The sequence below is a fragment of the Dermacentor variabilis genome, chromosome 1, assembly GCF_050947875.1.
Source record: "Dermacentor variabilis isolate Ectoservices chromosome 1, ASM5094787v1, whole genome shotgun sequence".
In the NCBI taxonomy this organism is placed as follows: Eukaryota; Metazoa; Arthropoda; class Arachnida; order Ixodida; family Ixodidae; genus Dermacentor; species Dermacentor variabilis.
In genome coordinates, this window is record NC_134568.1 from 281,061,473 (window position 1) to 281,122,420 (window position 60,948).

Consider the following 60,948-nt stretch of genomic DNA (forward strand, 5'->3'; position numbering starts at 1 on the left):
CGCATTCCTTGAGGCGAGCTTCACGTTCGTGTGGGCCGACGTTCAAACGCAGGTGACGAGATGAGTGACAGCGGCCCCGCAGGATAGGGGAACGGGCATCAGCCAGGTGGGGAGCGGCGGCGAAGGGCGAACTTCAAGAGCGGCAAGACGTCACGGAGCCAGAATATAATGACGACTATAGTTAGGCAGATATTTGCATAGCGATTACATTGAAAAATTGAGGCGCGTGCTTGAGTGTGCAAGGCTCCCAGAAAAAAAATAAAAGAAACTCCCTATACTGTCTTTAGCGCTCAAAAATATTCTTCGTATGAGCACAGACCCGAACGAGTTTATATATACGATTGTATGGTAAAGAATGATCGGATGAACGTATACACACCAGCGAAGTGTTGTATTCTTTTCTTGGTCTGTGTGTTCGTAAGCTGGTACTTTATACGATGTATTCTTCGTACGGCAGCCATAAGCGTCAGCAATTATAGAAGTTGCTGTGCAAATGCATGTTACATATTATTCAAAAGCAAAAGACGTATTTAATGCAGAGTCGTTGGAAGATATTTCGTTTCTGCTCAAAATATTTTGACTTTAGCCGCAGTGAATAATTAACCGCATTGCCTTCTATTACCCGTGATAATTCTAATGCCAGAAAACGAATGAAAAACGTTTTGAACGTTTTCTTAGAGGAATGAAATAATTCACTGCCGTAGCTGCAAATTATTTCTGAAGTATACGTTCCCAAATTAGGTTGCGTAAGGCATAGTGCAACAATAACTACTGGTTTCCAATTTCTTCCGGTTTTCTTCAAGCGAGTTGACTAATGTACCGTAGTATATCACATAATTCGTCCAACATTCCTGGATTCATACTTCGAGGTTTTCCTTGATAAATAGCTCAAACAAAGGCGGATATGCTGCAAGATTTTGCAACGCTTGTGAAGCGGATGTGGAAGATAAAATTGAACGCAGACAAATTTTATCTCTCAATGAACTTGTCTTTTGGACAAAATTTTGTAACGTAAAATTGTGCGGCCTTCGTCTTCATTGCCTTGAAAATTTTTTTTTTCTCTGGCTCTACGCGGATTCACTGGGAATTGCCGTGAACGAAGAAGTACGACATTTCAACTTGACAGAAGAAAGTACGTTGTGTAGTCTGTAGATGGCACTGTGCTTAAAATCCACATAATAAAAGTAGAGAGAGCCGAAATTTCCCAATTTTGGGAAACACAGATGCTTGAATTGCTTGCTCAAAAACTGACGACATTAAAATGAAGCCGAGTAAAGCAACAAGAGTACATTCTTCCAAGTGCGAATATGGTCGCACCTTCGCGTATCACCTGTTTATAAATGATGGATCTAGAAGAGCTCTAGCAGCAGTGGGCGGCAGAATTCTGAAAGCCAACAGACTAGTGTACTTCAATTTATAATCCCGCCAATATTATTTGCTCGAATCTTGCATTGCACATATAGCAATTATTCTTCGACATTCAAGAGTGAGATGAAATGACTAGCGCTGTGTATAAGAGCATACTAACTTATGCCTGCCGTACAAATATTTGACGAATGTTTTGGGCGTTCATGCATATCACACGGTAACGCACGAGCATAACGAACAGAGTGTGCAATCTTTCTTTTCTTTCTTTATCTGCTCCTTTGTCAGCAACAAATCAATTGGACAGGCTGACACCCAGTCAAATCTGTCTCTATAGCGAAGAATATCGGGCGGCTGTTGTCTTCCCAATACCCGAGAACTAGACAATGCTTCGTTTAGGCTCAAGGGCTAGCAGGACGGGCTGGGTCCAAATCTGTCGGGCCCGGGCTCGACTCGATTGGGTCAACTCGTTCAGGGCTCTACCTTGAGCTACAACACGTACTTGGTCCATGGTCCTTGGTTGCCAGCGCGTCTCGCACAACGAAAGGCATATTTAGCTTTCCATAGAGACACTGCATGCCTTCAAATATGAGATACTTTAGTTCGCTGGGTGTTGGGGTATGTTTTGAGGCATATCGTAGTTATGGCATGTAAAACCCGAGATTTTTATTAAAATTAATTAGTACGTCATTATACGCCAAAATGTGGGTCGATCCTGAAGATAGTGCAGTCGAGAAATTTAGGCAGTCCGACGCTCCTCGTACTGCCCTCACGCGATCGGTGACGGGACAGAGTGCGGTCGCAGTGACACCGCCCCATTCTCACCCAGAACTCGCTGAGGAAGAACTTGACTTCAATTGATTTATTTATGCCTCGCACTCGACTACATACACTTTCGCTTATGATCAGCGAAGGATAACGCAGAGTTCGCTAGTCGCAGTCTTGATATAGAAGCATCGGGTATGATTTACGTCAAACATTTATAGGGGCTGAAAGGTCGCGGACTATTTGTGCCAGACAACGATTGCACGTCAAGTTATATCGCTCAGCAGCGCGCACCATCGCGTTTTTTACATATCTAAATATTATAAACCTTCATGTGTACTTTCAAGCGTATGTCTATATACTATGCTGCGTGGTGTAATTAATATCTGGTATGTTATCGCTTTCACAGTTTTCCACACATTGATCAAGAAAGAAAACAAAAGAGGATGTAGTTCCTGTACTTGCCTTTATTATTTCGACTCTCGCTTCAAGTATGCACTTCTTTTCTTTATGCACCACTTCTTTATTTTACCCACAAGGTTCTCGTACTTCTAAGTTCATCGTCCACTATTGTGAACAGTGTTCACTTATGTACTTGTTCTTGCGTGTTCAAATGGCATCGGTATGATTGGTACGTACGCAAGATCGTTGTCAATGTATCTGTACCTAAAGACATCACTATTATGAATCCCTTTTACGAAATCGAGCGAGGACACTTTCTCCTTTATGCTTGGCTCGTAGAGGATATGTTGAATTACCTGGAGTAAGTGAATAGACTGAGTAGATACTGGCTCCGCAGGAATCGCCTCTGAATAGATGCTGGTACATACGAACCTCACTGCTACAGGAGATTTCATTTTACTCAAAGCAAGCACAGTCCCAGACAGATGTGTTGCAGTAGTTGACGGGATCACGCACAGTAATCATAGAACTACGTTGTTTTGTCTTTTTTTTAATGTTTCTGTAGTGCCTAGGCGAAGCAGGACTACACCACTTGAGCCACAGGTCAATTATTCGGAGCCGGGCCACCCATAATAGTCAGGTAATAATTCGGCATTTCGATCTCGTGTAGTGCACAAATGTTTACCAGTTCTTGCGACGTTACAGACTTTCAACAAAATTAGGAATCAAACGTTCTCGGAAATTAATCCTGAGCCAGTGTGCGGAGGAGCGCATGCTGCGATGTCAGTCATTCTGAAGATGGCGAAGATGGTGAAGTGTGGCAACTGTGTCGGTCATTCTGTAGAATCCGACGTTCAGAGTTCGGCCACCAAAAGCAGAACATTCGCAACGAATGAAACATACGCAACTGCGAGCATTTTTTATGTATACGTTTTATACAATTCTTCGCATGTACAGCTATAGCATTACACATAGTACCCAGACTAGACTCGGTCCTTGGTTGTTCAGTTCACAGAATAGAATTGCTTCAGCCACCAGAGTGAGAACAACACACTCAGATAGATTAATACACAAACAGCGTGCTGCACCGCATTCAGAGGTGCGAGCACGAGAACGTATATTAAGAGCAGAAGTTAACTGTTGCGCACACACACACACAAAAAAAAATATCACACTGTTAAAATTTACTTAAGACATGTTTGCTAACGCAGTAAATCCTATACAGTCGCCTTTGAGCAGAGCAGATACAAAGTATTCTGAACAGATTATTTTTTTTTGTGACAACCGCAACTGCACTCCAGAGAATGCAATCTGCTGAGAGAACAGTGTCCTATCAAGGTGAGTGTTAAAGCAAATGACGAGGGGGATCACTAAAGATCACTAAATGTATTCTACGGTAAAGGTGTAATGATAATTTCTGGAAACATATATCACTTAGCAAAATGACATGTATTGTTGTGGTGTTAAGCAGAAACAAGCATTGCGCCCATCAAAACAGCATACAAACAATATAAAGACAAAAGACGCGCCATGTAAAACAGACTCTGAATGCGGTAAGCTTGCGGTCTGTCCCTGAATGCTTGACCACATGAACCAAGAAAATATCAACGAGCATTTGGGTGACAGACACAAAGCGAACCATGACTATACAATACGTGACCGTGGAGCATCATCTCAAGAAATAGGCGACGCACAAGAAGCAAGACGAGGACACAGCTGAGCAGACAGATATATTCACAATATCTACAGGAAACAACGGGAACAAAACAAACAGAAAAAAAGTTTATCCGGGTTATCATAATTCTTGCTCATGAATTCGTTTTATATATATATATATATGAAGCAACCGCTGTGCACAAACTTCCGCGTTCAGGAACCAAAGCTTTGAGGCAGCGTCACCTTACGGCTAGCTTCTGTCTTTAGAACTAGAAGCCGTTGTGCCGTTAAAATATTGAGCCTGGACATAGTTGGTGCGTATGCGTACAAGGCCCCGTCTGCGACGACAGTGTACAGTTCTGAACAGGAGCGACGCCCACAGCGGTGCACGCAACAGTAATGCCAAGAAGTACACATATCTCCCGAACGGAAAGAGCGAGCGCTGCAGAATATAAATACACTATTGTACATGCATATAACTGCGAGCAGCGAAGCCGAGTCTTCCGTTGGCCCCGAAGCCCTGGCTGCGCCGTTAGCGCGCGTCTAGCGACGCCAGCCTCACGGAGGAGGACGCGCTCGTCGCAGCCGGGGGCCCGAGCCGTTGCCCGAGGTGAGCACCGGGCGCGGGCTTCGCTGCCGCCCACAAATAAGGCCCCTCGTTCGACGTGGACGCGTGTGAGCACAACTGACAGAGGCGAAGCAGCTACACCGAAAGCCGGGAGATGGTAAGCACACGCGGGTATACACTGCGCCGACCCCTGCACCGTCCTTCTAACAACACCCACCCCAAGTGATCGGAAAGAAGGATGATTGCGGTGTTGATTTTTTTTTTCTTTTGGATTTGTGGAATCATCTATGTCGAGGCATCGACTCGAACGCGTATTTAGAGATTTCACGCAGTGGTCCCGAGTATTCTCTGTGCACTCACCGCGGAATGAATGTTTTTACTAGGAGGCCACAAACGAAAAAAAAAAAGCAAGATCACAGTTACCAAACAAAATCAGCACGGTCACTTCATGTTTTTTCTCCCGAGCATTTCTCATCAGAATAATTATCACATTGCCCGTCTGAGCGTTCGGCGTTCAGCATCTTTTCGTGTCATTTAAGTGTCCGCCTATACGAATCATAGAGGAATCAGTGCGATCATGTACAAAACGCAAGAAGTACAGCGGCGTTGATAGCCAGGATCACATGACGCGCCGGCCAGATGCGGCAGCACCCGCGGTGCGTGGGGCCAGCCTCGCTGGCATTCATCGCAAGCTGGCCTTGGTCAGGAAGTCAGCCGTCCGATGCGTTGGCTTGGATGTTTCATTGTGGCGCCACTTCACAAATTCAGTTGCTCGCAGATCCACCTCGATCGGGGCTCAGCTCTTGGTGTTTCCTTCTCGCCTGCACATTACAAGAAAGAGAAGGCCACTTGCGTTATAAACACACGCACGCAGCTAGCAAACGCACACACGCACGCACGCACGGACTCGGAAAAACTTCTCCAAGACAACGAATCTTCACGTTGCACTCCTTCACCCTGTAACTAGTCTTCACGTACATAGTTTTCATGCTTTTCACTTTGGTCATTGAATTATCGCGGCATTTGCGGCAACACTCCACATTTGGTAGCGCGCAGGCATTCTTTGGCATCACTGGCGAATACCGAAGGTTGCATAGTTCGGTGCGGCTAGGGGAGCAAACACGATTCTTGTCACCAGGAAATGCTCCGGGTTGAATACGCTTTCATCGTTGTTGGCCCAGCCAGATGCTCTTCTTTCACAACATGCTGAAAGCGGCGCGACAAGGACGGTTGCTCCGAGAAAGAAGAAGCTGAAGCAGACGGAAAGAAAGAAAGAAAGAATCAGCCTTTTTTTCTTCTTTCCTTTCCGTGCTGCACGGAAGCGATGAGGCACCCCCGGAACAAACGCGCTTAACGCTGCCATCTTTCCGGCGGATCCTTTTCACTGTCCTCGCGAATCCTGTTATCGGCCAAGACAGCGTGCAGCCCAGCGGTGGGCACAGTGAATGGGATGACCCTGTGTGGACCTCACTGTTGTCAGCAATGCGACGCTTGGAGGGCGTATCGTGAGAAGTTCGCAACATGGGCGTCGGAAAAAAAACTGCGAGTTCTCTTTTTACGTTCACCAATATTTAGAAGCAGAGATATGTGCGAGTGTAAATCACTGTGCTTCAAAATACTGAAGGTAGCACACGGGCTTCGAAAGGTCGTAAGAAGCGAGCTTAACGTTTTAACCACAGTATTTCAGGGAGAAAAGAAGGGAAAGAAATGATAGAAGCTTTGTAGAGCAAGAAGTAATGTCGCACCAAGAGAATATCAAGCGCCACAACAATTTATGAACCCTTATGAGTAATCCTGCATTCATAGAACGGACACATGGTGGAATGGATCGTTTCATGGTAGTAAATAAAGAACCCTCGCGTAGGGACCTTTCAGAAACGCTATATTCGTATGCTTGAGACTGCAAACATCACGTCAGGAGAGAGCCACCAGTGTTTGCAAGTTTATTTTTGCCAGTGTGCATCGCTCGAGCACGGCTGGCCGGCCGGCCACGAGACTGCGCCGCTGGCACGTGGCCCACAGACGCTCAGCGAGCCGCGCGGGCTCCATGAGAGCTCTTTCGCTCCTCGTTTCAAAAAATATCGCAGATCGCCCCCGCTGCTTTCGTTTTCCCCAGTCTTTCGTTTGCGCATTCAATGGTCTTTCCGTTTCTGATTTTTTTTTCTTGCTGCGAATTTCGGGCACCGAGTTTGATCCGATTCCTGCGTTTTACCCCCGAGTTTCGGTCGAGAGCGCTCTTACCGTGCGCGGCAGCGCCAGAGGTGCGGTTCCCGCGCCGTTTTGTTCGCGCGTTGCGCGAGCCGCGCTGTTCGCACGCCGACGTCCCACTGCTCGTAGGGCCCACACAGCGCGATGGCGAGTCGCGCGCTGGGCAGCCGATGATGCCAGGGAAAGCGATTGCTCGGTCACGTGGGCGGCTTGTCCGGCCTAACGTGCGCGAAGCGCGAACTTCTTTTTGACCGTTGTCCACCACTGTCCGGCCCGCAGATTCGGGTGTGGGAACAGTGGGGAACGGACTGACCAGATCATTGCGCGCTGAGGCAGAGTCAGATGAGTGCGCAACTCTTCGAGTTTTACCCGTACGGTGGCTGTGTTTTCTGCGTGACTGAACAGACGTCGTCCATGCTCTTCTTCTGATTGTTTTATTTCTTTTTTTTTTCCTTTCCCTCAGCGTTACGCTTCTGGGCACGCATTCCATTTGGTGACCTGCGAACTGTGGACGGTAGGCTCCCAACGTAACGTCTAAGCGTTTCGGTTATACTCTAAAGCCTTCGAAAGCAAGAGTAGTCTTAGCGATTATCTTTGCGTAATACCGGAACCCAGCGGCGTGCCTTCCGCTTCCAGAACATGCCGTGGTATCTTTTTTGGGGTGTAGCACTGCGTAGCACGTTGCCGTTGTGATCGTCGTTCCTTTCCTTCCTTTTTTTTCCTTCTTATACTTTTTTTTTGTACGCGTCGTCCAGCGCGGCCATCGGTCGAAAAGGCAGCAGTAGTCACCGCTTATCCCCTCATCTCACTTTTGAGTCGCGACTGCACCTTTCAGCGCGCGCTCTCAAGCGCGAAATCACAAGTCAGCGCGCCAATATAGGCGCTAATCCACGGCCACGGAAAAACGCCGGCTGTCAGGGCGCGCCTCGCACAGCGCGGGAAAATATTTATACGCGCCGTAAAATAAACGCCCTTGTCTGGCCCCACTCCTGCGCCGAGGTGACCCCCACAGAGAGAGGGCCAGACTGGCTTGTGCATCGCCGAGGATTATCCCCCCGTATAATGGACGCTAATGCGGTAATCCGGCTTTTGTCGACGCGCTATGAAACATATGCAGACGAGCGCGGGGTCCTCCGTAGGGCCGTTCGCGCCCCCCCCCCCCCCCCCCCCCCCGCCGTCGTCGGCGGCCCCCGGCTCCGCGCGGACCCCGCCAGGTGCGAACGGACGGAGGGGCCCGAGTGCGACCCGGGCTCGGCACTCGCGCACCACGCGCGCAGCCCGCCGTGCGGGGGAAGCGGGGACGCCACTGTGTACACACGCACATGGCCGCGACGCGCGCCTCGGCGGCGATCGATGAGGAGGACGCTGTTTGCCGTGCACTTTGCAGCGGCCACGCTCAAGGACTGCCACCGCCGCCGCTCTCGCAGCATCGCGGGCAGCTTGCGTCCCTCGTTCGCTCTCTGCACTTCTCGAACTATATAGTCGCCGAGACACAGATTCGCTTTCTCCGCGACAGACATTCCCGAAAGGATCGCTCTGGCGGTTCCGACTACGCGACAAAAAAAAAAAAAGAAAAAAAAAGAAAGAAAGAAAGAAAGAAAGTGTGAAAGCGATGAATATGGTGACGAGTCTGCGAATTCTCGCTCGTGTAAGCAACAGTAGTAGTATCAGCGACGACAGCCGGCAATACTTACTAAGGAACGTCAGGTTTTCTTTATTGAATTTAATTTCTTCTTCTCTCCGCAACGTTTTCATTTTTCTATCCTTTGGTTATTGTTTGTACAATAAAACTCAGTTCACAACGTGAGTCAGTGATCTCCTCTTTGTGCTCTATATTCAGAGCCGCTCTGCCCGTCCTCTTCTGATATTTTGCAGCGTGCTTTACAACGTCGCAAGTACATTCCAATTTTGCCTGAAGTATATATATAGTTAATAAAGGCTTTTCGTACTTTACAATTCTAAGTAACCGTCAGAATTCTAAAGGAACCGCTCCAAACCCGTCTCAGCTCAAACATAAAAAAAGATGAACCAATTAGTTACCGGGTGCCTGATCGTGCAGATGCCTTTTGCAAGCTGGCCTTACGGCTCGGCGAAGTCGGAAATATGGGACATCGGTTTCACGGTATAAGCCGCAGCTGCAGAGCTCTGGGCAAAACGAACCCCGATCGTGCGCGATTCAGGCTTTCCGCTCTAAAATCTATCCTACTTATGTGCATTGGAAAATCGGTAAGTGCACCCTCTGGACTGCGACCTCCAAACGCGAGGAAGCGCCTTGCCTCTTAACCTACATAACCGTGCTTCCTTTCTTTTTTGTTATAAAAAAAAGCAAGACCTTTGCTTCACGCGTGACATGGTCCAAGTGTATTGTTTGGCGCGGCGATATGGATCCCGTTCCCCGCGCGGCTAATGGAGAATCGGCGAATGCATTGTGAACCCTGCGCGACTTTCTTTGCTGCGGCTCGTGCGGAAGTGATGCGGCCACAGAATCAGGGCTGTCGTTTGGGCGCCCATTCACTTTGCCGCTTCTGTGTTTTGCTGGCCTTTCCTCGCTGTCGTTGACGCTTGGTGAGATTTCCGAACGTACAGCGAGCCACTACATCGCAAGTTGCAGGTGCGGGTAAACGCAACGGTCGCATTTTCAACGGTAAGCATTCTACCAAACGAACTATATCTTGTACTTGGAAAAGCTCCGCTTAATATCAGAACGGTGCAGGCCTAAAGGCATACCTGGCGATGCAACCAAATTCAAAGGCGAAGGATATATTTACCTACGTTAATTCAAACCTACTATGTATGTACAGTTGCTCACAAAACTACAGAGGACACGGATTCCGCGCAAATATGAATGTCTGCTCTCTTAAGCATGACACATATAACGTAATGGATTGCAGTGTAGGTCACGAAAGCTTCTACATATTGAAACTTTGAATGCGGGGCTATGTGCCCATTTTTCGCGGCAATTCAGCCTCTTCGCAAATCCCGTCTCCCGTTAACTTTTATGGTCGAATGTATGTGTCTGTGTTCATGAATGTTTATGTCTGTATGTCTGTGCGTGCGTGCGTGCGTGCGTGCGTGCGTGCGTGCGTGCGTGCGTGCGTGCGTGCGTGCGTGCGTGCGTGCGTGTGCGTGAGTAACTGAAACGTGAGATAAGTTTCACCGCGAGACGATGTTTTGACTGCGCAGGCGAGAATCATTCGCTCGAGGAGCGCCTCATTTGCCGAACAGAGAAGCGCGATGTCGCACACGCCTCACCCAAGAGCGACACCCCGCTCCGTCTCCCGTTATCTCCCGCTGCGCCTCCTTGCGCCGCTTCGGAAAGAGCCGCACGAGGGCACGCGCCAGCACCGGCGCTCCTGAGGCACAATCGTGGCGGGCTCAGCGTGGCGCCCGCACGGAAGCCCGCTGCTTCGCGCGGCGGGAGCGCCGATCCCGGGGCGTCTTGGGGCGATCCATCTGGCCCACAGCTCAGCAAGCAAGGGTTGAGCGGCTAGGGATTACTGTCGCGCCAAGACAAAGGGCAGATGTACGGGGCACGGCCAACTATGCGGCACAGGATTATTGAGGCCGCTGTTTTCGCTTGCTTCACCGGAAGGGTTGCAAACAGAGACAAGTTCGTTTGCATATGCATACGGAAGCGATGACACCCGCGGTACGCAGACGAGCCTGTGTGCGGCGGCAGCAGCCTATACGGCGATCGCGGATCAAGCCAAAGGGGGCTGCCCTTTGTACACGCTTGTTTTTGCTTGTCAGTGAACGCTGATCGCGGCGTTTTGTCCGCGCTCACAGCTCTACGCGCATAGCAAAGCGAGCGGCAATAGGGAACACAAAGGATGTGGTGGCTCCGCATCGCGCTACATAAACAGCTATTCGCTTGTGAAAGTAATAGCCTCGGTGCACAGCGACTTTTCGTGATACAGTCATTGAAGCGGCAAACTAGTCTTCGCCCATAAATGGACTATGGACACCAGAATAAAGTTCATCCCGACTGCCTTTGAAAGCAATGTTTCCCATTAACAGAATGTACGTCTAAAAATACTTCTTCAAGTGCGAGAAAACTGACGACGGCTTTTCAAATCTTACGCAATGAGGCTGATGACGCCATCATGACGGATATAAAGGAATTGGTTGAGGAGCGCAAATATCTCGGAACGAAGCACATTAAACCATTCCTAGTTACATGTTCCATGTGTCTTTCGAGAATCGGCGCGAAAATGAATACCGATATTCGAGCAACAGCATAAGAACGTCGAAACGAAATTACTTTATGCAGATTTCACAGGCTTCGTGCTATTTTTGGTTTCCGTTCGATGTCTATGGCTTCGATAAATTTCCATTCTGACGTCCTTCGCAATGAAATACGACGCGTTATGTACTGCCGCTGCGTTTGAGCCATGCGGCGGTGTACGAAATGTTCGCCAACGATATCTTTCTGTCTTCCTCCAATAACCATGTATTGCACAACGACTCAATCAATTTTCCCCTCTTTTCACCTTCAGCCAAATAGGTTCGGATGCCGCCGTTGTCGTCGGAATTGGTCATTTGAAACGGATGGTAAGAAAATAAATAAACATGAACTGAGTCATTGCAAAATTCCGGCTTATATAGGGACCAAATTTCTGCGGCTATTTCCTGCGACAGCCTTTCAGCTCACCTGAATGTGTATTACTGTACGTGAGTTCGTGATTGCGTGCGCGTGCACTTGTAGCCTCTCTCTCTCTCTCTCTCTCTCTCTCTGCTTCTTTTCTTGTTTTTTTTTTTTTCGTTCAGAAAAACAATTGCCAGTGCATGACTGACGTCGTGTCGAAGCAGAACAGATACGCAAGCTAAACAAGGAGACATATTAATTAAATACGCTGCTTTGCAATGTTTAGCCAACCACATCCTGAATGATGCATCATCGTAGAGCGGGGATACATGTTTGCTTGATGAAAGGCTTCGCGGCGGGCGAGCACATCTCCGTTTGCGCAGAATGCCGCGGGTGTTTCGTACTGACTTGCATCAGTGGGCTTCCTTTTGTCCTCCGTTTCTCGTTTCCCTGGTATCGTCAGGCCAAACTTCGGTTCGACGCATCCTCTATTTGCGAGCAAAGCCTTTCAGATAATCACTTTTGTCGTTGTTTGTTGCCTCGGTTCCGCGCGTACGAAATGTTGTGCTATAGCGCTGGTGCACAGCCATCGCGTTTCTCCGCTTCGTTGCTGATTTGCCCGGATGATTTTACAGAAAGGGAATTCCCTGCGCGCTTTTCTCTCTTTTCACCCCAAAAAAACGGGAGGAAAGGGGACAGAAATGACGAGCCCGAATGCGCGGGCATCCACCAAGGCTGCACGGACAGCGTCGCGTGTTCTTTTTCATCGTACTTCTATTTTTTTTTCTTTTTTTTTCTACCCTGTCTTCCCCAGTCGCTTGAGCTCGCGCATTCTGGCCCACAAGCTTGTAATCGGTAGAGGCGAACTTTGGGAATCGCCGAAGCATCTATTTTGGTCGCCAGCAAAGAGAAGCGCAGGCGCAGGGCAATAAGAGAGAGAGCGCGTGGAGGGTTTGCGCAGCCCGCCGCGCAGCTGCCTTCAAAGCGCGCGTCCCTGCAGCGTGAAACTCAGAAGGGGAAGAAAAAAAAAACCAAAGAGGAATCAGAGGACGAGGGAGATGGTCTCATTGCGAACGTGTGCGCGCAACACGGCCGAAAGCAGAATTAGGCGAAAAAATTTCCGAGGGTCGGTGGCGCGCGCGCGTTGAAAAAAGCAGGAACTGTGCCGGCACCCCTTTCCCCTTTGTGCGCGCATTCGGGCGGCGCTTTTGTCATGGAGACGACGCGCGCGCGACACGCGCTCAGGTGCGCGCGCCGCGCCAGATGCGGAGGCGCCGACGCCGCGTGTCCGCGCTCCTCGCAGCGGCAAGGGTTGCGCCCCCGCGTTTCCGCCGGGCCGCCGCATTTTGAGCGGATCGCGCGCAACGGCCGCAAAACGCGGGTGGGAAAGTCTCCCCGAAAAGCAGGAAAACCGTGACCCGACGGCGTCCTGTTTGTTTGGCACTTGGCCGACCGGCCGCGGTGCCCCGACCGAGCCAAAGGGTTGCGACCTCGTGTTTGCGCTGCCTCGGAGAGGAACAGTGGCGAGGGCGACTCCATCTCTCGCATCGCAAGAGGTGCCTTTCCGGGCAATGAGTCCGGTGACGGGCGTCGAGTGAGTGCCGCGACAGTTTGTGTCGTTGCGAAATTTTCGCAGTCGTTGCAGTCGTTGCTTTGTCAAATCTTTTTCTTCTCCAAGCACTATGAAGACACGCAGTTTGCTTAAATAGAGAGCGAATGGATATGGATATATATATATATATATATATATACAAACACACACACACACACACACACACAGGGCACAGGGTGTTTCAGTAACATTAGCTAGAGTTCAAAAATATGCCGATGCACTCTAAGACGATGGGACCAAATGCACAAACTGTCTAATCGGACGTTCTACAACTTTCTAATTGGAATCTATTGCCTAACTTCGTTGCTTCAGAAGTTGATTAATTACTCTTCACTAATTATCTAATTACGCAAAATACAAAAGATAACGTGACACCCAACACACAAAAGGGAGCAACATGCATTTGGTCGCGTCGTCTTAGAGTGCATCGGCATATTCTTAACTCTTGGCTAACGTTAGCTGAAACACCCTGCATATATAGCAGCGGCTTTAAACGGGTGTCAAAAGTCGTATTTCGTCCTTGAATCTCGCGATAGTTTGTACGTAGAAACAATGGGGTAAGCTGAAGCAGACACGCGCTCGCGAATCTTGAAACATGCATTGATCAAGACACCACTAACTCCTGTAAGTGTGAGCATTATAGAGTTGAGCGCGACACACGACGAGCGAGTTTTATTCTAAAGATGAACCAACCAGCCCCTTTGAACACACTGCTCACCTTGCGTCCCACAGTGTTTTGCAGACTACCACGTCAACATTTAGTATAAATTGTTTTAAACTCTCTCTCTCTCTCTCTCTCTCTCTCTCTCTCTCTCTCTCTCTCTCTCTCTGTTACCCTTTGCTTAATTTATTCGTTTGTTTGTTTTTTATTCAAGCAAATGGGTGCTCGAACGGCATAGTGTAAAGTACTATACATTATGGTCACAAAGCCAGCACGGCAGCAGCCACCATTCTGAAGCCACAATTATTCATCAGCCTCACCCGGCGTGGTTGCTTAGTGGCTTTGGTGCCCGCGCTGCTAAGCACGAGGTCACGGGATCAAATCCCGGCCACGGTGGTCACATTTCGATGGGGGCATGCAAACCCCCTAATTTTATTTAATTTTTAATGCATCGGCCTCGAAGCTCGTTTGCCTCAAAAGTTCCAGCAGTTTTGCACTGAGTAGCAATAATACTATGCGCAGCCAATCGCCGAGTTGGCCACGGCGGCCGCATTTCGATGGGGGTGAAATGCGCAAACACCCGTATGCTTAGATTTAGGTGCACGTTAAAGAACCCCACGTGGTCAAACTTTCCGGAGTCCTCCACTACGGCGTGCCTCATAATCAGAAAGTGGTTTTGGCACGTAAAACCCCATAATTTAATTTTTTTTTATTTTAATCGCCGAGTTCACTGGTCCTTGCTTTTCCTCGCTTCGTATACAGCTAAGTTTAAACTCAAATTTCAACATCGCGTTTAAAGACCTCACGTTCTCTGACGCAATTGATCAGCAGAGCCTACCTCGAGTTCTGCTTCCGCCTGCCGTTCGTGGCGCGCTCGAAATGCCCTCTGTTTTTCCTCAAAGTCTCGCAACCTTTGGTTGTAGCATTCGATCTGGTCTCGGAGCACGGCGTCTTCCAACTGAAATAGAAAGCACAAAAGTCGTGTTAGTATCAAGCCTGTCTACCATTAGTACGCTCCTGATGAGCAATAATGTCCTTGTTGTCTTTGACTTAACAGCTGATTAAAGCGTAGTTATGTAGGTAGACGCATTGGACATTATTTCCATCAATTCAAGTACCAAGACCTTTATGGCGGCACAAAATGTTCTATACATCAAATAAGAAATAAAACAAAGAAACTTAAACAGGGACGCTTGAATATCTGTTTGCTTCACGTAGTGGACGAGGTCACATCAGCACGCAAGTATGCTGGGAAATTAGTAAACGGCGTGAAGAGCTTGAGCCTCAATTTTATGCTATAGGCCAGAGGTGGCTGATATTCGCTGTGGAAGGCGCGTATTCAGTCTAAAGATCTTATGGAAGTGGGGCTTCTGCAGCCACCGTTACGTCACTTTGGTTGCACTTCCGCGACATAAAAGTTGACTGACAAATTTAACAAACGACCTGGGACATCAACGACTCTATGTATCTTCTCGCGTATGTGACGACTGTTGTCTGTGACAAGCTATAATACTTGCGTTTGTCACGTTTGCGCATTTTCTTCCCCTGCACATCGCGATCGTGGTTGTGCGACGCTCATTTATACTTGTGCCCATTCGCTCGTGAGCAAACGCTGGACACCTGACGAGTACGCCGCCTCTCTCGTACTGCCCGCAGACGGCGGGCAGGCCCGTCTGGCGCGGCCGGCCGCTGACGGACGTGTTCATCAGTGGACGGCAGTTGCTAAGCGGCCACCGCCGCTAGCCGGCTGGCATGGGAAAAGTGCGCGCTGATCTTGGCTGCCGCGGCGGGCGAGGCGCACCGCGTTCGCGGCGGCAACCTGCAATTAAGACGTGCCGCTTGCGCAAGGGTTTGGCCGCAAAGAGAGTCGCGACACCAGCAGCGCGCCCGCAGTGGCCGGCGTTCCCTCCGTGGCTGCTGGCCCGACTGTAATTAGAACCGGGCACCTGTGGCTCGCTGCGATGGCCGGCCGCGCCCGTCGCAGCGGGCCATTCCCACGCGGCCTCCGGCGGGGACGCTACCGTTCGCCTCGCCGGCCGACGTCGATCGGAAGCGCGACAGCTCGGGGCGTGCTCGCTGCAGCGAACGGTGCACTACCCGCCGCGAATAATCTTGCAGAACGTTTGCATTATGCGAGACGAAGCCGCGGCGTTTTCTCGTCTCTAAGAAAGAGAGACACGCTGGCCTTAGAAACTCTAGACATTAGCCTGGGCCTGGCGTACTACTCCAGGCGTTTCGTGAGAAATTGGATATTCACAGTGATCGCACGGAAATACGAACACCCCCCCACATGCACTCCGAAACTAACCACAAAGTCCCATGAATGCCTGCAAACCTTCGTGACAAGAACGGACCTGAGTCTGAATAACTTAACGATTCTATTCAATTATTTTCGTTTTCTATTCAATTTCTTTTCCTCGTCGCGCTTCGCCAATGGTCCGAGTGCCGCACCACCTACGGTGTCGCCAGGATACGCCAGTCGTTAGCGGTGTACTTATTTGTTTACTTAATACATATACTGCTGACTCGAGATCCACATCGAGGGCAGAAATTCAAAGGAACAATACAGAAAACATGCGAGTACAAAATCGTTAAAATTGCAAATGCAATCGTCACTGAGTGATGTGACGCAGTGATTTACCTAAGCAGTTCCAATCAGCGATGGTGCGCGGGAAAAAAGAAAAAGAGTATTTAAATAAGTTAGTTCGGACAAAGTAGGGGATGATAGAGCATTTTGACGGTTGTGCCGAGTGTGCCTCGTCATTAGCGGCGTTTAATGTGACGGGTCTAGATACAGTTCGTTACCGCGTAGTTGGGAAATAAATTCCAGCCGCAATTCTCTTCTGCGTAACTGAAGTAACGGAATGTTATTAAATTTGACTAGTTCAACTGGACAGCCCAAAGTCGAAATTCTGTTACAGACAAACCGGACAGCATGTCTTTTATAAGCAAGGAATAAACGTGTTCACGGCGACCGGATACCATGGGACTCTTCTTCAACGGGGAAGATAAAAAGCGTCGTGACTTAATCCTTCAGACGCTCTACGACACGATCGTTACGCAGCCCCCGACCTTGAAGTGGGTATGCCCTGTGTGTGGGCATAACGTTTGGTGATGTGTATATCTATTACGAGCCCAATAATGGCAAATAACTTGACTAAGTAGAAAAGAGGCATGCATGTGTGGTTGTCATTCTATCGTAGCGTATACGAAAACCAACGACAGCTTGTACAAGCTGTCGTTGGTGAAGCTGAATGATGAACTATGGTGGGAAAGGATTAGTTCTAACATTAACCAACGCATGAACATTCGGCTGAGTGCTTAATTCATCATTAGAGTAAAGATAATATATGGCATCATCTTCTTTCTTGCCCCCTCTCTCTCTCGCTCGTTCTTATTTTCTTCTTGTGCTCTTGCACTGCAGGTGAGCCCATACGTCTACCCTGCCGGCATTGTAGAGGACCGTAAAATGCTGGGAACGCGATCATGCCGAACACAATAGCCGCCGTACATACTGCCCGCGCGTGTATGTACACGGTTTCGTGGAATAGCCGGCTCTCCCGCCTCCCCGAAGTTCGCCTTCCGCGCACGTCTTCGCCAGGAGCTCGCGCGCGCGCTCCAGCATTGTGCGGGCCCGAGGCCGGAATGCGATCCGCCGCTGCCGCGCGGTCAGGTGTCCCGTAGCTCCATCAGCCGCTGGGCGGAGAGCCCCGGCTTGGCGGCCCCGTTCCGCCCCGGTCGAAACAATCTCGCCGCTTCGTCATGGCCGCGTGTGCAGAGGTAACAATTAGCGCGGGAGTCGGCCGCCCGCGCGCTCTCCTCCGGCAGCACAGCGCGCAGGCCAGACGCCGCCGCCGACGCGCGCTGTAGCCCGCGAGCAGCACCATCGGCGCAGACGGTTATTCCGGGTCGGCTTTTAGGGCCGTCCGCTAATTAATGAATGGGGTGCGAGGGCGCCGCTCGAGGCCCAGAATTACGGGCACGCGGGAACGGCGAAAGTTGGTGGAATCGGTGGAACACGAACGGAAACTTCATGCGTCGACCGAGTGCCGTCCTTGGCGAGCACGGCGAGGAGGGGGCGATCGGGTGAGGGCGCTCCCGGGGGGCGAGCAACGAAACAACGCGGCCGCAGAAGTGATGAAAATTGGAGAAGGGGGTGTGACTTTCTTTTTCTCTCTCTCCCTCTCGCGGGCAGCCGGCATCGGGTAAACACTTCGCTATTACGCGGTATTTGAGGTTTCTCACGGGAGCTGTAATAATAGTCGTCGTTTTATAATGAACAGTAATCTTGTGGTGAGCGACAAAGCCTACACAGTTATGAGGCCAGTGCGGAACCGCTACACAGCTACTTTAATATTTCTGTCGATTATTTTTTCGATCGGCGAAGTTTAACCTGCATGTAATGTGCGCACTTTGTGTACCACGTGTATTGCGGTTAGCAAAGCGACACCTATGTTTACGTATTTTCATGTAATAAGAAATCGATTCCGAGTCATTTAAAGCAGCTGAAAAACGCCAGGGCTTCTTCCATATTTTCTGTGTACCGTATGGCTTGGCAGTAAAGGTAAGCAAAGGGAAATTTAGCACGGTCCGGTTGTCTAGCCTCTAGGTTTCCGAATGTACGACTTCAGGTAACTGTTCTGAAGAAGAGCAACATCAGTTTCAGGTGCAACATTTGCTGATATTTCCTGATGACCAGAGGCAACTAATGCCGAAGAAACCCCGTCATGCCATACTTCCTTCGCCATTCGTCGGGAAGCACGAATGAACATTCGGCCAGCATAAAGGACTGGGTGTTGTTTATGCATGTCTTCACTGTACGGGCTCGTGTATACGAGCGACATTGAGGCGCGCCGCTTACCCGTCCTCGCTCTTCGTCGTACTCGAGGCAGCCAACACCGTCAAGGCGGTCGAGGTCGATCCATCCTCGGTACCGGACGCAGACTCCGTTCATGATGAAGCTCGACTTGATATGCACCTGCGCGAGAGAGAAAAAAAAAAAAAGCAGAGCCGCACGTTGAGTTCTGGAGGCTCAGGGAAGCCGAAACGCGAGTCCCGAGCCTCGTTCGGCGTGAAACTGACTCGGGAAGGGGGCGGTGCCGGCCGCTTGCATTGGCCGCGCGTGTTCGAGCGAGGCCCGCGGTGGGCAGAGCTCGTCCACTGTCCACGCGGCCGCAAACTGGAGGCGCGCCGGTCCGCGGCGCCCATAAATCAATCGTCGGGCCGATGCCTTTCTACGGAATACGAGTTCGCTGGAAATTAGAACTGGCCTCGGGACACACCCCGGGCACGCTCGCGCCGGTGGCGGGCGGACCCGCGTTGATGAATGATGGCTGCCGGCCAAGCGTCTTCTGCGGGGCCCGGGCCCAGGCGGCAATTTGCGCGGTTTCCTCGCGCGCGCTGCCGAGACAAGAAGAGCGCGTCCTCTTTGGGAGTCGTGGAAAGCGCGGAGAATAGAGAGCGGCGGCCATTCACCGGAAATGACGCCGCGCGGCGGCGATCTGCGTGCGCGCGCGCGTTGCCCATTGTCGAAGGGGCGACGTGTGCGGACGCCGCGATCACAGCGACGTTGGGGAGAGCGATGGGCGGCGCAGCGTCCGGCGCTGCGCCAACGAGCCATTTCCGCAGTTTGATGCCCTGGCGTCCTCCCACGCGATGTAAACTGCTCTCCTCTCGGACAGTGTGTGCTCGCTGCTACTGCGAAACGGTAGCAGAGAGGAACGGGCGCCGAGAACAATGGCCAGCATCGCGTCTCGCCTTCGGCGTCTATTTTCTCCACGGACGCCCTTTGCGAGGCAAAAGCTCTTAGCGTCCGCTGCACCCTCGAGTTTGTTGGACTTAAACAGCACTTGGCTCACGCTTGTTGCCCAAACGACGAAGAATGTTCCGAAAAGACAAAAAAAAAAAATTGAGCGGGAGAGACAAGGGCCCGTCTTGTTTCCCTTTGTTCGGAGTTGATGTCCTGCAGCTAGCTCAGCTCGACCTTGCTACTGCATCGCTACGCTCCCGTACGCTTACGTACTCCCAGGGATCGCCGACTGTATAGAAGTGCTGCCTTTCCGACTGAGAATCTGCACGAGGGCGCGGACGTCGCTGGGATCTATAGCGAACAAGGCATAGAGCACGGCATACGCTGAAAACAATTGCTTTCGTTGCCTAATGCTCTCGTTCTCCTTGAGCGCTTGTGAAAGAAAAGAAAAAGCAAGTTCTTCTCCGTACAGACGATTTTAAAAAACTTTTTAAATAAAGTGGTTTTTTTTTCTTTTTTTTATCACTGTCTGTACGGAGCAGAACTTGCTTTTTGTCGGACCTGGGACGTAACCACTCACCACTGTCTATTGCTATCTCTAAGTTTCGGTTTGGTCAGGCGGCATATTTGGGTGTTAAGGCTTAAATCATGTGGGCATAAGTTTCATAAAAGGGGTTGAGGAATGGTAGACAGCCATTACATGACCGCTATAGGTTAGCTTATGCTGGCCCGGCGAAATGTCCAACCAATCTATTAGATCACAACTACGCGTTGGTTGGCGCCTACAGTCGGTTCGAATAGCGTGGAAATGCCACCGATACTCCCAGTATACCACGTCCTCATTTCCTGGTTTTCTCCTTGCCTATGACCGTTAGAAGGTAGTGCGAATTTCGAATCGTGTCACGGCGACATAATTGTAACGAGAAAGCTGGAGGAGGGGGGAAGGGGCATGGCACAACTGGTTAAAGCAAATTTATATGCACTGCAAAGCTCGCAATGACGCTCCACTGCAGCTCGAAATCCGGCTGATTGTGTCCCTCGTTACCTTGAAGTTGACGTCATAGCTACTGTTATAATGTCAATATCTGTAGACAACTATAGTATCTACGCAAGCGAAAGTTTCTAATGAGCATCTAAAGTATTTTAAAAATTGTTGTTGATGTGAAACCGAAGACGAATGAGTTCGACTGTTTCGTTCCAGACTGCGGAACTCAACTCATCATGTAATGTAAACGGGCAGCTCCAACAAGAAGAGAAGATTAACTTTCCACGCATAAGCCGATATAGTTAGCGCGTAGACATCCAGAAATCGAGGCATGATTGGGTGATTAAAAGCGAACCTGCAAAAAATAAAAGAAAGAAGGCGAGAACGAACAAGATAACTGTTCTCCGCATGCTCAGTCAGTGTCCGGGCTGCTCGCTGTGCAGGAACGATTGGTTCCTGGAGCACGAAATCGTTATCCCACGCAATTTCAACTTTAAGTCCATATTCCAAAAAATTGGATACCAAATTCTCGATTGCAAGTGAATAACAAACAAGATACATTAGAAATATTGAGTATTCCTGCACGCCCTCAATACCTCTTTTTTTTTTTTTTTTTGCGTGTGTAATAAAAGAATTGTATATCGTATACGAAAGTATTTTGAGCGTCCCCTCCGCCATCTTTCTGTCCTCTATTTCACTGAATCCATGCAACGTTGAACGGTCAGCGAACGCGGTAGTCTTATATGCAGTCAATTGGCCCTCACGAGCGACCAGCCTACAGATGCCACCAATCAGCAACTGGTAAAACATGTGAACGGTGACTTGAATTCGATTCACATTTGCAGGTCCGAGTGAGACAGGATAAAAGGGAACAACGCATCAGCGCTAAAGTGCCTGCAGTGTTTGCTATACCCACTCGGCGCATTTTCAGACTTAAACACGGTAGTGCCCTTGCGAGTACGCCTCAAACACGGATTGCACGTCATGCCATGCGACTAACGCTGCAATACTTGACAGTACAAAGCATAGTACTAATAATTTTATGGAACACAACCAGAAAATGTCATCTGTTTGCGAAACGTACGCGCTTGGAATTTTTGCGGGGCACTCCTGATGCGAATTGCGCATGCACATTCGAACTGGAAATCGCCTTGCGCGCCTGCGGATACTGCCGCCGATGCCGCCACCTCTCACCGTTATATACAAGGCCGCTGACATGCCATGCGCAGTCGACGCTCGCGCAAATTATTTTTTTTTTAATTGCAAGGGTTTATATCCAAAACACGCGAAATGCGACCGCATGCTCTACAGTTGTGGCAAGTTAGATGAGAGAGTTCGTGGCTGTTCTCCTTTTGATACGTGGCTCTGGTCGTGTTACCAAAACTCAGCCTATACGTGCCATAAAGGTCACGTGCAAGATCCATCAACGTCCACGCGCATCACCCGGCATTTACATGTCTTGCCAACTAAGAATCTTATCTCGGCGTCGTGCTCGAATCAGCACATCAATATTTCGGTATTTACATCGCCCGTTATCTCAATTGGAAGATGCATAGACTTCATTGCAAGCAACGCCAGTAGCACGCTCGGCTATATATGTGTATGTATATATATATATATATATATATATATATATATATATATATATATATATATATATCGCAGTTTGTATCCTGCCCCGGCCTCTGTTAAATTAATTTCTTTCAGAAATCCGCGTGAGTTCTTATTTAGAATGTGTTTTCTAGATTTGGGACCATGAAGTTGGTACACTATAGTTAACCAAATCGTAGTATTACAATACAACTCGGCAAGTTTTATCTATTTCAACTGCTCAAGATCTGCCTGTGTGTCTACAACAAAAAACTGTACGTATACTGTAAGTTTACCATCAGTAACTTCGAGTCGCAAAACTACACTTCTTTGTTTTATAAAATCATCATGTCAGCCTACAACGGCACTCCCCGCCTCTTATTGTCCATCACATTTAGATCACTCACACGCATATGATTAGTCCTGTAACGCTAAGAAAACTTTCCCACATTATCACTTCAACCTAAAACGGTTATAGAACCACCATCGCTGCTCCGCCGCCATTGTTTGTTACGTTAACTTGTTCAACTATGAAGTCTGTAGCCATCGAATAAATAACGAGTTGCTCTTTTCCTACATTCTAGATTTCGATTATTGAAGTCTACATGTCTGATTTGCTATTATTTTGCTCTGTAGACCTGAAGTCTATAGTTGTGATCTTTTTCTTGCCACTCCCCTTTTTAAATGTATACTGCTTTGCGAGGGTATATGTGAAACAAATAAAGATGACTAAACATAAAACTTGTAGTAAGTGCGTGCAACTCCAGTTCGTTGAAGTTGGCGAAGCCGGCGCTGATATTTTCTGCACTCGTCAATTTTCACCTCGTGGTATATAGGTATACGAATGCATAGCAGTTTCAGCCAGAAAGCAGAATTTATCTAATTTATTTACAAAGACTAGCACTAATTCAGAGAATAACTTCTTTAATGTCGCAGTGTGGAAACGACTCGTATGGTAAAATCAATCGTCATTATAATAAAATGATAGAAGCTGAAAGGCACAAAGGGACCCAAAAGAAATTCTTCGGAATAATGAATACGTTTAATTCCCCTCCTAGAAAAGGGTGTGGCAATAAAACGCAAATACTTTTACAAAAGCATTACAGCTAGTTCTCATTAAATGTATTTCTTAACCGGTATGTTAAGACATGCAAATGCGCGAAAGAAACAGGTGCGATTCTTTGGTTTACTTTTCAGATAATGAAACCGTATTTTGGGCGATAAGTTGAGCCTTAATGATGCAGGTGTGCGACATCGGTCGCGCAGAGACGCATCGCACACGCAGTGTCGAAACAAGCATTTTCATCTTGCGAAAAAATAGCGATTTGCTTTTTGCCTGAAAAGAAAGAAAGCAAGAAGTGCGGTGACGCGATGAAGAGTTTCATGCTTACTTGTGTCGCCGTGCAGCGTCTGCGCTACATGAAAGGCGCTTCAGCGTTGCTTGCAAGGTTTTATCGCCCATGCCCCTCCACGTCGATCAATAAGCGACTTAAATGTAGCAGGAGAATCTTGCAACAGGCCAGTTGGTTCATCGCCCGCTAAAGACCCAGCGCAAATGAAACAAGGGCACGAAGAATAGTAGAGACGAAACAGGACCAGGCACTGCAGAAAATTAGCATCGACGTTTTCTGTACTTAGCATTTATTCAACTAACATATCCGACCTGTTTGATTCCTGTAGAAGAAAAAAAAAAACGTTTGTCAACCTAGGTGCTTGCAAAGACAAATACACGAAAGGCTATTTGGACACAGAGCGATTTAGATGCGATTGCGCCTTAGGAGAAAGAAAAAGGAATCTGGCTGGCGATATCGCTACTCGTTTTCCTTCTTTCTTTAGCGGCTGGGGTGAGGTCGTGTCGGCGCGGTGCAGCGCATGCCGCTGGACAGGACGTCGCCTGCGGGACGCCGCCATGGCAACGCCGTGAAGACGATCGATAGGCGCGGCCATGTTGAGCCGCGGTCGGAGCCGGAGCCCTCCTCCGGCCGGCGCTCATTGGACCGTCGCCGCGATGCGGGGAGCGCGGCTGAGCCAAATCCCATTGGACTAAGAGTCGGCGCGGGGAGGACCGCGCCGCGGCGCGCACAAAGTAACAAACGAGCTCGCGATACGCACCGTGACTAATCCATTGAGGGGCTCTCCTCGCTGGGTGCCACACGGCTGGGAAACGGCCCCCTTTTTCCGCTCGGCCCTTTTTTGCTGCGCCCTACTCGCCCGGAGAACAAAGGAGCGAGTCGAACCCGGCCCGCGAGAGCGCGCGTCCCTCGTAATTTCCGTGCCGGTCCTCGTAACACGGCGCCAAAAGGGCATTGTGCGCCGCTGCCTGCCCAGCAGTCAATCATCCCGCCGGCCCATCGAATGCGACACACTCCTCGAAGGAGCAGCAGCGCCGGGAACAAAGAGCGGGCTCTGCGCGCGCGCCGCTCGGCTCGTCCAAACGTCGCGTCCGCCTGTCGAGCTGCGCCACGCACCCGGTTGGTACACGTTATACACTGCTGGCTCGACGGGGCCGTTCTGTGCCTTTTCCGACGAAGCGAGTCGCCGACTTCCTGCTGAACCGTGGTGCACATGCGTGAACTGGAGCCAGCTGTCTGAGCCTCCTTACGACGCCACCCGAGAGGGCAGGGTGGTCTTGGGTGCTGCGGCGTGCCTTCTCCTTGCATGGCCGGCAGCTTGATTGACAGGGCCCGCAGGCGACTCGGGGCTCGTTTACCCACGGTCAATCACATAAATAGGCCCAGTCAATCTCTTTTCTTTCTTTTTTCCCCAAATGCGGCGCTTTTCGCGGGAGCTCGTAAGACTCGCGTAAAACTGCACAGCTTGGCAAACAAAGCATAAATTCTGATGTTATCGCTGCCCGCTTTTGCCTGAGAATCGCCTCATTTTCTCTACCCTGACGATGGCTTCGAAGAGCCTGCTCGCACGACAGCGGAGGTGAAACGAGCGCACACGGCATTCCGGGGGGCTCGTTGTGTCATAAGGGTTTTCCATATTCATTTCCCGGTCGTGAGCCGTTTAAGATACGGATCTGACTGCTGAAACACCGTAGCAGCTTTCGTTAGGGCCTGAATTTGTGCGCTTCAAGCTACCGTGCACGCACAGTGGCAAACGCTTAGCTCCTATAGCTTCAACACACTTGAAATAGGGAGGCAGATGCGCAATAGCATCCATCACTCACACGTACGTTGCATGACGACGCCGTTTGATTCCGACAACAGTGTTTGAGCGCTCCAACCTGCTGCGTGGCCTCGAAATAAAGTCCCACAGCAAAAGAAAAGAATAGGGAGAATATACTCGGTGATTGCACAATGTGTATGCAAGACCTGCGATCAGATATTGCTTTACGTGTATACAACGGAGCCGCCGCCAAACACTGCCCTTTTCAATTGTCCAGGTGCTGTTATTATCGTTTCCGTCTCGACACAAGCTTGCGTGACTAGTCTATATTTTTCGCTGTAGCGCTGTGTGACGAAGAGCTCTCACGAGGAAAAGCAAATTTGCAGATTATTTCTCAGCGAGTCGCAAGGGGAAATTATTAGTCCAGAATATGGCGTTATCCCCAAAGTGGCTTTGATCGGCGTCGTTTACGTGAAAGTGCAGTTTTTACTGCGGGATAACTCTGGGTTTTCCGTGCTTGTGGCGTTCCTTTTTTATCTTACAATACGTTTCTTACTGTATTACTCTTATTTGAAAAGGAGTAGACGCGTCGCCATTAAGGGGTGACTAAATATATTTCTTTTATATTAATTTCAATAAAAAAGAAAAAATAACGGGGAGCCACAGTCTTAGACTAAGGGGACCTGCCATATTCAGCTAAACGCGTTAGACATTGGACAGATGATGAAAAACTGGAAATAGAATCTCGTTAAACTAAACACCGGCCAACCTCAACTGAACGTCACTGAAATGCACACTGCACGACACCGAAATGGACATCGTTGCTATCCTGCCTGTGTACCGAGATTGTATTTTTTTTCCCCTGTCCAGCTGAACTTAAAGCCTGCATTGGTCGCACTCGAAATAATGCATACTTCTGTGGCAATGCTTGGAGGAAGCTCAACGCACAAATACGATCGAGAGTTGCTTCCCACACACAGAATTTGCCGCAATCATGCAGACTCCGGACAGGCAGGGCTTACTCGAAGGAAAAATATCGATAATCATTGAGAACCGTGAAGGCTTGTTGAAATAGAAGCGCCAGATTTAAATTCGAGTGTATCTGGGGCTGACAACTGGTGTTGCGGCCTCTTTGGTGGACACTTTGAGGGCATGTATACAGTGAAGAGGAACTGTAAAATGCCGGCGATGATGTAGCCGAGCCTCTGCAGTAGTTGGCTTTCTCAGTACACTTTGACTCAACTGGGACATACACTGAATCATTCGAATACACGCCATGTGCATTGTACTCCCCGATTTCAGGCTGAATGTCTATAGTCTGCGAAATAAAGTTGTTTCGCGGCCCCTGTATTCTCCAAACTTTTGTTCGTGATTGTTCACTCGCCTTTTCTGTAGGTGCAGCAAACCAAACATGCACATAGTTTACCTCCCTTTCGGTTCCCTTGCTCACTCTTTAGATATATCTAAGCACGGGCGACGTATGTTCAGGTTACAACATATAATCAATAGATGATGCATTGTATGCACCGCCACGAAGCTATTAATAGCTCACGTGACTACGGCAAGCGCCATGCCTGCATACTATTATATGGCACGTTCAAGTGTAACTGAAAGTGACTAAAATGCTGGCCCCTTTGGGAAACAAGCTAGCCGTAGTATGTCACTTATAAATGAAATTGCATCATACTCAAATGGAAAAACGAGAAATGATCATTAGGCCTTGCTGCTGTGTAAGCAAAAACGGCCAGATTTAGTTCCTGTTTGTCACGCGCACGGCTATATAATTCTGTAAGGCGGGTGGTACGTTTATATGATGCAGAATACTGAGAACATACGCAAAGCTAGTGTGAAGCAAAAAACAAAAAAAAACATGATGGAAGGAAAGTGGCGCTGGCTTCTGGAACAAGTGCTTAGTGGATGAGCATTAATGAAATTCGAATAAGGATATTAGCAAATAGCCCTTGCCTCTTCGTTACAATATCCTGCTGCAATCACTCAAATTGCACGCGGATAAGTCATGCGCATGTTTCTCAAGCGCCTCCGCTATATGTATGTTACTTGTAACGAGGGATAAAATGGATGCAGCCGCTTGGCTCCCCGAGAATCGATATACCAAGAGTTCTCACAGCGCAGAAATATACAATGTGGTACCACTAATAAACGTTCGTCAGGCAAAAGAGGGAGAAAACGCGCGAGCAAACGTACAAATAAGAAAGAGCAACAGGCTCGTACAGAAAATGTTGTATCGCGTTCTGACAGCGCATATTATGCACACGTCGGTGGCTCGCGTGGCGCATCCGCGAAAACTGCGTCTGGCTCGGCCCCTGCTGCTGCTTCTGCGGCCACGCCGGGCGCAGGGTCATCGGCGGCGCGCGGAGCAGACCGATGCGGCCGCCTCCGAGCCCATGATTAGCGGACACACCTTCGGCGAGAACCGCGCGCATCCCGCTCGAGGCGCCGGAATGCCGAGGTTTTTCCTCGGCCGCTGCGGGCCCAGGGGCTGCTGCCGCAGCCGCAACTGGGCCAGGCAACATGGGCCCGCGCGCCTCGACCGCCACGCCGCAACACGCCAGCGTGGAGAAGTGCATTAGCCGCGTCTCTTACTCCGCGGTGCGCCGGCCGCTGTGCCACGGGCATCCATCACACGCCACGCGTTCCTCCCCCGGGCCCCGCATGGTCCTCTCTCGCCGGCGCGCATCTCGCGAGCACAATTAACCTCGCTTTCGGTGGTTGCGCCGCGAATTAAGGAAGGCCTGTATACTGCGCCGTCAGAAGAGTGCTACCGACAACGACCTGCGCACATAGGAGGCAGCCAAACGATCAACGCAACGGCTTCGCGAGTGACGCGTGAGCGCGTCTCGGATGCGCGCGCTGTGCTTCGTCGGGAAATTGTTGAGCATCAGGTATCCGGCCACGCGATGGCGCTGGCGCTGCACGGGAAATTGCGGGTGCGGATTCGCAAAACATGGCCGTCTTGTACACAGCCTTATACAACGAAGCGGCGTTTCCACGTGTGCTGACACCCTCGAACTTTTGCTGTATATGCGCATATTTCTGCAAGGAGCGTACGTCCCTGTATATGCTGACGACTGCATGCGGAGGCTTGCTCCCGAGAGTGCTGCGTCTGTCTGAATGTAATTCAAGGAGCGTAGAACTTGTCTCGGTTGCCTGCTGACCATATGGCATGTGCGGGCGCAAAACCTGTAATAATTGGCCACCGACAAGCCAGAAGTTGCCGGAAGCGGCGACAGATCAGCGGTTGCAGTGCCCGACCGCGCTCGGCGTGCAGGAGCTAAAGCGAGCAGATGAGCCGCGTATCCGCGAGGCCCACTTTTAATTAGCACAGCCCCGGGGCTTGCCCCACCCAGCGCTCCCGTCGGCGCGGGAACGCGGAGAGAGTGCCCGGCGGAATGCCGGTATACCGTGGGACGGTGCCATATAGCGCTCGCGCGCCGCATGAATTAAAGATGAGTCCGCCCTAAGGGCCACGTCGTCGCCCGACGGGCCCGTGGTCCGTCTCTCGGGTAGTTACTTATGCGGTGGCAAGCCGGCTTTCTGCCCGCGGCGGACCCAGGTAGCTCTCCTTTCCTGAACTTGGCCGCCGCCTGCATCATCGCCCTCTGATTGCGCGCGCGAACCGGCGCCGTGGAAAGACAAGCAGAAAGCACGCGCAGGCAGTCTGGAAGCCGCGAGTTTAGGCTTTCTGTAGTATTGAATTCTGAGTCCATGCGCCTATCTCAAGCATCGGTCAGTGAGCAGTCGATGTCAACGTGATTTCTGAAATAGCAAAAAGATATTTTTTTTATACAGTTGAAACTCGATTTAACGAAGTGATGACGACGCTCGAATTATTTCGTTAAATCGGGAAGTTCGTAAAGTCGAGAAAGAATTTTTTCGGTCCCTCGAAATCTAAAATTGTAACGTAGCGACGCGCAAAAGCTACCGCGGCATAGTATTTGCCGCTAATCCACCATCTGTCGCACACACCATGAAATAACGAAAGCAACCACCACCGGTGCCATATATACCGAGGCGATGTTGAGTCGGCCGTTGCGTGCATAGCTTTAGAGCGCATGCTCGAAGAAGAACCCGTGTCAAAATTAGAAAGAAATCACGGCCTTCTTTTTGCTCGTTTATTTCAGGAAAAATTTCGTTAAATCGAGTTCGGCCAAGTTTGTTTGGTTTTTTTGGGTTGATGATAACATTGAACCCTATGGGTACTTGCCGGGGAATGGAAATTTCCTCGTTAGATCGGGAACTTCGTAAAATCGGGTTTCGTTAGATCGAGTTTTAACGATAGATAGATAGATAGATAGATAGATAGATAGATAGATAGATAGATAGATAGATAGATAGATAGATAGATAGATAGATAGATAGATAGATAGATAGATAGATAGATAGATAGATAGATAGATAGATAGATAGATAGATAGATAGATAGATAGATAGATAGATAGATAGATCATTTATTGCGCCACTGTTTAGGCATGATTGGTGAGATTTTCCCGCAGCTCCTCTACTTTCTCACGCCCCCCATGAGAGTCGCACTGTGTGGGTCACACCCTGAATAGTCGACCCATCGCATCTCTGCTGCATGATGAGGCCAGAAATTGAAAGCTCTATACAGTACAGCTAAAATAATATTTAAAAATCAGCGTTATTGATCGAAGCACATTTATGAAACTACGGCCATCGCCTGTCGCCTTTGACATCAAGCTAATGAGCTGCTGAATGGTCACATTACACCTGCAGTGGTCATGCTCAGCAACCGCCACTATTCACCGTTCGCCACGCCGGCCAAGACAAGGTCAGCTCTCGAGATTAAAATTGCCTGCATAAGCGGCTAGATGGTCCTTCGTATCGAACGCTCCTCTCTTATATCTGGAGGTGAATTTATAGACTCCCTGTTGTGAAACTAGAAGTGCGCTACTTTTCCCCATCCATTCATAGAGCACAACGACAACCAATGCCTAAATGCGTCCTTAAAGCATTCGTTTGACTCTTCCTTATTTTCCCCCTCCCTGCCTTTCGTTTCCTCAGCTCTCACAGTGGCTGATAGATATGCAGTGCAGTATAGAATTCCTTGCCATGCATAATTTGAACAGTTAAGATGGCAGAGTCCTAGATGCACTTTCTTGCACACTGCGGCTGTCCGCAGATGGATATGTTACGCATATAATGTGCATGATGCATATGTAGGAGCTATGTGATCAATCTTCACAGGTATGTGTATTTAATAATTCTAGGATGATTTGTTTTCGTGCAACCAACTAATATATCGTGAGAAAAAAGAATTACTCTGAACATTTTGCAAAACGGTAGTTTTGTCTTTAAAGAGTAATGAAAAAAAAAAGAGCGTTGCTAGAAATGTCTCTGTCATTGTTCTTTATTTCTTTTTTATGAACGCAATCACTTAAAGACTTCCTCGTTGAAAATAGCAAAGCGCTTCCAGCTCTTATCAATTTGCCGAGCTTATTCGATCGGCAAATTGTGAAACAGTGAAAAAGCAACATTTATTGTTAGCCGTGCAGAAGCAGGAACAACGAAATATATTTTTGACATCCACAGAAAAGCGCAGTCGTTGATTATCATTTCCGTCTTACCAGTATACTGCTAGGGGCATTCTGGCTGGGCCACACACAGCATATCCCATCCGAGGAAAAATGAACAAAAACATGCACTGTCCTTGGTCCATGGCTGGTTTAATTTGCCCAGCCTTCGCTCCTGCGCAGTGCTACGAAGTCCGATTCCTCGCTGATGCTATACTGAGTACTTAAAGATGTGTCCAACGTTGGTAGACATAAAATATATCCCGTCAGAACACGAGGTTTTTCGAAAGGGAAGTCTAATTAGCAGTATAACTTATGCTGTGCAGTATACAGAATGCAGTGCGACCCCTGCAAGCGTTGTGCCAAAAATTCCCCGCGACGCGTGACTCGAATGTGTCCCCGGCGAAATTCCGCGGCTCTCGCAGGCGCTGCAGCCAGGCGCCCGCGCCATTCAAGCCCGGAGAGAGACGCACCGGGTAGCCCCAGCGAAATTCCCCCACAGCGCGGAATGGCGGCGCCATTATGCGGCGCGCCTACGAAGCCCGGGAGGGAGGATGGGGAGCGCGGTGGAGGTTCCGCATCCGTTGCCATGGGGACCGCGACCGCAGCCCCGGCCTCCGGCTTCCCCAGATCTCCCGGCGGCTCTCCAGCTCGGTTCAAGATGGCCGACACCGCAAGACAAAAGGCGATTGCGTGCGCCTAAATCCGCCGCTCGCCTTGGCGGAGGTGGGCGCTGGCGTCGCCCAGCTGACGGGAGCACGGGCGTCGCGTTCCCTCTCGGTCGAAGCGCTGCACCGGTCTGGCATTTGACAGCGTTCGCGCCTCTCTCTCTCTCCAAGGGTGAGCACACTTACGGGGGAGTAAACGGAAGATATGTCGCCAGATTTCAGTGCTGCGAGCAGCGACTTCTCAAAACGTAATTTCGTTATGATCCGAGACAATTTCATGAGCAGTGTGTACTTTTCTTACCATCGCTAACTTGCAGTAACTGTGTCTGCGTGACATTCACGTTAAAGGACCGGAATGTGAGAATTAAAGAAAGAATGCAGTTCTATAGAGTTATGAAAGTATGGAATACACACTGGAGGCCAATCGCTCGATCACGTGTTCTCGCACGGCACCGCTTCAAGAAGCGTGGACTAGAATTACAGAGAATTCGGCTGCATCCATGGGAATCGCGCGGACAGGACTAAATTTCGGGGCAGTTTTTTTTTTCCTGCTTGTAACACGTTTCTTGTTGCTCTTACAGGGAATAACAAATTTTAGGGGAATGTTGTGACACCAACCTTCTCTAGCCAAGCGCCACTGGGACTCAGTATACAGAAAGTCCTGCAACGATACTGTGGCTTCTCATGACTTGTTTGGATCCGACCTTTGTACCACCTGTCTGAAAACGCAGGTAAGAGCAACGAAACATCTTGATTGATGAATTTTCAATTACTTTTATTACAAATATTCGAATGTTTAGCGTAGCTTTATATGATCTCTGTTTAGATGTATTAGGTGGCGACATCTAATACATCTTAGCAGAGAATCTAAGGGGCATAACCCCCGTGCCATTAGGGCCCGAATTATGGAAGGTTATGTTGAGGACGCTTGATGATAGTGTGCCTTAAACCTTTCGCGGTGATTTAGTTTCCTTCAGATAGCTTAATATGAACAAAATACATATGAAGAAAAGTTAAACAACAACAACAACAACAAATCCTGTATTCTTTTCCTAACACTTTTTTGAGATTTTCTTTAACATATACACCTGCAAGGCCTGATATTGCAGGCATATTCATGACAGCGAAAACACTATATATTGGGGGCCGCATTTCGATGGGGGCGAAATGCGAAAACACCCGTGTGCTTAGATTTAGGTGCACGTTAAAGAACCCCAGGTGGTCGAAAGTTCCGGAGTCCTCCACTACGGCGTGCCTCGTAATCAGAAAGTGGTTTTGGCACGTAAAACCCCGTAATTTAATATATTGTGGGATGAAAAGGCCGTGTTCGAGATCAAGTAATGAGCCTGCGCAAAGATAGGTTCAAGCTGGCATTTAGCGTTTTCGTCGAAAAATATTACTCGGCTTTAAGCGGCAATTTCACACGGTGGGTCCGACTCCGAACCTCGCAGTTTGTTCTCGTCGTCTTGCGGCGCAAATGATCGCTATAGCTCACGGCTTCACTATGACTTGCACTGTTTCGCAAACACAACGCGGCACCTGTTTGGGGGACGCACTCGCCGCAACAGTGACACGGGAAACCCGCGTCGGACGGGCACAGCCGAGCGGTGCCGCAGGTGAACAAAGGGGGCCGCCGGCGCGGACCGCGGGAGGCTCGCGGCCACAGGGCGTACGTAACCCGATCGGCGGCGCCGCAGCTCGTGTCAGCTGCACCGAACGAGCCCTCGCGAGCGACCGCCGCGTAACCCGTGCCTGTCAGCGACAGAACGGCCGAGACGCGCGTGGCCTGGACAGCGCGCTCTGCATGTTCGCGTCCTCCCCCGCTGCCGAAGCGCGATGCCGCCGACTCCTTGGGCGCGGGCGGCAATTTTGCCGGCAGGAAGCAATTAGCAGAGTCCAACCAGCCGAGAATGAGGGCCGCCGCGGACGGAAGCGGCTACTCTCTTGGCGGCGCAAAATGGAGCCTCGTTCCTTAAGCGGTCATGCGCGGATCAAGTCTGGCCGGCGAAGGACGTGGACGGCCGTGCGTGGTGCCTTAATGCCGCCACGCGCCCCGGGCACGACGGCGTCTTTCTGCCCGAGCTCCGCTGCCAGGATCATTTTCTACTCTCGGCTCGGACGCATCGCCGCGCGCGCGCCCAGCCTAACGAGCGCTGGCTCTGGTCGCCACGAACCGCGACAAAACAGGTATACTTGCACGGAACACAGTTGCGCCCGTGTTGCGGGAACGCGAGCGCGCGCACAAACAAGCCGAATGTTTAGATCGGGCTGGAGAAACAGCGCAACGGGCAAAAAGAAAAAGAAAACGAAAGAAAAAGTGAGAGTATAGCTCACAGTTCGCGTGCGCGCTAGAATAAAGCTTATGCGCGTCTCGTGTACCATATGGTGCCAAACAAGGAACCGCCATTGCTTGCGGAAAGTAGCCGCAAGCCTTCTTTTTTCTTTTCAGAAAAATAAAAATAAAGTTAGGGGATATCATGAATAAAGCATATGCCACTGCATGTTCGTCATTCGTACTTCTGTGCGGAGAGCACTTTGCGCGCAAGGCAGGCCTCTCGAGAAAACGCTTTGAGGCGCAAAACAGAAGGAGGGCGGCAAGCGTCAGCAGGGAGAAACAAAACGCAGCGATTCGAAGGGAGCCCGTAATGAGGGGGGCAGCGTTGCCCGGCAGTTGTTCGGACGACTGGCCCATCTCGAGCTTCTCAAGACTCGACCGCCTCACACAGTCCCTTTGTGCGGAGCATGAGGCATCGCTTGCAGAAAGTAAAAATGGAATGCGAAGAAACAACGGGCAGAGGGGAGACAAGCACAATCGTCTTTACTCGTCGAGCCGGCAGCCAGCAATTTCGACTTGGAGAGCCGCTTGCTTGAGAATATTGGAGAAAGCGTTTTGGAAAACAAACGAGAAAGTGCGATTGATGACTGAGGAACGCTGATGCATCTGTGCCTCGTTTACCTCTGAGGTGTGGACGCTGGGCAGTTCAGATCAGGCTGAACCTTGACAGAGGTGCAAATTGAGGCATTAGCAGTTCACGACTGTAAGAGATATATTGCAGGTTTAAGTGAGGCACCAAATAATCCGAATATGGCCACATAGTACCGGTCTTGGGTAACGTTTCGCGACGCGGCCGTTCTTTCGCCACCACGATTCTGTCCACTGACGCAGCATTTCACTATTGATACAAAACATACGTAAAGCCAGCGGAGGCAGGTGCTGCCAGTTTATAGCGTTCTTCACATTACCTTTTTAGGTGAAACGATACCACGAGATAGATCGGCGCAACGACGAGGACGCACGACACAGACGCAGATGCCGTTTCCGCATAGATTGTTTTCTGTCGCGTTCGGAAAGTGCCGAAGCGACGTTCACACGGCGGCCGCCGGCGGAAGAGCGCCAGGCGCATTTCCGGCGCGTAGCGATCTCGGCCGCCGGGTCCGAGTCGCGCTACCACGAGCGACGCTTCCTGTTGTGTCTCGGGCTCCGAAGCGCGGCATTCTCTCACGCTGGCGCGCGTGGGACGGCGCACTGTCGCAGTGCGGCCATTTCGCGCTCCTCTGCGCAGGGTGCCGCTCGTGGCGGATCTAATTGGCGGGACGGGCGCGCACTTTTCTGTCTGCCGGGGCGTTCATCCGCGCCTGCCGCTGGGACGCCGCGCGCGCGCGCCCGGCACCCTTTGGAACACTGCGCTGCCTTCCAAAAAGGCCCGGCGGCAGCGGCGGAAGAACGCAGCGCGTCCTGCGTAGCCTGGCACGATGTGACGTATATACCTGGCGAAACGCGGGCGATGTGTGCAACCGATCGGGGCATCTGGCGGCCTTGACCGGAAGCGTTCCACACACATCTGTGCCATAGAAGCAACGAACAAAGGGTGCACCGAAGACCCTACATCGCGTATACAACGGAGCACCGTCGCTTCGCCTCAACCGTCGCTGCGGGGCCGTATTTGTGACGCGAAATGAGCGCCCGTACACGAATGTCGCACTCTCTCGCGTGAGAACCAGACGGCGAGCAAAGTGGCTCGTTGATGGCAATCGCAAAACAGTTGAACTCGTTGCTGCGAACATCCTCGAGAACAGACGGCGGCGCGAACTGTATCTCGATCGCGCCGCTTCTGGTCAGCGAGTCCCAGTGAAGGGTGGGAGGGCGCACCCTGCCTGCGAGCCTCGAGCGTGCAAAATCCTTTGTGCTGCTGCACCTCGCCGCTCGATCTCTTTCCCTTCGAGTCGGCGGCGCTGCAGCCATGTATTGCCAGGTCAAATTATAGATCGTCCCCGTCCCTTCATGTCCCCGTAGGAAACGCTGTCAATCAAATTCTCTGAATGAAGTTGGCTAGTCGCATGCGCGGCCAACACCGTCATTATCTTCGACGTTTGGCGACGCTCCGCAAATAACAACCTAACAGAGATTGCGCATGATGGCGTTCTGCGCGGCGCTACTCGCGATGAATTGCCTGCCGCGCCTGCCTGACGCGCACGGCAAAGTGCCGAAGGGCAGTAAGGCGAAGCCAGCGCGTGTTTGCGAGTCGAACGAACAGAGCCCAGTGCGTACAGCGCGAAGGCAATTTCGAATTAAGCATGCCTGGCTTTCTAAATTTAAGGTCTGTATCCGCGATGTCGGTGTTGCTCTTGAGCATGTTTAGTTTCTGTAAAATTATTTCGCGTTCGCCGTTGACAGCTTTAGATAATGACATCGCGTATGGTGACAGGTTGATATCATTACACGATTCTTCTTCCTTTGCCTTCGGTTGCCCGGCATAGAGCGCGGAATAGATTGAAAGGAAGAAAGTATGCCCCTGCTGAACACAAGAGAGTGGAACATTTGCGCCGTCTATTGTCTGGCGATGAAGAAAGAAGGGGAAAAAAAAAGCACCCAGTCTAAACCTTTCTTTAAGCTTGCTCAAGCGAGTTTGCCGTTGACTGCTTGACTAGCTTTGTGTAAACCTTGCCGAGAGTAAATATATTTATCTTCCGCTGCGGTGTTAGCATACCGACGACTGCAGGTCCCAGTTCGTGGCCTTTCTTTTGAGGTCGCTGAGCATTTACGAGCACTTTGTGAGCTCAGTCGGTTGTCTTTACTGCGCCTTCCCCGAAGGGGGCAGAGCACGTTAATTCATGCGGCTCGCTCTTTCTCCTTGCTTATTGCGGTGCTTTTTGTCGGCATCAAGATGTGGCAGGTACCCGTCTTTCGTCTCACCTGTCGAAGCGAGTATAGGAGACAGCTAAGTTGTCCGCCATAGGTGCAGTCTGCTAAAAGTAGTCACAACCGAGCTGCGATAAATGTTACAGAATCACTGGGTCCACTGAGGAGACTTTCATGTCGCTGAAACTTCCTTGCGCCGCTTTGTATTCACAACAGTGTCATTGTGCGCGCAGAACATACACCTGTCTGTTTGTGGTTCGAGAAAATGCGCGACGGACAAGTTTTTAATAAGCGCTCAAGGGTGGTTATATTGGCATTGCACGGATGTAACATGTGCTTCTTGCTCGGCAGCTACACTGTCGGCATTTTTTCTGCATTAGTTGCGCTGACATCGAACATCTCGTTTTCAGCTTTCAACACTCTGTGGTCGTACCTTTAGCGTTAAATGTAGTGATGCTTAGTGTAATGAGAAATTTTTGTTAAGGAGGACTGCTTTTAGGTTGCTGCTGAAGCGGTTATATAGAACGGAGATTTAGCTTTCTTGTAATGTCGAAATAAAGGTTACCATTACAGAAAGACGGCAGAAGAAAGACAGGAACGATTGGCTAACACTTCTTTCCATATGCAGTGATAAGCTGACAAGTACCACAGATAACGATATGATAAATCGCGTAGTGAAGCGTAGTGAACTAAACAAGACGAAATCATATATAACGTGTCAGTAATTTTATAAACCATCGCTTGATACGAGGTCTTGCTGTGGCTTGCGGTGCAAACAAAGGTGCTCCAATAATGAAATTTACTAAGGAATGACCAGTCTTGAATATATAACCGAGCACAATGAAATTTTATAAAACAAGAAAAGCTTTTATATCGAATCGAACACTGAATATTTCGTTATACTTAAATGTGGGAAAAAAGAAGAAAAATAAAGATAATAACTGCAATAAAGAAAATTACTTGCGTGGATACAAATCCGTTGTATTAGGCCACTTGTAAATCAGCAGAATGTGAATAGCCTCGACATTAATCGGCTCACTTATACATTAGACACTTGCAAATACTTCCGCCCCGAGTCGCATGCATCGATTCGAACAAGTATTCTATTCGTATTGTAAATTTCGAATATAATCAACCTGTATGTACTAGCTATGGTCAGGCAGCATTAGTTTGCACGGTCACTTCGAAGAAAGTCACCGTAACAGTGTGTTACGGCAGCAGGTGTCGATTGCACACGAGACTAAATTTGCCGAGCTTAGACTAACAGTCGGGCCATATGCCGTCATAAGTACTATAGAGCATTATCCGGAAGGACCTGCAGGGAGCCAGAAGACGAGGGTCGCCCAATACATATACGCACTTCGCGCCGCAGCGACCCACCGCGCTTAGAGCAGAAATTTAAACACCGGCCAGGTGGCTTGAATAAAGTGCCCGTGAATAGGGAGCGCACGCTCTTCCATGTTTTCCGTGGCGTGAGCGGGCCCCAATACCAACAACACTTCTGCGCGATGGCTGAAGCCTGCAAGGTGAACTGACGGACAAGCTTCGTTGATCTCTTTGGTCCACAAGGCTGTACAAAGGTTGTTTGGCGAAGGACTCCATACTGCCGCTCGCTGACGGCGTATGCGCGAAAGGAAGCCGTGCGTCGGGGACAGATAGGAGGGGAGGGGGGACTCTTGGTGTCGTCCATGCGTACACCGCTTTGTCAAACAGTGATTAGGAATTGACCCGTGCGCACAAAGACTACCGAGAGAGACACGCGAAAAAGGATCCCGCTTGAGGACCTAAGTGTTTGCGGTCTAGGGGATTTGTCCAGCAACTTGGAAGAGCGGAGGCGAAGGTGTGCCCGCGGCGCAACCGCACCCTCTGCGGCTCGGACAGAAAACGCAGGCTCCTTTTTTTAGCCGAAATTACACCTCTTGAAACAGTCGCACAGGTCGGCGCGCGCAGAGCGAAGCAGCAGTTCGAACCGCCAGAACCGCAAACGGCACTCGCATACGACTGGCCCACAGAGCCACGTAGATGGACGACGGTCTAACGGTGGATAATTTTGGGGTAGACGAGTGCCTAATGACCGGGGCATTCATCAGCAAGGGGAGGGCAACACCATCACCGGCGGCCGCTGCCCCTCCGGGGGAGTGCGCCGGTTCTGACCTGCTCGTCGGGGCGGCAAGTTGTGCGAACAAACACCATTCCGCACCGCCTTACCGGACGAAGCAAAGTCAGCGACGCCGCGTAGCGCGCGACCTGGCCACGTGGTTACTCCGGGTTTCTTTTGAAAACGTGCAGGATATATGCGCCTCACGTGCGTCTCATTACTACCAGCCATCGTTGATCAGTCTCGAATAGGCGTTCAAATTTAAGATGGAGCTGATACTGTTCATCCGCCTAGCAGACGGCCCCTGCTGAGTCGCTGCCCGCGGCGCGTGTTGCCTCCACGCTATGTATGGCACTGCCGAGCGACCTGTTCAGGAAGTGCGTTTCGTGCGGTTTCTCTAAATTGACCACACTGCTATTTCTCCACAACTTAGCACCGTTCCGCGCAGTACTTGGAGTTATATCCTACCTAATGTTGTTAGTGCCATCAAACAGGTGGAACGCTCAAGCTAGGAAGCACGCACGTTTCGCAGGGATGCCTGCGAAGGCGCAGAGAACTACGGGCGTCCCGGAGCCCTTTCCTTTTTTCTTTTGTTCAGCTCAGTGCAGACTAGGCGTGCTTTAGGAGCGTTTCCCGCACTCTTGCGCACGCGCGACCACGGGTGCGGACGAGTGCTTGCAGAGTTTACGCGCCGTGCGTGGGTGCGCTTCATCGTTGGCGAACTCGGGGAGTTTATCTGCGCACGGCACGAGACAGCGGAATGCACGGAGGAGGTGCCGACAGTGTGGCCGCAAAAGTATAGTAAGCAACCGCGGCTCCTTTTGCCTCGTGGAGGCGACCGTGGAATGCTGTGGCGGCCGGCGTGGAGGAAACAAGCGCGAGTCCAGTTGGGAGCGGCCGCACCTGCAATTAAAACGGCCGGAGCAAGCCGGGTGGGGCTGACGCGTGGGGCGGGGGCGGACGGGGGTCAGGCTGGCGCGTGGCCGCCGCCAGGCGCCGCGGCTCCTCGCGCGCGCGCCGCACATAACCGATCTGTTGGCCACAGAGCGGGTCGGTAAAGGCCTTCCCCGTAACCATGAGTTCCCCGTTCAGAGAACTCTGGGAGGATAGACTGCGCCGCCGCCGGCGGCAGAAAACCACAACGGAACGGAACCGACCTATAACGTGTACGACATTTTCCAACAGTCTTTCCCAGACACGCGTTCAGGTGGCTACACAAGGCGCGTGTGTGTTCTTGCCAGTATGCGATGAAACGTGGACATTGCTGCCCTTATTACAGTATCATAAACTGTATGTTATGTTGATATCTACACTCTCGACTAAATCTTCGTGGACGCCGAAGCGCCGGCACATTCGTTAAAATATCTATTAGTTCCACTGGACTCCGCTAAGCTTGAAAAGCTGAGCTGCAAGACTTATGCTTATGGTATTAACGTGATGGCTAACTGAATGGCGCCACGTGGGAGTGGTGTTCCTCGAGAAACGTATAAAGCACTTGAGTGCGTGATGAAGCGGCAGACGCAGATCTCGTCATGCGCTATACCTCTCTGCGCACGACTACGAAGCAGCGTACGATTAAGCCGCTCGTCGTATGCACTCGGGGGAGACGTCTTGGCGCTTAAACCTATGCTTGCGGTCGCGAGGGGAGGTTCCGCGGACAGGATGTGCCCAAATGGAATAAAAGCTTCCGCTCAGCATCCCCGTGGTTGAGGTTCGCGTGCACGCGAGCACTCGCGGTGGTCTGTGCACGCAGCTCGCCGGCTTTCGGCAAACAACAGGGGCCTCTCCGCGACCCGAGGTGCCGTCGTCGGCTTCTGCGGTCGGCGCACGAGAAACACCTCCGCGAGGCGACGTGCGCGGCACCACTGGCGTGTGCGCGCAGCTTTTTTCTGGCGGCGCGCATTAGACGAGCCAGCGTAGCGTGACCGTGCAGTGAGCCGGTGCACTTCCTCATGGCTGTTTTACACCGACACGGACGGCTTGGCAGCTGCCAGCGCCGGCCTGTGTACACAAGCGGGCGCTGCAGGCCGGCGCACTTGCTCGGCGGCGGAGCGCGCGCGCGCACCCGCGAGGCGATTGCCGTCATCGGGCGCCTGATGACTGTGTTGGTGCGCGCGCCCAAAGGGATCCGCGGCGCCCAGGAGCGGCCGCGCGAGCCGATAGCGATCGCTTATGGCAGCCACGTTCGATTGAGAGGTTGCTCATACGGAAGCGCGATTGCTACAGTTCGATGACTGTGGTCCTTGCGGGCTGTTCCATGTCCAGCCATTCACCCCTGCCGCGACGGAATGGATCGCCGGAATCCAGCGCTGCTGCATCCGGCCTCGCGTTCCGCTCGTAGCCGCGCTGTGTCGGATTGCTGCGCGGCGCCGAGCAGCTTGCTTGCTTAATGGACGGCGCTGACCGTTTGGCGTAGTGCGACCCGCGGGCGCAAGATGCTGCGTAGGCCGACACCCTTGGCTGCCCGCAGCACACCGCGGCCAACACACAACAGCTGATGGGACTCGATTCGTCCTCGAGTCACACTAGTCCCAACTTTCAAGCCGAGGTGACGAAAATTGGTCAAACAACGCACACCTTTCGTTCAGTAACATTTAGTGCATGTGCTCAAGGCACAATCGATTAATGCGGCTTCAATCAAAGCAATTGCGACGAAGTTTACACTCCATCTGAAATATAATTCTGACGCACGATTGCGCTCAGATATGTGAGCTACAACGCGCGCGACTGCTTTGCCACGCGCTTTTATGCTATAGAGCTCATCTTAGCGCGATTGTGCCACATCCTTCGGAGTCGTCGAAAGACGTGTATGGTGCTAACACAGTGAGCTAATTTGAAATGCGTAATTCGAGAACTTTGGCCGAGGTATGTCTGCTACAGTGGAAGACTAGCTGTGAGTATTATGGTGTCAGTGGGAGGACAAGGCAAAGAGGTATGTCTGCTACAGTGGAAGACTAGCTGTGAGTATTATGGTGTCAGTGGGAGGACAAGGCAAAGCGAATTCAGCAAAACGCGCAGAGGTTATAACTGATCGGAGTTCTGAATGGCTACTCGGCGCGGGAGAATAGCTAAGGTGCACTGTAGGCTAAGACATGCCAGATTAGTCATTGTCGGGAAAGCTGCTTTTACTCGAAGTGTAATATCATATACCAAGAGGTGTCATTAAGAACTGACCCCCCTCCCCCCTCAAATACACAGTAATAATAAATAAAAAGGGCGAAAGTGTTTCAGGAGGTACGTACCCACCACTTATTGTGACGCAATTTGTTATCTTTACCCTTCGTTTCCTTTGCCTACGTTATTTATTTATTTATTTATTTATTTATTTGATACTGTCAATCCCCTTCTTGGGGTCATTACAGGGAGGGTGATGTGTAAAGAATACATGATACATAATTTTCTTTCTACGCAACATACAAATTCACTGGCGCTTTTGGTAGTTAACAGCAACAACGAGAAAAAAAGGAGCAAAGAACAGTAGTTATACAAAGAAAAGTCAACAAAAATGCTCGTAGTAAAAATTCAGTATACATCCTCGCAAAAGAAAGTATCTAACGCATTTTCAAATTCGGCAGCGCCCTCGTTGCTCACAACTGCATTAGGCAATCTGTTCCACATTTCAATCGTGTCAGGAAAAAAGGAGAAACGAAAAGCATCAGTTCGTGTTAGATAAGGTTGAATATAGCTCTGCTATTGTTGAGACGATCGCATCTCCTTCCTGTAGGTTGCAGATATAGATACTTGTTTATTTTTGTTTGCCCACTCATGATTTTAAAAAGAAACTTTAGCCTATGCTGACGTCTGCGTTCCTCCAGAGGCTCTAGTTCACAAGATTTTAACAAGGCTGTAACAGACTCCATGCGTCGGCATTTCCCGCATATGAAACGGACTGCCAATCTTTGTATTCTTTCTATTTTTGCTTTCAGGACTTTCTGATGAGGGGACCACACAACGCAAGCGTACTCCAAGACTGGTCGTACAAAAGTTTTGCAGGCTGTTAATTTCACGTCCCGTGTAGCGCATTCCAGTTTTTTTTTTCTTTAAAAAGTATAGTTTTTTGTTTGCCTTGGAACATATATTATCAATGTGTGAATGACGGTATACATGCTGCAGCATAATTTCGAGTTGGGAAAGTTGGCGGATGTTCATCCTGAAGCACAAACAGCTCAAGAAGGACGAGCACAGAAGGAAGGGTATACGAAAAAAGTTCTTGTTTTCTTCGTTCATGTTGAGCTGCTAGTGCACAAGGGCGAATTTAACTCCTACCTACATTTATTGCGCATGTAAAAAATTCTTTTTTGTCCTTTTTTTTTTAAGGAGAAGTTAATTTCAGGTACGCTTTTCTTGGCTTCGGAGTCTTGTGGCTTTATATGGTATCGCTACTTGTCCATTGAACTCACTCCTCTCGTGCTCGAGAGGAACAAAGGGCATTCGTGACCTTTGCACACCGATATGCCAGTCCTACTCCAGCCTCACTCTCTGGCCTGGCGGTGTTCACGCCGCGGCGCGCATGCACCTTGCACTCTCGGCGCATGCATTGAAACGTGCCACACACCGGGATATGGATAAGATAGCTGGACCTCGCGAAAATACTTGACCGCAATGTTGACAACTGCCTATCTGCGGTTCAGGGAAACACTGTCTGTTTACTCGGCCATGGTTGCGCGATGCCCTGTTCGCTGCTGCATGCACTCGTGATTCGCGCAGCTGTCTGAGACGGCTGAAGCCCTTCCATCGACGCGCCTTCGTTCTGGTCGGTGCACCTATAGTGTACACCTATAAGTGCACCTATGTAGTGTAAAGGTATGGTGCAACGCGCAACTCCTCTCGCTGACGTAGCATTAAAAACCTCGAAGGATTCGTTCACCTTATTACGCATACACGATACCAGACGATATTAATTTGTATGAACACGAGCTTTTCCAGCTTTTTATTATTGTTATATATATTTTTTTACAGAATTCGAGAGGGTAACGAGAAGGGGGTCAAATCGAGTATGTGCTTTTCTACTCGGGGCTTGCTGCAGAAAGAGAGGGAGGGGGAACAAGGAAAGGCAAGGAGGCTAACAAGACAGATGTCCAGTTCAGTAACACGCACTTCGGAATTGCGACGGGGCTTACATAAGAAACATTGCACGGAAGTTGAACAGCGCATGCAGTGAGATTCTATATTGCAGAGTCAAATCGACCTAAATCTTCGAAGAAGAACAAAAAAAGCAGAAGGAAATAGTACTTAAGGGAGGAGGGACCACGAGTGCAATATCTGATTTTGAGACAGGCATTCAGTCTTGCACTGCGTGGTATACGACGGCAACAGGAGACGTCTTACACTCTGCGGACCGACACGCGCCTCGTTCGTGCCTCGAGGCACTGGAATGCACCTCGAAAGAAAAAAAAAAATCGTACAGCTCATCAAGATCGTTCATAAACGTGAATACTTTGCAATTAGCTGAAACGATAACAACAGTAGTAGACAGGTTCGTTTGTTAATAACTGAAGAATTTCCCTGAGAACTACAAGGGAAATGAATAAGTGCAGTACAGTTCGTTTTGTTGTTTGTAACATTTGACATAAGTGAGGTATATATGTATATGGACATTGAACCAGACAACGTTTACGCAAAGGTTTCTGACTCGTCCATGGATTTGTACGCGAAAAAACAAGACGCGAGATACGGAGACTGGGTGGAGCACATGCAGTTGCAAGAACTTTTCATTACTTTGCGTATATTTATAATACAAAGAGCCAAAAAGGCAGAAGAAGGGAGATCAACCTTTCCTCTGCCTTTTTTGTGTGTGTATTTATTGGATAATACATCGTCCAATCTGTTCTAGAGTCAAAGCCAGCTTATGGGTGGAATTCAGTGAATGAATGGATGGATGAATGAATGAATGAATGAATGAATGAATGAATGAATGAATGAATGAATGAATGAATGACGGAGGGAAAGAGAACTCACGCCCTAACGTAAGCAATGGTACAATATGATTATTATACTTAGTCTCAACCAGTCAACAACAGACTTGTAAACGGTGAATCCATCCAATAAGGTTTCGCCATTTGCACATTGCACCCTATTAGGCGTTGATGCGCCTATTTACAAAAAACAAATACATGTACACAGAGCACAGTTCGAACATCGCTATGCGGAAACACATGTGAGGGTCCAAGACAGGAAGCCCCAGTCATTCATCACCCCCACACTTGAGACGAACAGTAGAGAAAAGAAAAAAAAAGGGGGGGGGGAGAAAAATGCAAAGATACGCAGCTCCACTGACCTTTCCACGTTCCTTATCGAAATCGCAGCAATCCACGTAGCCGTTGTGGCAGGGGCTGAACACAAGCTGCAGGTTGGTGCCCGTGGCGACGAAAGCCTGCGAGAGCGCAGAGGGAGAGAGAGACAAGCGCGGGTGTGAACCGAAAACGCTCCTAGACTTCGCACATGCAGGGAAGGGGGTCGGGGTGGGCAGAAAGCACTTTCCTGCCGATAAGTCACGGCAAATGGCTCCGCAAAAAGAGAAGACCGAAATGGGCACCGACGCGGCAAAAAGGAGGACGCATCCCGCCGAGTCGACCAGTGTCGCCAAATGTTTGCAGCAGCGAGCCTTTTGAGCGGCGACGCGCTCGGCGGCGCCCCAGGCGGCAACGAGAGAGACTGCCGCCCTTAAACGCCGGGCACTCTCGGGGGTGTGTGGGGGGGGGGGGGGGGGGGGGAGGGAGGCTGCCGAAGACGACCCGTGGGTGCCCCTCCGAGATGGGGCAGGCGGCCGGTTTTTGTTTGGCCTCAGCCGACGACAAATTGGTCCGTGCGTGCGACGGCGGTCAAAGGAGACGCCGACGTATGTCACCCCGTGGGCGTCGCTGCACGAGCCGGGGAAGACAATGGGCGCCGCGGCAGGCCGCTGTCGGGGTGAGGACTCGAAAAAAGGGCCGCCGTCGAGCGAGCCTTAAAAGCCCCCGTCGCCGCCTCCGTGAAGATGCGTGCCAAGTGCACCAGACCCAAAGCTACGATTCACAATGCCGAGACGAAGAGCGAACTGTAAGCTTTTGGCGAATCACTGCCAAAAAGAAGCCATTTTAAAAAACTGCAGGCCTTGGTAAAGATCACGGATATCTCTTTTCCCGGGGGAGGGGGTGTCCAAAGCTCCTTCTCCAGTTTCAGAAACATAGAGGTGTTTTCCGACCGTCATATTCGAACGGCTCTTCGGAAGATCAGAGTACAGCGCAGACTGTGGAGTATAAATACAAACAGCCTCTATAACACGTGTAATTTGCATTTGAAGCGCTGGCGGGTGATTAAAATACAGCAGGGGGAAAACGTTGTACCACTTGACCAACACGACGGGCACTGGCTTCGTACTTTGTTTCAGTCCTGTTTGTTCTTTTACCCCTTTCTTGCTTTTACGCTTTGCAGTCCACAAGTATACGTGAGCCAGTTTCTATTCTCTTCCCCCAACTACAATAGACGCACCGTACTCGTGTACAAATTGTCGCATTGACTCAAACATACACTATCCTGTCAAGCTTCTGACGCCACTTTTAACGCCTGATATCGGTTATTTCTAGCTCGCGTGACTTATCGCAGGAAATATTAGACATAGTTAATGAGACCGAAGGACTCGATTCTTAGTTACGACCATATGACAGCAGACAATAAAAATCACACAAAGCCTAGGGAAAATTAACTGTTCTTTGCAATCAAAATGTAGAAATAATAAGGAAAGGAGAAATTAAAGTGGACGAATGGACAACTTGTCGCAGAATATTGGGTACCTCGCCGAATCGCTTCACTGAACAAACAAGCGCTATGCCCTTGTTACAAGGCACACACCAAGCGCCTTTCAAACCAAAGGACGAGACTGCGAACGGGATTACAGCAACCACGCAGCTAACCGACCAGTTTAAAACGTCTATCAGCCAACCAACTTTCAACATCACGCGCCGCGCGTCAGTTGTGTGCACTATGCAATGGGGCTTATTTTCTGGCCTGTACTTACATGCGCTCGTGCCTATGGATTTAAAATATCACAGACGATGTGTTGAATTTCTACTTTTCTAACATGGCGCAATATAGGCAAATTTTGAAACTAATGATGAAAGATTCTGCCTGCCTGGATGATAGAATAGGTTTATGAAGAAAAACGAATCAACGCGTGACGCTTGTACTTTCAGAAGTTTACGCATTTTGTCAAGCTATACGGTGAAAGAACATCGAACATTCGGGATGACCCGCATATGCACCTCGAACGACGAGCACATCCCGAAACACGCGTCGTGATGTAGCCACGGATGGCTATACCAAACGAGCAAAACCATCAGTACATTATGTATTTATGAAGCGCAACAAGCCCTGTATTCGACATCGGCCCGACATCCGCAGTGTCGTTCTCCCACTTCAGGACCAAACCTGAATACCAGGCTAACCGACCTGATGCTATAGGCCACCCGAAGCGTGGGCTTGCCGTGGCCCCAAGTGACCAGCGATTACGTGAGTCACCTGAACCGCTCGTGAAAATTGACCATATATAGTATATGTCATACGGGGTCCACGAACAGCTCGTGGCAGCGCTGAAGGCGATTTTTCCCCCTTTTAGTTTCATTACGGAGCGCTCGAGTGTACAGTGCAGTGGCTGACGACAGTACTATAATATGCAGCTCGCGTTTACGTGTTTTATGGCGTCCGCGCAAGCCGAGCTGCGTCCGGTTTCGTCGTCTGTGCAATCGAGCACCACGCGGTCAACGGCGTATAGTGCGCGACGTTCGGCGTCACCGTTCGAAGCCACACTCGTCCGGAGACACGTGTGCCGATCAGCGACGAAGAGAATGCCCACGAGTGGCGAGCAAAGTTCGTATCCCAGCGGGCCTTTGCTGCTCGGGGCCTTGGGGCCGGGCCCCGCACTGTTGCTGGGCCGAGCAGCTGCGTGTATACGCTCGAAGCGCGAAGGCTGAGCCGATAACCACGCTCGCGGGCGGCCTCGGTCTCAGCGCGGTCGCATAGAGACGTTTCCGCGGCCCCACCATTAATGTCGGCTGAGTGGCTAATTGCGATTTTGAGGCCCTTCAGCGGCAGAGCTATATACTCCAATCGTGCCTCATCTAGGACAACCCGGCGAGATACGCCCCTTAATGAGGGGGAGACGCCGAAGTTCCGTGGGCGTGCTTCATTGCACGATCTTTATGATCCATCGGTTGAAGCAAAGCGCACGGGACACAGAAAGGAGCGACGCGCGTTAGATACATCGAGTGCCGACATTTGCCTGCTATTGTTTCGTCGTTCCTAGCCGCTGAATCTGTCTAAATGAAACATTTGCCCACGAGGGGGACTGCGAACTGTTTATATTTCTGTCCCACGCGCTTCGCGTGCTGCGCTGCATACCGTGAAGCCCCGTGACAGCATCTGCGTCATTTGGGAGCATCGTGCTGCAAATGTGCGGCATTGAAGTCAGTGGCTGCCAGCCCAGGAATATTGTTGCACGTGAGAGAAAGTCTATTGCCCATATATAGAGAGAGCGATGCTGAGAGAGTCTGCACTTGCACATCACAAGCAAACGCGCGAACTATTCTCTATTAGGTTCTGCGACTTGCTCCGTAAAGCCTTGATGCCTTTCGCGTCACACACTGCGTCTGTAAGTCGGCATTAAGCACGAGCATCAAGAAGCTTATGCGATATGCGTGTATACAACATATGCTAGAGAGTTGTTTATAATGTAATATCACATATAACCAATTAATAACTCACTATATGTATATCCGGCGAAAGCAGCTTTGTCACACTTTCTTTTCTTTTACAATAGCGACTACGAAAATTTTTAGACAAAAGGGCAATTCAGCACTGATCTGATGGAAGCTTTGCTTTCAATTTGTTTGCCATTTCAATACCAGCACCCGTCTCAAGACATCTTCCAAAGTAAATAGATTGAAATCTTCGTCACAGCATCCGGACTCGCCCGGCTCAAAAGTTGATGGCATTCGTTTGTCACCCCATTTCTACGCTGTAAAATATCGATCGTTTAGAGCCCGCACATCGGATGACATCAAATTACTTGATGCGCGTCCACGAAACACGCACGACTATACGTGCTGGAGAGCAACTGTGTCTATTACGGCCACTCTTGGATATGAAGGGCACAAATCTTTCGGGGATGGGTGTGCACGTGCCCGAGGGTTGTCGCTGATTCGTGTACGTACGGGCTGCACTAATAAGTCCATTAGTGCCATTACGCTATCACGGAGCGCGGGCGGTGCGAAACGCACGAGCTCGCTTTCGCGTCTGTGTGTGCCCTCATCACTCCGCGCCAACGCGGTGGAGACAGCCGCTCTTGGCCGTTTTGCACCGTACTCGTGACTGTGCCATTGTGACGGCCGCGCGTAGCTGGCACGACGTGCCGCGACGCTGTCGGTCCCACAAACAGGCGTGACTAATGGGGCCCGCGGAGTCACACGCCTCGGCGCCCGCATAAACTGCCACGCAGGAAACGCTATAGCTGAGAGCCGTGTGCTACGGTATGGTCGACCATAGCTACGGGAAAAATCGCCCCAACAAACGCCGAGCGCGGCGCGGACCTGCGACGCACTGGAATGGGCGAAACGCCGCGAATAACAGCGGACGTATTAATGGCGGCACTAGATTGAGGAGGGCGCGATTTAATCGCCCATTCCTTGGGGAATACGGGGACCAGGAGTGAAAACAGCGTCGCGGTGGTGGTTCGCGCGCACGGGACAAGAAAAGCGAGCGCTGTCGGTCGCGGAGGAAGCGCTCCGGGCCAAGTCTAATTGCATCGGCGCAGCATTTGCAAACCAAGGAGCTGCTGGGACGCATCACAAGCCCGTCGGTGATTGCCGACGCGGTAATGGCGGCCAAGTTCCCAAACTTGTGTCCGCGGGCTGGACGTGCCGAGAGAAAGATGGTGCATATGGGCCCCACTCGCATGCTTGGGCCGTGCCAGACGGCAGCAGCCCGATCGGAATGCGATTAGCGACGCTCGAGGCTTCGCGCCCGCCGCCGGACCAGCTCTACGATTGCAGCCGATGCTGTAATTGGGAAGACGTGTCCCCTGCACGGCCGACCAGTATAAATGACCGCACGCAGCATGCTAATCGCTGCCCGGGCCTACCTGCCCGATTGCGGTTCTAAAGAAGTTGCGCGACAACCATGCGTGCATGCCTGTTCCCGGCAAGCGTGTGTACAGCGCTTGCTGCGCACGAAGCGCCTATGTTATACGCCGCACTTCTCGGTTGATTGCAAAAGCCCAGGAATACGTAATGACAGCAGTGCGCGAATGTGCCTATGCAATGCAAGTGTATGCATAGCCGACTCCGCGCACACGTATGTGATGCAAGCCACCTCAGTATGTATACACTTGCCGAAGCGGTCCTGGAATAGTAACGCGGCCGTGTGTCTGAGAGACGGTGGAATGCCGAAGACCAAGAGAAGAGGCAAAGTAAACTACTTCGTGGTCTGTTACTTCATTATGTTTTAATTTGTCGAAGTTTTTCACGCCGCGCACCCTAAAACAGAGCATATACTCCAATCTGCTTAAAACTTGTAATGGCCGAACGTTCGTATCTATATAGGGTGCGTCGATGCGCTCCGTCTCCTCCCCTGACGGAACTCATCGAAGTACCCTATAGTCGCGTGTTCGTTTGACTGGTTGCTACATCTTATCACACAGCAGATGCTTTTTAACAGCGTCACGCAAGACGTATGAGAGAGGCACAGAACAGCGCTCTGTCCTGTTCTGTGACTCTTTTCTTTGTCCTGTGTTGCGCTTTTAAAAAAATCTGCTCTGTGACCGTATAGTCATCATCATTTTTTCTTAATGTATGTGTGTGTGAGGTAGATAGATAGATAGATAGATAGATAGATAGATAGATAGATAGATAGATAGATAGATAGATAGATAGATAGATAGATAGATAGATAGATAGATAGATAGAGCAGACAAGGAGAGGAAAGGCAGGGAGGTCAACCAGACGAGCGTCTGGCTTGCTACTCTCCACTGGGGTAAGGGAAAGGAGTAATAGAAAGAGGGAAAGAAAAAGAGAGTGAGCACTGAGTGCACATGGGAGGATGCACAGGGACACTATAAGCGGTCTCTCAAACCGGCGCACTTCAAGTACTGTATACTAGTGCTCGAATCGACTTTTGGTGCTATCGAATGATGTGGCCACGGCCCGAGTATCTTTGACACAGCGGACGGCCTCCTTCGCATTACGTAGCGGTGCCAACACATTTCCGAGCCTGATGTTATTGAAGACCGTGCGTAGCCAGACTGCGTTCTACGGTATTGACTTGACAAGCATGTCGTATATGACATCTCTACGGGGGAAGTAGCCGTCATGCAACCAAACGGCGCCCATTTAGGTTGCTGTGGAACTCCTGATGCCGGGACGGAGGTGCCACACAATATGCGAGTGCACACAACTGTCATGCATGCTTTTTCCCTATATTTTTTTTTACGGCTAGAACGTGACCTCGCTTATGGCACCTCATTGCGAACTTGTGTGATGGACTGTAGGCAGTAAGCGAAAATAATTCTGATGAGCAGATCTTGGATTATATAGTGAACGTTATTGAGGTAATTGCGTATACATAAGTTCAAAAATGGGTTGACCGAGCGAACAATCGGGCGTTTTAACCCTGCTTTTACACGCAGTCTCTGATGTAAGGCTAACGGGGATTAGACCGAGAGGCTCGAAGCGTTTGCTTCCTGCTACCGTTTCACGTCTGAATGTGTACGAAAACTCAAAGCTTAACAGGTTGCAACACATGCTATCGGCTTTCGGAATGTGGTCAAGCAGGCACTGTGAATGATGAAAATATGTGAAACTAAGTAATTATTAAGCTTACAAAAGGACAAACGAGAAAAAAATGTCACAGACGCACAGTTTCAGCGCAACTCCAGAGTATAACCGGGGTTTTCTGTATGCGTTGGAAGCTTATAGTGGGGTGATGCGGTTCAAGTCAGATAGAGATTGGATGTCGCTTATGTGACGACGGCCAAGCAGTATACGCAGTAGAAGGACTTGTTGGGCTAGTTGGTGTTCGCTTACGGACATAGTGTAGCACGAAGACACAATTACAAAGAGGAGACACGGAACACGTCACAGGCGCCTGTGACGTGTTCTGTGTCTCTTCTTTGTAATTTTGCCTTCACGCTACATTATATGGGTAGGTATACGCAGTGCTTGGCAGGTATGTTTCTCTCCGCCCTGTTCTTTCCGTCTTTCATTTCCCCTTCCCCCAGTGCAGGGTAGCAAAGCAGAATATCATCCGGTTAACCTCCTTGCCTTTCCCATCCCGTTTGTCTCTCTCTGGCAGAAACGTAACTGCCGAAGCTTAAGCACTACCATTGCGCGAGTATAACGACGCACATGTGATCCCTTTTAGTTGCGCAAGCTGTGCCGCTTACTAGCGCGAGCTTTTTTGCATTGCGAGACCTTACGAAATCGCACTTGCTGTGCGTCACTGCAGTGTCGCCACTTTGGATGCATTCGGGGCTGTATAGGGATTTGGCGTCCCTTGAGAGCGGTGACTCGGATTACAGCAAAACGGAGGCAAATTGGATTGGTGAACGATCTGCAACAGGCCAAGTACGCAGAGGTGCAGCGAGGCAGTTTAGCTTACAGGGAATAAATCAGTTTGACACTTTCTATCCCAACACCATCTGTGAGATCTTTTGTAGGTTCATCTAAGGTGACTTTGGTTAAATTAAAGAGTGAGTTTTCTCCTAGGGTTGCTTGTTCGCTCAAGTATCCACCGTACCCGTTGTAATTTCTATCGCACTGTCTGAGATTTTCTTTTCTTTATGTTTCCAACGAACAAGAAAAAAAACTCAAGTACAGAATTTAAGAAAATGGAGCACGAATTGACGCACAAGTAGCACTTATGCTGGCGAGCTGCCATTCACGCCATTGCCGGAACGGCTGAACTCCAGCCATGCTGGGCACTTGGGGATATCTGCACCGCAGGCTCACGTGTGTACCTACATAACGCCGCTGGGTCCAGCGTGCACTATGCATACCGGCACTGCCGGCCACAGTCGTGGGATAAGATACAAAGCCCAATGCGACAAACAATTAGAGGTCATCCCTGAACAGCGGCCCTGAGCCACTACGCACTCGACGTATTTGTGTGTGTCCTTTGAACACGCGCCAGGGGTGGCTATCTGTTGTTTGCGCTGCCGCTAGCGAAACCCTTCGACAGAAGTGTCGCCGGTCTACATACAGCGTCGTCTGGCGAGCGTCGCCCAACTCGTGCGACGGACATTCATGCAAGCGCTGACTCGGCCGCCCGCTACACGTGCACTGTTTGTGCATCTCAGGGATTGCCTGCAAAAGCGCTGCTCAGCTGAAGGCGACGAAAGGGCGAGACGTGCTGCCTCCGCCACCCGCACGCCGCAATATGTATGCAGCCACACTTGGGAGGAGGAAATGGAAGGCGTAGGTTTCGACGCAGGTTCGGAGGTGCGCCAGAGAAAAAAAAGGAATGTTTCCGTTGACGGCAGCTCTGTCGCCATCGAGGCTTCAGGTGGTCCGATTAAAGTCAACTACGTGACAATTTAGAAACGCAGCATTTTGACAAACTCGATCACGTCCAAGGGGAGCACGCGTACCATATATAGCTGATGTCAGCGGAATCGGCTTTGTTTGCTGGCCATGGATATTATTGCAATGTTGGATGTTGCAATGAAAGTTCTTGATATTATTATTTTATTTATTTCCGTTCACAGGATAGAGGGCTATGGCAAGATTTCCTTTTCGTTCTACTCCTTTCATATATCGATTTATAAATATTTACACGTAAAAAAGAAGTAGGTCGAACGGCTGGGAAACGGGGTAACTAGAAGAGAAACGGTATGTACAACGACTTACACCATGAGTTTTACACAAAACTAAACAGAGCGGACATACTGCTAAAAATTTTCGCACGACCTTCCCCATCCGGGTTGTTTTCTATGATGCGGCGAAAATTGAAGAAATTTTCATGTAGCTATCACGTCGAACTCACATTGTCGGTGGTTTGATTGTCCACGTGTAAGAACAATCGCTTAATCGGCTACGGGTGACTCAAGTACACCGTTGTCCGCATTAATTAGAAAATGAGACTTGCTAGCCAGATGAGGACAAGCACGTGCTGATAGCGGGAAACTTATATTAATTGTAATGCAGTACAGATAATAAAGTTTGCCTGAAGCCATGGAACTAAAAAAAAAAAAATAATGTTAACGTGACCAACTATTCATTCTCGAGCTTCTCCCATGCAGCCCTATACAATGAGGGGGGGGAAAGCTGCATCTTCCACTCGGGTATTTCTGCAGTCTATAGAAGACTGCAGACGTCCGTCGCTTATTTGGCAAAAGTGAGCACGTTCTGAAATTTGTTCAGCCTGTGCCGGACTCCCGCACCACGTGCTGCCGGGCTTTTTTTTTTTTTTTTTTTTTTTTTAGGGCGCCAGAAACTCGCGGGCGCGCTCCTTCCGCAACTTGGCCGCCGAAGTGCGTGAGGCGCGCGCGTGTGTGCGCATCTGAGCAAACAAGGGTTTCGCTTACCACTTCGGTGTGTCCCTCCCGGCAAGCGTTCTGGAAGCGCACCTGACGTTCCTCCAGTGGCCGGTCCCGGTAGCCCGTGTAGCGAATCTGCGCAACGTGCAGACTTGTCACATACGACGCCAGCACTGCGCGTGGCTCCGCACGGGAGCGCATGACGGGCTTCAGACGCGCGCGCCATGCAATAATAAACGACTTGCATACGACATCGTCTGGAGCATTCGCATGGGGGGGAGGAAGACCTCGTTCATCTGTAACCCTCTTTACTTTCTCTCTCTCCGAATGATGACCCTCTTGGACAGTTTACAACCCGCCGCGACGTCTCAGTGGCTATGGCACTGCGCTGCTGAGCACGAGGTCGTGGGGTTGGGTCCCGGTAGCAAGCAGCTGCATTCATATATGAAGAAGGAATGCAAAGGCGATCGTGTACCGCGCATTAACTGCAGGTGCACGAACGCCAGGTGGTCACAATTAATCCGGAGCCCTCGAAGTGCGGCGCCCGCCCCCATAACCCACTGGGCAGCTTCGGGACGTTAATTCGCAAACTTTAATTTATTAATAATTCGACAGTTTGCGAGAAGAGGCCAAACAGCGAAATGCACAGAACAATCTGTTTAGGTGCGTTCCGTTCGTATACGAACAGAGCGCCCACCGTCAGATGTACAACCGGCCACTTGTCTCACATAGTGTTATGGGAAATGTCGCACAGCCGTGGATATATATAGAGACCGTACATTTCGGCATCCAGACTTTATGCGCCAACGGGAACATGCAGTAAGTGTCATGGCGTTAAGCGCAAGACTGCACTCCGTAACTTGCTTCAATGGATACGTATTGCTCTGCGCAAGCTTAAAAAGCTTCACTCTGTTTTTAGCACGGGTCGATTATCTGTTTAAGTGCATACACTTTTTCTTAGAGTGAAGAAATCACAGAAAAAGACCAAATCTAGATACATATGCGCCTACTTGAACTACAAACTATGCACAGTATAGTTACGTGCAACAAGTAAACTATACGAATGGACGAATGTTAATGTACCATTTCAAAGGTTTCTGACGCTGAAGCCATGCTGCGATTGAGGCAGGTGGTCAAGGCCTGGTGAACCATAGCCAGCAAGCTATCACTTTTTAAAAGTGAATGGGTACAATGTACTCACTTTATTATATATCTGTCATGACGTTATAGTACAAGCAGTGATTCAGCGAGCCGCATGGAAGAAGGGTTGCCAGGTTTGGTTATACTTTGCATCAAATCGGTTACATTTTGGAACTTCTTAGCTACAATGTTTTTTGGCCTCTGTTGCTTGATTATATTTTTTGGAAACGTCTGTTATCAACATAAAGCACCGTAAAGTGTCAGTAATACGGGGTCTTGAGTAAACAGTGTAGTATGTTGCAGCGTAGCGATAGTATGCCTGAAGGCTACACTAAGTATTCGTGCCTTTAGCGCTAACATAAAATGTAATGCCTCCACGTTCGGCAACCGTAGAATTCGTCTCTTACCCGCATTTGTACGAATGCGGAGCCTGTGCACAGGTGGGATTATTTCACAACTTTTTTCATCCGTACATGCATGCTTGGTGCTTTAAGGGACATTGTGCCTTGGCAGCTGGCAACCCTGCTTACAGGCAGCTTCCCAATCAGAAGAACGATGCATTCAGTCGCTAAGAATTCCTTGTAATTTTAAAGCATCGTTCATGCTAAATCATTTTCTCGATGGTGACGATGGGCATCGAGCAAATGATCTTAGGCCGAAGCGAAAAGCGCGTGGTTAGGCATGTGTCGCATACCTATCAGTCATCTCAAATAACGGCACCACACGAAAGTCGAAGCAAGGCGCGGGCCATGAAATTAAAAAAAAAAAAAAAATGCACGTCTCGTCTGCTCCCCACAGTATACTTTCATAAAGCTTTCACTGGGAAAAGCTCTTTCTAGGTGCAAGAATTTCAATGAGTAGAGATTCGACATGAGAACGCTTTCTACATCCTTTAAAAACCAGTAGGGTAACACCCGTTACACCACACGTGCAGTAAAGTGATCACTAAATGATCACTAAATACCGAAACGGCCAGGCAAGAAATACGTGAGTGTTCTGACAGCGTTGAATAAAGGTGGGCACTAAGGGAGCTACAGCACGAGGCCTCACCTGTGCAATGGGGAAGGGGTCGTTTTATCTCAGTGCTTAGATAACAATGAAAAATAGACGAGCAACGACAGCATAGCCCTAGGTGCTTGAGACAGTTTTCTCATGTTGCTTACGGTACACCTGAGGTGTGAAACAGTGGCAAGTCGTGTTAGGTATAGGGTTCGTCAGCCCCGTGCTCTACAAACCCTTAATCCGGCCTTGGCCGTTGTGCAACCATTAACGTTGCAGACAGCGCGCGATTAGGCGTGCAATGTGCATCACTGTTCGACAAGCGGGCATTACACACCAGTACGACGGGTCAGCGCATCACGGAAAACCCAGCGTACCAGCAGTTTCGTGTGGCCATGCACGTGACTCTCAGCTGAGTCATGCACAGTGGCGGTACTGGAGAGCCAAACCTCACGCAAAGTGCCACGAGAGTGGGCGGCACATTGCGATTCGGAGGAGGGAGGGGCGGTCACGTACCTCACATTCCCGGCTGAGGCGCCGGAAGAGTTCGTCCGACTCGAACTTTGCCTTCTGGTCGGGCACTACCCGCGGCATCTTGAAGACGAACCGCGGGAGCTGGTCAAAGATGCTGGGCGTCTCGAAGGGCAGCATGTTTGGCTGCAAAAGGCAACGGCCTCCAGCCACGATCGCCACTGCGCTGCACGGGGTCCGGCCGCCCGCTCCAACGGTGCACAGAGAAGAGTGAAGAGTCGTCGTCGGGACGGGGGTATAGCGCGCACGCCGCTGAGGCAGCAAGTCGAGTGGCGTGCTCGCGGCCGCGGCGAGGGTCGCTCCGCCGCCGGTTCGGGGGCGTGGCCTGCGCGCCTGGCCCCCGCACTGGCGTGGCCGCCAATGGCGCTCCGGCGCGGCCGCCATTGGCTCGCCGCTGCGGTGCCACCGCGGCCGCCGCGGGGCTACCTCGGGGGCTACCCGCCGAAGCCGTGTTCTTTTCCGCGGCGCTCCTCGAGCTCGGCTCTTTTCTTGTTGCTTGTTCGCTCGCCCCGGCTCCGACCCGCCGCCGCATAGTCGCTTTTCTTCCCGCATGTGCGCCCCCCCCCCTCCCCGCACCCGACCTCTCTGTTCCGCGCGTCTCTTTTTTTTCCCTTGCTTCCCTCTTCCTCCCATTTCGCAGGCTTACACTCACGGCTTCAAATGGATCCCATCTGGGCTGCGCTGGGAAAAATCACTCTTGTATACGAACAAATGACATGCGCGCGCTTCGGAGTCGCACGTTTAGCGAAGCTTAGTAGCTCTCGTCATTTCCTTATGATTCGTTCTCATAAGCTAGCTTTTTCGCTGAAGTTGGAACTGCTATGAGAAATCAGCGTCAATAAATATAAATGATAAGCTTCTCCGAGGGGTGAACTTGCCTGACAGCAAGGTAAAAAGAACTCTTCCTTCATGTACTGTACTACATGACCTCGTTGCAAGTCTCATGTCCATCATAGCCAGGGAAATACCTGAAACAGCATGTACAGGTTTTGTTTGGTTGTCCTTTTCCTTTCTCACACTTCCATTTATTGCATGTACTCTGAGGAATGGTGCGATGAGCAGGCATCAGTAGCCCTCCACTACGTATTTTAAGTTAAATATGGCGGCTTCTGTCTCGTGTTTTCGGTAAAAAGAAATTTTGTTTTCATGTTATTTTTGAAACGCAGCAGACTATGTATCTTGTTGAGTCAGAACCGAAAATATTCGCACATACAAGTGATTCTGCAAGCTATCTTAGAAACGTCAGCATGCCTATTTATTTATTTATTTATTCGTATGTTCGTTTGTTTAGTTCTACCTTCTGTCTGTTCTTACTGATATTTCTAGATTAAATAAACGATTTATTGTTAAACCATTCAATGTCGTGTTTTGTGAAGTTGGCTTTTGAGTTAAGCACAAGTGTTTAACAGGCAAACAGCTCGAAAACTCACACGAGGAATAATATCCTCCGCGTGGCGAATATTGCCCGTGTTACATCGCAAAATTATGAGATCGCTTGCGTAGTTAATACTGCGTTGTCATCGAATAGTTATTTTGTAACATTACAACAAACAGTTATTTTAGATGCAGCATACGACACTGTTCACCATTTTCCTCGTTCGTTGTTTCTACTCCACGCAGGTGTGCCATGCTAAGATTCACGAATTGAGGGAGCGCAAGCTGGAGTATACACACATGGCATTTTCCCTTTGTCAATTTTTTCGCGTTAATTAAAGGTGCAACCCTCTAAACATTAGAAAAAATTCCGGCTGCCAGCGCGCCCTAAATAATTTACAATTATACTTGCTTATGCGGCCTATAGTTTCGATTTCAGCACCCAGGACGTGGAAGAAGCGTCATCACGTCACGTTGCACTAGCTCCGTCCCGTTGCTGCTATCACTGTAGCTGCCACCCGCGAGCGCAGCTGGAAGAAAAACAAGCAACAATGGGGTTATTTCTTTATTAGCAGCGCCATCATACCTGTAGCCTTCTCGATAAACGAAAAATTCGTTCTCTGTTATGACGTCGCGATAATAGACAGCTTTAGTTACACGTACGTAGAGGCTTTGCGTACGTAGAGCTTCTACGTGTCAGCAGTGCGCATGCGTAGAACGTAGCGGGCGAGCGCGCGTCTCACGGACAGTACGTGAGATTCAATTCTTTGCGTGCGTTTCTTGCGCACGTAGACAGCTTCGCGCGGGAGTTCCGCGAGATAACAAACAAGCGATAGCGGGCCGCGCGTGCGCAGACGGCTTGCACCGAAACACGGCGACAGGATTGAATTGGCTTCCGCCGTGTTCACAGTTCCAGATAGATGTACCTACGGGGTCCCTCTTGGCGAGCGTCGCGTATGTGTTGCTAAAAGCGTTTCAGATGGCGTGCACGTAAGGTACGTAGGCTTTTCGTGTTTGCGTACGTGAAGCCTCTACGTACGTGTAACTAAAACTGTCTAATGTCACTAATGCAAGGATTGGCTTTTTGAGGCGACTTTAGTGTTAAATTAGCATATCTACAGAAGTATTTTACTACCGCCACACTTGTTGAGTGCTATCCTATACGCGCGAGAAGTGTTTCGTAGAGTTTCCAAAACTTCGAAAATGTTCGTCGGTACTCCCTTAAAAGAAGCCCGAAACATGTATTCCACCTTTCATGCGTTGCTTCGCGCGCTTTCTTCCTTTCGGCTGCGCTCCACTGTGTCACTAAATATGAAACCTACCATTGGCAGATTTCCTTGTGCAGGAGAAAAGAGATCTGTCAGAAGTGCCACGAAGAAAAAGCATAACAGAATGACAAAGCGGGGCAGCGCACGTTTTTGTGTGACGCACAGAGGGAGTTGTAAAGATGACAAGGTGCAAGTTGCAACCATGACGTATACTGTGTGTTGTGTCTGCACGCCGGACGCGGTCAGCACTTATTATATCCCAACATGCGTACCTGCGTATTGCATGACACGACTCCATCTGGCGAAGACCGAAACCTGCAGTATACGAAAGAAGAAGAAAAAAGGACGCCGGCTGCGTTTGACGGCGTTAAAATTTCCAGAAGAGTGCTTCATTCAATGCAATCACTGGCCTTCTCAAATGACGTCATTTTACGTGACACGCAAGCCTCGAAGATATCATCGACTTGTCAGGCTCCTTGCCATCTAGCGCGCTTGCGGTATAATGTGTGAATTGACGCGGTGTGAAACAGATAAGTGCAATCTCTGCTCGATTTAATTGACGCCCAGGCAGGTCACAATTTCTCTTGTATAGCCGGCCAGCCAATCATCTAGATCCGGCGCCCGGTGATGCACCACAGCGTTCTGCAACCATATGGCCAACTTGTGCTTCAAAAATCAGCTCCTACTTGATATATCCGATCAAGGGCACGACATCACTTGGGGCTTCCAGGTCCTGATGATATGTGTGTGTGTGTGTGTGTGTGTGTGTACGTGTGACACACACACACACACACACACACACACACACACACACACACACACACACACACACACACACACACACACACACACGCACACACACACACACACACACACATATATATATATATATATATATATATATATATATATATATATATATATATATACACATTAGTCTCTTGGTGGTGCGAGGGGACTCCGGCTGTGAAATTGAACTGTCTCCTGCTATGAGGTCTTGTAATTACTCATATAAGGCCGTCACTTCAGTGTACAATTCTTCCAGGTCACACGACGTTTCTTCGAGAGCAACTGTTATTGACCCTTTCAGCCGCGGCGCACACGTTTGTGGACGCGACTTACTTTTGTCATTACTGTTCAGTCGTTGCAAGCAATATACAACGAACATTAAGCTTCGAGTAAATTGAACATTCTGCTTTCCTAAAGTACACCCATTTCACTTCTGAGTAAAATGTATCGTTTCAGACGACCACTTTGGTGAAGGCACGACTGTGTTTGACGGGTCGTTTGAAGTGGGGCGTTTCGGTAGTAACCGCGAAAGACCTTTTTTTTTTCCTTGTTATGCTTGCACCCAATAATTAACCAGCGCATGTAATTCGAGCGGCTGATTCAATATTTTTATGAAGAAATGTTTAA

At 49.9% G+C, this 60,948-nt stretch overlaps 1 protein-coding gene across 1 annotated transcript; it reads right to left on the reverse strand.

The window, feature by feature from the left end:
• Positions 1-3,194: 3,194 nt before the first annotated feature.
• LOC142565882 (protein big brother-like) lies at positions 3,195-57,181 on the reverse strand. Its single transcript, XM_075676454.1, has 6 exons — positions 56,876-57,181; positions 54,269-54,355; positions 44,996-45,091; positions 18,684-18,800; positions 14,661-14,780; positions 3,195-5,577 (listed from the first exon to the last, which is right to left on the reverse strand). Exons 1-6 carry the CDS (start codon positions 57,008-57,010, stop codon positions 5,521-5,523), a joined length of 612 nt encoding a protein of 203 aa, XP_075532569.1. The 5' UTR covers positions 57,011-57,181; the 3' UTR covers positions 3,195-5,520.
• Between the last annotated feature and the right edge of the window lie 3,767 nt (positions 57,182-60,948).

What these genes read in the sequence shown, in the direction of transcription:
- LOC142565882 (XM_075676454.1), bottom strand. Translation starts at nt 57,010, where the DNA reads ATGCTGCCCTTCGAGACGCCCAGCATCTTTGACCAGCTCCCGCGGTTC. An exon ending in GGGAGGGACACACCGAAGTG is followed by an intron (nt 45,092 to 54,268) that starts GTAAGCGAAACC and finishes GCGCTCTCGCAG; the next exon opens with GCTTTCGTCGCCACGGGCAC. An exon ending in TCGATAAGGAACGTGGAAAG is followed by an intron (nt 18,801 to 44,995) that starts GTCAGTGGAGCT and finishes TCTCTCGCGCAG; the next exon opens with GTGCATATCAAGTCGAGCTT.